General features: G+C 41.7%; 1 protein-coding gene across 1 annotated transcript; it reads right to left on the reverse strand.

The window, feature by feature from the left end:
• Positions 1-263: 263 nt before the first annotated feature.
• On the reverse strand, positions 264-37,394 carry LOC126138746 (mite allergen Eur m 3-like). Its single transcript, XM_049915223.1, has 4 exons — positions 37,359-37,394; positions 30,228-30,344; positions 13,214-13,369; positions 264-410 (listed from the first exon to the last, which is right to left on the reverse strand). Exons 1-4 carry the CDS (start codon positions 37,392-37,394, stop codon positions 264-266), a joined length of 456 nt encoding a protein of 151 aa, XP_049771180.1.
• Between the last annotated feature and the right edge of the window lie 13,431 nt (positions 37,395-50,825).

Genomic DNA, 50,825 nt, shown 5'->3' on the forward strand with positions numbered 1-50,825 from the left:
ACAATTGCATGTTTTCACTTTGCTGTGTAAAGTGAGCACTGAATGACAGATATTACAATGTAAGGATGTTTTTTAAGAACGTAGGTGAGCATGACCTAAGTACAAGTGTGCTACTAAATTAAAATGCTGATGGAATTTTATTGTCACCTGTTACCAGACATTGATACTGATAACACATTGTAATAACACAACACTGAACTTCAATTTTATCAATATTTAAAAACTGTAGCAAATACAGGTATAACGGTGCTAGGATACAGCTATCAATCACTGGTCCTTTCAGTGATCCAATCTACGTGGCTGGAGACACGTGTGCAGATTGTGGGGTAGGGAGGCACTGCACATTCGTGGCCCCACGACACCAGTCCCACAATCTTCCCCTCGTAGAGTAGTGGGCCCCCTGAGTCACCCTACAAAGATCATTGAATAAAGTTTGTTGTTGTATCCAAAGAAAATCATCTTTTAAATAGCTGTATTCTGGCCATTCTTGAAATAACACACCTTTTCTTTGTAGTAACCTTAAAAATATTTGTTAGCAGGTCAATTGTAATTCATATATTTATTTATAAAATGTTAGTAGTTTAATTAATATATTGATTACAATCGACATTCTAAATAAAGTCATTTATGAAAACACTATATAATTGCATAATTGTAAGAAATTAATATCAGTACTTTGAATAACAGACCAAATCTAACAATTCTTTAATGTAATTTGATATTACTTCTGCAAAAATTCAGTTTTTCAATAAAATTTGAAATATTTTCTGTGACTGAATTTATTCTATTTCATATGCCTTGGTGTTTTCATCTGCCACATTTGAAAGTTAAGCTGAAACTCTTTCAAACAATTAGCCTATTAATTACTATCAGTAAGAGCCACTCAGATGCATTGCTACAATGAGTGGAAGTGTATTATGAGCGAAAATGAAATTATGGGTAATGAGTATTCATACACTGTGATATTTCTTCCAGTCTTTTACATATTCACTCTTATAACTTATGCAATTTAAGATAGTTTTCTGTCCTGGGAAACAGAGATAGACTAAAGGTATCAATTGAGACATGGAGTTTAAATATTCAGTTTCTTTCTACAAGTGATTAATTACAAGATTTCTGGATAAGATTGCAACCTGACATGGACTTTAATGGAAATATACGTTCTAGTGTGTAATGTCCCCACATGAACCATGGACCTTGCTGTTGGTGGGGAGCGATACAGATAGCCGTACCATAGGGGCAACCACAATGGAGGGGTCTCTATTGGGAGGCCAGACAAACATGTGGTTCCTGAAGAGGGACAGCAGCCTTGCGAGGGGCAACAGTCTGGATGATTGACTGATGTGGCCATGTAACATCAACTAAAACGACATACCTGTGCTGGTACTGCGAATGGCTGAAAGCAAGAGGAAACTACAACCGTAGTTCTCGGGAGGGCATGCAGTTTTACTGTATGTTTGAATGATGATAACATCCTCTTGGGTAAAATATTCTGGAGGTAAAATAGTCCCCCATTCAGATCTCTGGGCGGGGACTGCTCAGGAGAACGTCGTTATCGGGAGAAATAAAACTGGCGTTCTATGGATCGGAGAGATCCCTTAATTGGGTAGGTAAGTTAGAAAATTTAAAACGGGAAATGGATAGCTTACAGTTATATATAATGGGAATTAGTTAAGTACGGTGGCAGGAAGAACAAGACTTCTGGTTAGGTGAATACAGGGTTATAAATATAAAATCAAAATACAAAATCAAATACAAAATCAAAAATGCATAATGGGTAGCTAGTTTCAACGTCTCTGGAATGAAAACTTATATCTAGATGATCTTGTAAAGGATGAAGTTTTAATTAAATTCTTAATTAAAGTGACGTTCCACCACTATTTTGAGAAATGTTGCCGACGCTCGATTGCAAAGAAGTCATTAATGAAGAGTGTCGAATGCAGGAAGGAAATCAAAATATCTGACGCAACCAAAATCAGGCTCACTGTAGCGACCAATCTACAGTAATAATAATCACACAACATATAATCAGCAGCTTAACTGGAATGGATGGGAAGACAAAAACTGTCGACTTTTTGAGGGTCATTTTCTGTCAGCACATTCACTATTAAAGCAATTGAAAAAAGATGCAGTTGGGATATGGTCAGAAGAACAATAAAACGATTTAGATCTCGTCCAGTCAAAATTATGCCAAGCTAATTGTTGCACCATCCAAGTTAACCAAAGCAACAGATAGCAGTGACTGTGTACCAGATCTATGAAGTAAATGGCTAAACAGAATATCGCACAATTGCATTTGCAAGTTGCTCTGTAAATCTCTGGAAAAAGTAGTATATAGTTATTGAGCATGAAGCTTTATTAATTGATTGGGGATATCAGATATTAAATCTTCTGAAGTCAAAGATCAAATGTAATCATTACTGTGTTTACTTTTTGAGAATTAAAAGGATTGTACATCAGAATTGTGTTGAAATGGGGTAAATCAATTCTGCCTAGTTTCATGGATTACAACATGAAGAGAATATTAAATATGCCAATTTATTTGACACTTTCATTTCTCCCATTACATCTTGTTTCTAGTGGATCGCGATATTTATCTTTGCTATACTCTACGGGCATCTGCTATAAGCAGTTTCGATTAAGCAATATAACCGCTGCAGCAGCTTTCTCGTATACATAATGTACAGATTTTGAGTCTTTGGAAGTCAGATTTGCTTCCAACTAATAGGACTCGTTCGTGGACTGTGGACCATGCTTGAAAGAGAATTTGCCATTTTCTGGCCTGTTCTGTTGGATGTTAATGCTGATATTGGTCAATTCTGATGGTGAGAGGAAGATTGCCTCATTTGATGAGATCCATGCTGTTGTGAAGATTCTACAATGAATAAGGAATTCGCTCAGACTATTTCAGTTTATTTATTTACGAAGCCCACGCATACTACAGTAGTACAAGTTGATATGGCAACTAGCTCTGCAGATGCAGAAATTGATGAAATGTATGATGAGATAAAAGAAATTATTCAGGTAGAGAAGGGAGAGGAAATTTAAAAGTCATGGGTGACTGGCATTCGAGAGTAGGAAAAGGGAGAGAAGGAATCATATTAGGTGAATATGGATTGGCGCTAAGCCGCCTTGTAGAATTTTGCGCAGAGCATAACTTAATCATAGCTAACACTTGGTTCAAGAATCATGAAAGAAGGTTGTATACATGGAAGAACCCTGGAGATACTAAAAGGTATCAGATAGATTATATAATGCTAAGACAGAGATTTAAGAACCAGGTTTTAAATTGTAAGACATTTCCAGGGGCAGATGTGGACTCTGACCACAATCTATTGGTTATGAACTGTAGATTAAAACTGAAGAAACTGCAAAAAGGTGGGAATTTAAGGAGATGGGACCTATATAAACTGAAAGAACCAGAGATTGTATAGAGTTTCAGGGAGAGCATTAGGGAACAATTGACAGGAATGGGGGTAAGAAATACAGTAGAAGAAGAATGGGTAGCTTTGAGGGATGAAATAGTGAAGGCAGCAGAGGATCAAATAGGTAAACAGACGAGGGCTAGTAGAAATCCTTGGGTAACAGAAGAAATATTGAATTTCACTGATAAAAGGAGAAAATACAAAAATGCAGTGGATGAAGCAGGCAAAAAAGAATACAAACGTCTCAAAAATGAGATCGACAGGAAGTGCAAAATGGCTAAGCAGCGATGGCTAGAGGACAAATGCAAAGATGTAGAGGCTTATCTCACTAGGGGTAAATTGATACTGCTTACAGGAAAATTAAAGAGACCTTTGGAGAAAGGAGAACCACTTGCTTGAATATCAAGAGCTTTGATGGAAACCCAGTTCTAAGCAAAGAAGGGAAAGCAGAAGGGTGGAAGGAGTATATAGAGAGTCTATACAAGAGCGATGTGCTTGAGGACAATATTATGGAAATGGAAGAGAATGCAGATGAAGATGAAATAGGAGATATGATACTACATGAAGAGTTTGAGAGAGCACTGAAAGACCTGAGTCGAAACAAGGCCCCCGGAGTGGACAACATTCCATTAGAACTACTGATAACCTTGGGAGAGCCAGCCCTGACAAAACTCTACCATCTGGTGAGCAAGATGTATGAAACAGGCGAAATACCCTCAGACTTCAAGAAGAATATAATAATTCCAATCCCAAAGAAAGCAGGTGTTGACAGATGTGAAAATTACCGAACTATCAGTTTAATAAGCCACGGCTGCAAAATAATAACGCGAATTATTTACAGACGAATGGAAAAACTGGTAGAAGCAGACCTCGGTTAAGATCAGTTTGGATTCTGTAGAAATGTTGGAACATGTGAGGCAATACTGACCCTACGACTTATGTTAGAAGAAAGATTAAGGAAAGGCAAACCTACGTTTCTAGCATATGTAGACTTAGAGAAATCTTTTGACAATGTTGATTGGAATACTCTCTTTCAAATTATGAAGGTGGCAGAGGTAAAATACAGGGAGCGAAAGGCTATTTACAATTTGTACAGAAACCAGATGGCAGTTATAAAAGTCGAGGGGTATGAAAGGGAAGCAGTGGTTGGGAAGGGAGTGAGACAGGGTTGTAGCCTCTCCACGATGTTATTCAGTCTGTATATTGAGCAAGCAATAAAGGAAACAAAAGAAAACTTCGGAGAAGGTATTAAAATCCATGGAGAAGAAACAACCATAATGAGACAGTGAGAGTGGCGGTGTTATGATGGCATTACTTAATTGCGATTTCTCCGCGAGCCGACAGGATGCGGGGTACTTACCTACATTAAAATGGATCCTCGCAGGTTGCTCATATTTAGTTAAATGGAAGCTTGTAATAGCACCGAAAATATTTTTCTCTCTTTGTCGTGATTTAAGGTTGTTCAGCTCTCATGAAGTATAAAATACAGAGGGGTCCAGAAAAAGTAGACAGCGTTCAACAGTCAATATTAATGGAACAAAACGACATAACATTACAATTCTTGGACAGGAAGAGGGGGGGAGGGTTATGGAGGGTGGGCGGTGAAGGGAAGGTTATTTTATGGGTTCGAAGTGACCCTCATTAGCAGCCAAAGAACGTCGATGGCGTTGAACTGTTGACTGGGCTATGGCTGTCAGTGTTGCTGGTGTAAAAGCCGCACAGGACACCTCGATGGTTTGTCATTGTTCGATCAGTACAGCTGTCTTCCTTTTTCAAGGTTCTTCCTAGGTAGAAGTCTGGAGGTGTAAGGTCTGGAGACTGGGGTGGGCACTCAACAGTTCCTCTTCTACGTGTCCATCGTGTAGGTAGATTTTCATCCAAGTAAGCTCTGAAATGTCTGTGGTAGTGAGTTGGAGCACCATCTTGTTGTAGGAAAAATCTTTCATTTCGAAACACCTCTCAGGTGGCAGGTAAAATTGATGTTTGCAGCATGTGAACATACACCTCACCAGTTACAGTACCTTCAAACAAGAATGAGCCAGTCAAACCGCGTGATGACATACCACACCACACATTAACGCACGGTAGGTTAACTTATTTGTCCACGTGAACAGGAGGATTTTCAGGAGCCCAGTACCCGTAGTTGTGGCGGTTTAGAGTACCGTTCAGTTTGAATTGGGCCTCGTCAGGCCATATAATCATACCTGCATACCTTTCATCGTCGAGAATCATGCCTTCAAACCACTCGCACTACTCCATCCATCGATCTGGGTCGTCTTCGTTCGGTGTCTGGCGATCTTGGAATGTTCACTTTCCACTTTGCATCCTTCGGAATTCATCATACGCTTGGTCAGTTTACCCCTGCTTCACAAAAGAGCAGCGCTGGAAGCTGGACTCGTTGATATTTTTGGTCCTCCAGACCTTTCCTAATGTACTTCCTGAACAGTAACCTCGGCTTGAAATTTATCCTGAACACGATGAAGTGTTGCGTCTGAGTTCCATACACATTACGCCACTACCATTGTACCGCCATCACGTTTTCGTACATTCCAGTACCACTTCAGTAGGGCCTTGCGTTGCTTAAACGACAATGTCGCTTCATTCATTGCTGCACCGTCACCTGCTGGAAAACCTGAGCCAAGATCTGTTGAGAAAATGGACTACGCTACTGCGCCAAAATTGCAACAATACGTTCCAAAAGTATTAGCTATCAAATGGTATCTACATTTTTTGGACCCATCTGTAGATATTTGCTTGTTGGCGAATCGTGAGATGCAAACATGATATACTGTTTGTTTGTCGTAAATCAGAACCTTGTACTAGTAGGTATGTGTGCTGTGACAATACAAAGATAATGTGTTTCTTTCTGCTTTGTTTCGAAATACCTTTTCATTCTTCGTTATTGAATGCTTGAATCGTGACACGTTGCGTGGCAGACATATGAGTTTGGTTCACGACTAATAAAAATTCTGATGTACAGGCAATAAATGTTGAGTTACCACTAAGAGAGATTACTAATAAGTAGTTCTTCTTGCATACTATTAGGTTCCAGGTGATGATAACGGTAGGGCGACGAGTGCCTCACAATGCTTCCATAATGTAATTTACCTGTCTGTACAACTATCAGAATTCAGTTATCCGCGTAGTCTACCTGCATGTATAATCTGAGTATCTTACAACGGTTTACAGTGACTCCTGGAAAGTCAGCAGATAAATGTGGTGAAACAGACTATCAATCTCTAGAACTATTCACACACTTTGTGTACTTTCGCAGCAAGTAGATTATACTGCATATATCGAGATGAGGATAGAAATGGAATGGATATTACAGTGGATACAAATAAAGTGGCACATTTTACATCACCAAAACTTTGAAGATCCCAAAATCTCACGGTCTCCAGAACCTGATGCTAAAACAATTTAAGTGCATTGAAGGCACTGGCCAGCGCCAGTTCCTTCACGAATATGACCGGCGGTTCAGAAAAATTACCGAAGTTACCGGCAAAGTACGTTAACGTATTGTCAAAACCGTCATCAGGAATTTATGAGCCGTTTAAGATGCCATGAAAGTTGCCTTGTGTTATAAAATATATCATTTTGATCAACTAGGCTATACTGCAGTATTTGTTAATCAGCTCTCGTATTTTTCTTTTTCGTCTAAACCTGTTAACTGAATATCATGTTTCTTACCCCTATTCAAAAACATCCGATCACGAAATCGAACTGGTAATACTGAAATTAATATAGTCTATCTCCTTTTTATTCAGTATAGTTTTAAAACGACAATAGATCTAGACGTTGGTTATACTTGAAATGTTCGTTTTTCCTATTTCCTCGTAATAGACTCACAACAATAGTGTTGACTTCAACGCCAAGGAAATCCTCCTGAGACATTATTAGGCGATGTATCTGTTTAACCAAAGTAGCGCAGAAATCAACAGTACAACCTGTACTCAGAGGCAGATGTTACTTCATATCACTATTTCTCCTTCCATTTCCCGTTCCAAGTGAAGGAAAAATGACCGTGTGTCTCCTCATGTGCCCTTCTGCGATTTGTTTTCGTGGTCTTTATTCGAAGTATACGATAGATGAAAGAGAATAATTAATAGTACGCAGTATTTGTTCCTTAAACGTGCTGAACATCGTTCGCTAAAAGAAAGTCATCTGTTTTCCAAAGATGATAATGCAACACTCGTACTAACTTTATTGGCTCGCTATAAAAGTAGTAGCATGCTTCTCAGCTCCCAAATGGCTCTGAGCACTATGGGACTTAACATCTATGGTCATCAGTCCCCTAGAACTTAGAACTACTTAAACCTAACTAACCTAAGGACAGCACACAACACCCAGTCATCACGAGGCAGAGAAAATCCCCGACCCCGCCGGGGTCAGCTCCCTTCATTTCCTCCCTTCACACGACCTGGTGAAGGTTTCAAATACTCTAGCAGTAGTGAAGAACAAGTTTTTGAGATTCTAGCACGGAGTGCCTACCGTACCATTGTTCCAGAAGTCTGCCAGTAAAGTCTAAGTAAGATTTAACATCCCAACATAATGGAATTTATTTATAGATTGTTGAGGGAGACTCCAAACCAGCCACAAATACTTCTTAAAAAAAGCTTAATTATATTGCCATGACTGGTTCCGGGTCATTACGACGATCTTCACATAGCTAGAGTTGTTTTAGTACGGTGTCTGAATCGTCACCATCATATCACATGCTCCTGTTCTTCGTAAGCATGTTTGTGTAGTTAACGCCATTGTATATGCTGTGTGGATGTCTTACACAATAAATAAAATAGTAATGTGCTTACAATTGAAAGCACATAAATTAATTTATATATACTTACATTGTTCTAATGAACGATGTTTTTTTTCCTATATTATACTTACGTATTTTTTTAGCAGAAGCATGAAATGTGCAAATGAGTACAACATGCACACACTACACAACCGACTACAGCACAGAAACATTTCAACAGTTGTTGTGTACATAGTTGCGCGTAGTCAGCGCGTACACAACTTTCCCTCTAGAGCGCGCCCCGCTAAGCACAACAGCGCAAAGCGCAGCGCTCGTCGTTCTCCGCTCTACGAGATGGCGCTGCCATATAGACGGACCAAATTCTGCTTCCGCCGATCAGCGTATTAATATGTGACGCAGCCAATGAGATTGCTGCTAACGTAGAACCTTTTGTCCTCGCGGATCACACTCGCGCAGTGATACATGAACGCACGAGGTATTATAACGAGTGTATAGACCTCCGATTAGTTAGTCTGCATTAGTCTGTACCAGTCTGCATTAGTCAGTAGTCAAGTTTCAGTCTGCGCCTAATAAGATTACCATATTCCTGTACATAGCAATGAAGATAAATGAATAGACACTTTGTCAAGTATCAGAGATATGTGAGGATAAGATTAACGCACCAAGACCAAAGGAACTTCAGATTGTCAATTGTAAATAGAATCCAGAACCAAATTAAGTTTTTTTATGCTTGTTATTATTTTAACAAATGTGTGTGAAAATTAATCAAGTTCTGTTTAAAGTTGGTCACCGTCAATCTGCTACTCTAAGCGTGCAAGTGACTTTTCTATCGTCTGACCTAACGGCAGAAGATAAACACGCCACGATAACACCACGAGACATTGCTGACACTCGCCTACATCGCTAGAGCGACAAGTCAAATAATCTGCTGGTGTGTGTACCGAAGGTCTTACACTTCGCACACCACAACAATATTCTTCATTACAGCTGCAGCTTGAGACATTTGCTTTACATGTGGTATTAGTGTTTACAAGCAAAACTTATCCTACAAATAAACATATCACAGATCTCATAATGAGCAATGATCTCAATCATCTATCACTAAGAATAGAATATCCGTGAGAGATTCCACAAATTAATGCAGGAAGTATACTTTATGCACACAAACAACACAACTAATTATATAAGGACTACAAAACCAGTTTTGTTATAGCATGTATGTGAGCATATAATTTCAGTAATTGCTTGAATGCAATTGTTGTTGTTGTGGTCTCCAGTCCTGAGACTGGTTTGATGCAGCTCTCCCATTACCTACTGCAGCCTACATCCTTCTGAATCTGCTTAGTGTATTCATCTCTTGGTCTCCCTCTACGATTTTACCCTCCACGCTGCCCTCCAATACTAAATTGGTGATCCCTTGATTCCTCAGAACATGTCCTACCAACCGATCCCTTCTTCTGGTCAAGTTGTGTCACAAACTTCTCTTCTCCCCAATCCTATTCAATACTTCCTCATTAGTTATGTGATCTACCCGTTAATCTTCAGCATTCTTCTGTAGCACCACATTTCGAAAGCTTCTATTCTCTTCTTGTCTACACTATTTATTGTCCACGTTTCACTTCCATACATGGCTACACTCCATACAAATACTTTCAGAAACGACTTCCTGACACTTAAATCTATACCCGATGTTAAAAATGTCTCTTCTTCAGAAACAATTTCCTTGCCCTTGCCAGTCTACATTTTATATCCTCTCTACTTCGACCATCATCAGTTATTTTGCTCCCCAAATAGCAAACCTCATTTACTACTTTAAGACCCTCATTTCCTAATCTAATTCCTTCAGCATCAGCCGACTTAATTCGACTACATTCCATTATCCTCGTTTTACTTCTGTTGGTGTTCATCTTATATCCTCCTTTCAAGAGACAGTCCATTCCGTTCAGTAGCTCTTCCACGTCCTTTGCTGCCTCTGACAGAATTACAATGTCATCGGCGAACCTCAAAGTTTTTATTTATTTTTCTTTTGTTTCCTTTACTGCTTGCTCAATATACAGATTGAATAACATCGGGGAGAGGCTACAACCCTGTCTCACTCCCTTCCCAACCACTGCTTCCCTTTCATGTCCCTCGACTCTTATAACTACCATCTGGTTTCTGTACAAATCGTAAATAGCCTTTCGCTCCCTGTATTTTACCCCTGCCACCTTCAGAATTTGAAAGAGAGTATTCCAGTCAACATTGCCAAAAGTTGTCTCTAAGTCTACAAATGCTAGTAACGTCGGTTTGCCTTTCCTTAATCTATTTTATAAGATACGTCGTAGGGTCAGTATTGCCTCAGGTGTTCCAACACTTCTACGAAATCCAAACTGATCTTCCCCGAGGTCGGCTTCTACCAGTTTTTCCATTCGTCTGTAAAGAATTCGCGTTATTATTTTGCAGCCGTGGCTTATTAGACTGATAGTTCGGTAATTTTCACATCTGTCAACACCTGCTTTCTTTGGGTTTGGAGTTATTATATTTTTCTTGAAGTCTGAGGGTATTTCGCCTGTTTCACACATCTTGCTCACCAGATGGTAGAGTTTTGTCACGACTGGCTCTCCCAAGGTTATAAGTTGTTCTAATGGAATGTTGTCTACTCCCGTGGACTTGTTTCGACTTAGGTCTTTCAGTGCTCTGTCAAACTCTTCACACAGTATCATACCTCCTATTTCATCTTCATCTACATTCTCTTCCATTTCTTTGATATTGTCCTCAAGAACATCGACCTTGTATAGACCCTCTATATACTCCTTCCACCTTTCTGCTTCCCCTACTTTGCATAGAACTGGGTTTCCATCTGAGCTCTTGATATTCATGCAAGTGGTTCTCTTTTCTCCAAAGGTCTCTTTAATTGTCCTGGAGGCAGTATCTATCTTACCCCTAGTGATATGCGCCTCTACATCCTTACATTTGTCCTCTAGCCATCCCTGCTTAGCCATTTTGCACTTCCTGTCGATTTCATTTTTGAGATGATTGTATTCCTTTCTGCTTGCTTCATTCACTGCATTTTTATATTTTCTCCTTTTATCAGTGAAATTCAATATTTCTTCTGTTGCCCAAGGGTTTCTACTAGCCCTCATCTTTTTACCTGCTTGATCCTATGCTACCTTCGTATTTCATCTCTCAAAGCTACCCATTCTTCTTCTACCGTATTTCTTTCTCCCATTCTTGTCAATCGTTCCCTAATGCTCTCCCTGAAGCTCTCTACAACCCCTGGTTCTTTCAGTTTATCCAGGTCCCATCTCCTCAAATTCCCATCTTTTTGCAGTTTCTTCAGTTTTAATCTACAGTTCATAACCAATAGATTGTGGTCAGAGTCCACATAGGCCCCTGGAAATGCCTTCAATTTAAAACCTGGTTCCTGAATCTCTGTCTTACCATTATATAATCTATCTGAGACCTCCCAGTATCTTCAGGCTTCTTCCATGTATACAACCTTCTTTTATGATTCTTGAACCAAGTGTTAGCTATGATTAAGTTATCCTCTGTGCAAAATTCTACTAGGCGGTTTCCTCTTTCACTCCTTAATCCCATTCCATATTCACCTACTACATTTCCTTCTCTTCCTTATCCTACTCTCGAGTTCCAATCACCCATGGCAATTAAATTTTCGTCTCTCTTCACTATCTGAATAATTTATTTTATCTCATCATACATTTCATCAATCTCTTCGTCATCTGCTGAGCTAGCTGGCATATAAACTTGTACTACTGTGGTAGGCGTGAGCTTTGTATATATCTAGGCCACAATAATGCGTTCACTATGCTGTTTGTAGTAGCTTTCCCGCATTCCTATTTTCCCATTCAGTATTAAACCTACTTCTGCATTACCGCTATTTGATTTTGTGTTTATAACCCTGCAGTCACCTGACCAGAAGTCCTGTTCCTCCTGCCACCGAACTTCACTAACTGCCACTATTCTAACTTTAACCTACCCTTTCCCCTTTTTAAATTTTCTAACCTACCTGCCCGATTAAGGATCTGACATTCCACGCTCCGATCCGTAGAACGTCAGCTTTCTTTCTCCTGATAACAACGTGCAGTATACCGCCTCAATGGGGCAATATATCTGATCATTTACATTTTTTTGTATTTCATTTATTTTTCAGTCACTGTTGCACATTTTTGTTCTCTTTCTCTCCTTATTTTTCAACATAGTTGGGTCAGCAACACATGATGTCCGTATCGGAATTACACATCAGAATATTTGACCGTGAGAATAATAAAGATATGATTAAGATCAGGCTGACATCATATACAAGTAATTTCCGGTACAAATTTATCTAAGTTTTAACACAGTACATAACAGAAAGTTTAAAAAATCGAAATATATTTCATTAAGATATTGAGAGTCTCTGAGTAGCGTGTTGATTTGGTTTACATCTGTATACACTTTCTTCTGTGGCAGCTATTGAGTTTTTTAGCAGTGCTAATACTACAGAGTTCAAAGTAAGGAGATACTTGCTTGAAGTTCAACTGTTTGGTGATCTGTGTTATGTTTAACTTGTGTGATTAGCTGAAGGAAAATCTGCAGGAACTATTTGTTAGCTAGGTCAGTTGTTGATTGAGAATATGTTGAGGTGAAGCGTAGGTGCGACTGCGTATTTCCAGTTCTTTCTTTACAAGAAAGTGGACAGTCTTAAAGAAACGACAATAAACTATTTGAGGATTTGTGGCTGGTCTACCTCGACAGTTTTTAAATGAATAACATGTTGGAGGTCAACAAGAACCAGTATGACTAAAAGAACACCAATATGTGTTTGTATTAGTTCTACAGCATGGAAAGTGCTCCAAAGCGAAAAACGTGCTCTTTTAACAATGGTGACTTATTTGCTGGGTGAACTTATTTAAACGCTGTGACTAAAATTAACGGCATTCTCAGCCAGAAGTCAATAGTTACTGACAAAACGGCACATTGGCCGATGAGCAGTCTCACTAGAGCTCGTCACCCAAGCTGGCTTTTCGCCACGAACTCGCTCTGTACTTACGTGGCACGAGCCGTAGTTTAGGTCCTCGAAACGAGCAGCGCAGATCTGTGTAGGGTAGACAGGGTAGCCACGCTCATTCCACACTGCCTCGCATTCCTCTTCGTTTATTACTTGTATGTCCACTTTGCGCAGGCCATCTAGACTCGGCCCCTGGTACTGTGAAAGTCAATAGTCTTTTCTTATACTAATCATCTTGGGGTTGAAGCTCTTTTCTTCCGTGTTTGCTTTAACAATATATATGTTTTTGGATAGGGTCCGCCTTTAGCAAAACACGTTTTTTGTTTTTTAACCCAAACATGTTTCACTGCAGTTGCAGCATCTTCAGTGGGCTTTTATTTTCCATCTGTTAAAGATAAAGAGTGTTCTTTGCTATTTGTATACCTGTAGCTATTAGTTTTTAAATAGTGATTACAGATATTTTGAAAAACACATAAATTACGAATTCATACCTTTTTACCACATGGTGTGGTTTTTCTGATGTGTTGTCTTTCTACAGTGACCGTTTTTTGCACAGTTTATCATCTGCAACCACTTATACCTTAAAGTACACAAATTGTTTAAGCCAAAATTACGATTTGAAAACTTGTTATTTCTATGTCTGAAATTATTTGATTCTATGTGTGCGTCTATTAACATAATGTTTCACATACATTTTCCTTTTAATCATCTTCATCACTTAAAAGGAAAATGTAAGTGAAACATTATGTAAATAGACACACACATAGAATCAAATAATTTCAGACATAGAAATAACAAGTTTTCAAATCGTAATTTTGGCTTAAACAATATGTCTACTTTAAGGTATAAGTGGTTGCAGATGACAAACTGCGCAAAAAAAAAAAAAAAACGGTCACTGTAGAAACACAGCACAGCAAAAAAACCACACCATGTGGTAAAAATGTATGAATTCGTAATTTGTGTGTTTTTTCAAATATCTGTAATCACGATTTAAAAACTAATAGCTACAAGTATACAAATAGCAAAGAACACTCTTTATCTTTAACAGATGGAAAATAAAAGCCCACTGAAGACGCTGCAACTGCAGTGAAACATGTTTGGGTTAAAAAACAAAAAATGTGTTTTGCTAAAGGCGGACCCTATCCAAAAACATACATATTTTTTATACTATTGCTATGGCAATACGTTCTACTTTTCAAAACATAGGAAATAAAGCAAGGAAATGTACACATTAGCCAAAAAATAAGTAAATAAAGAAAGATTAAAAACGTTGCACCACAAAGGAATTATTCGAATGGGACGGAAATCTATAGATGTGATGTACATGTACATACAAACAAATGATTATAATTTTTAAAAGATGAACGGTTTTTTCAAGGGGTTAGAGCTTCTCAAACGGAGCAAGTCAATAAAGCGTTGGTCCACCTACCGCCCTTATGCGAGCAGTTATTCGGCTTGACATTGATTGACAGTGTTCTTGGATGTCCCCCTAAGGGATGTCGTGTCAAATTTTGTCCAATTAACGCGTTAGATTGTCAGTGTCCAAAATCTGGAGCTAGTTGGAGGGCCCTGCCCGTTATGCTATAAAAAGTTCTCGATTGGGGAGAGATCTGGCTACCCTGCTGGTAGGATTTGGCAAGAACCAAGACAAGCAGTAGAAACTCTCGCAGTGTGCGATCGGGCATTATCTTGATGAAATGTAAGCCGGGGATAACTTGCCATGAAGGGCAACAAAACAGGGCGAAGAATATCGTCGACATACCGCTATGATGTAAGGGTACCGCGAATGACAACAAAAGTGTCCTGCTATGAAAAGAAATGGCGCACTAGACCATTACTCCTGGTTGTCGGCCCATATGGCTGGCGACAGTCAGGTTGGTATTCCATCGCAGACACATCTTCGACCTGGAATCTCATTGACTGGAGTAGAATTGTCTTCAGTGATGCGTTTCATTTCGATCTGAGTCTCGATGACCAGTGAAGGCGTGTCTGGAGACATGGTAACTGCTTGTGGGAGGTGGACCAGCGCGCTATTGACTTGATATATTTTGAAGCCCTTCATCTTAAAAACATCATCCATTTTTTTCTGAAATAATAATCGTTTGTTTGTGTGTACAAGTACATCACATCTATCGATTTCCGCCCTATTCGGATAAACCTTCGTCTTGCGTCGTTTTTTATGTCTTACGGTGTATGATGTGAATCACCTGTGGTGAGACATCTATTAGAAGGACTCTGAATTTTAACACAATACAAAAATAATGGAGCATATATTTAACTATAGTTTAACTTAAAATAGTTACCATCTGATATTTAAAGTCTAAAGTTGCAACGTTGTATCGACAAGTATTGTCTGAAGACATATACCACAGCTCTCCACTCTCCATAGCGATAGTAAACCGCGTTGAGGTTACTATCACCAAAGAAATCATGTAAAAAATCTGAAATCGACGTATGGAATACTTGTGCACAGCGTCTCTAAGCATGCCAAATACCTGATCCTAATTTTAATTAGGATCTTTCTGAAACAGGAGGAAATTCTCCCATCTGGAAATGATTTCAAACATATCACGTCAAATCTATTGAACCCACTGAAGTAGTGTTTATTTTCGTTGAGTACCAAAATACCTATTGGTTGTGGTGGTCCAGATCCCAACCGTGGAGGTTACAGTTTCAGCCCCAGATAGGGGTGGGGATTTTTCTTCGTTCCAGTTCCTCCAGGACAGCCCTATGTCCACCTGATATCAAGTGAGGTACGTGGATGTTTGCCATGAGTTAAAGGCTTGTCACCATCCCCTCCCCCCCCCCCCCCCCTCACCCTCCTAATGTCCAGCGAAGAAAGGCTGTTTCTATCTACAGCAATGGCAATAGCCCAGTCACGAACTCGTGCCTCTGACTTTATGTCTTACCAAAATACTTTGCTCGACGACACGTATTTCCGAAATTTCCTGTCGCCTACTGTTAACTATTTACAGGTATATATTTCATAGAATGGATGGTTGTTTTCAGTTTTGTCAGTCTTGAACTCTTCCACATACGAAGTTTAAAATCAATTTATCCTATAAAAATGAAATATAAATTACGATTTCATGCGTAGTATAAATCTCTATGACGACTGTAAGGAAGTCAAAAGTCTATTTTTAAATTTAATTAGTACCGGGGTTATGTTTTTTCTTGAAAGATGTGAATTTTCTCATGAGGAAAGTTGCACATTGAGAGTTGGGAGGCACAACGCTTTGCGCAACCGAAGTGGCAACCATAGACTTAATAAAAATAACTAGACCGCTCACTGGTGCTGATGTAGTTTTCCCTTATTGAAGCCGCCATATGTAGGGTTGGGTTCAAATGGCTCTGAGCACTATGGGACTTAACTGCTACGGTCATCAGTCCCCTAGAACTTAGAACTACTTAAACCTAACTAACATAAGGACAGCACACAACACCCAGCCATCACGAGGCAGAGAAAATCCCTGACCCCGCCGGGAATCGAACCCGGGAACCCGGGCGTGGGAAGCGAGAACGCTACCGAACGACCACGAGATGCGGGCTCCATATGTAGGGCAACGCTGTCTTCTCGCTTAGTAAATGAAGCCAATTATATGATAAAACGTTGTATACACACTGAGTTAACGGATGCAAATAACGTTCATAAGGAGTCGGTGTCCCTGCTGTCAGAAAAAAGTGTGAAAATGAAGTGGCTAGTTCAAGTTGTTTATTCAAGCCCAAGGTAGTTAAACGAAAAATGCAATAGAATTGTGGAAAGTAAGGTATATAAAATTATAGCATACAAAAGTGAATTAAAGACTGCAAAATAATCGCAGAAAGGTGCAGATTATGTGCCAGGGGATATTAAACAAGCACCAAAGTGAATGATAAACAAATCTCATTATCTGCTACTTCATAAGCTTCATGCAACTTACTTGAATCTAAAACTTGACGCAGTTTCGCTCATACTGTAAGAAACGAACCCTACATTCTTGAGTATACGTTTATAACATCCTTTCTTTTGATGGATACCAAATACAGAAAACTAGAAAACTACTGTCACTCAAGATGGACTTGATTTTTCCTTCTTTTGTCTCTCATATCCTTAAAAGATAGGCCAGTATTCATATTTGTCCCTGCAAATGACGGTCTTCATTTCGTCAATAGAGTCGTCACAGCTCCGCTACGGCGTGGTATGGGTTTGGTGGCATCACTATGGGAACCAACGATGGCACCAGAGCTCTCACTGGTGCAATGTTAGCGGCAGCAGTTCTTCCCGCTCGCCGCCAAACACAAACTAATTTGAGTAGGACTATAAAGCAACTGATAACAAGGGAACTGTAGTAGTAGTGGTAAGTTCACCAGTAATTTGAAATACTTAACCTACACTCTGATGGAATCGTTTCTAGCTTAATTCTGGCCAACCGGTTTTACATTACAGAATGAATTTTCGCTCTGCAGGGGAGTGTACGCTGATATGAGTCTTACTGGCGGATTAAAACTGATTTACGTTCACTCCGCTGCAGAGGCAAAGTTTCATTCTGGAAACGTCTCCCAGATTGTGGCTAAACCATGTCTCCTCAATATCCTTTATTCCAGGAGTGCTAGTCTTGCAAGTTTCGCAGAAGAACTGTGAAGTTTGAAACATAGGAGACGAGATTCTGGTTGAAGCAAAGCTGTGGAGATGCGTCGTGAGTCGTGATTGGGTAGCACAGTTGGTTGAGCACTTGACCGCGAAAGGCAAACGTCGCGAGTTCGAGTCTCGGTGCGGCATACAGTTTTAATCCGCCAGTAACTTTCGGTTTTACAGTGTGTAGGTTTTCTAATCTTCCACAAGCTCCTCTTAGGAGATTTCAAGTAATTTCTTCTTCATTCTTCATGATGTGTACCAAAAATTCTCTCCACAACCCAATCTTAATGGTGTTCTCAGTAACAATCGTAGGCCATTGGAATATTCGTTGCTGCGTATATTTTCACTACCTTCTTCCTGCGACACACGTGTGAAAACAGAGAGCCAGCATGTGTTCTAGGCCATCAGAGTGATGGTGCAAGAAGCTTGACTAACGCTGATGTAACCATGCAATGGAAAAGCCAGGTGTACCTATCGTTATTGTAGAATCAACAATAGTATTTGCTCCTGATGAGTTCAATTTCCTGCAGTGTGCGATTACTTACCCACGATTTTAGTTCGATATCAGTTGCTTCCGAGCTGGCACCAGCTCTATTTTTCACGGCAAATAAGTTTCCAATGTTGAAGTTCTCAAATGAGTTGTGGTGTCTACCGCTTGTGGTTACGAGTACTTAAGAACGTCAAATCCTTATTGGAGATAGATGCCTTGACAGCAACATCTGAACAGCTACCGCTTGTCTCTTTCTGTGACACTGCTTCCCAATCATTGGGCCATCATGATCTGGCCATTATGAGAATCGTTTAAATCTACAGCCTTTCCAGGTTTCTGAACATGGAATCGATAAAATCATTTTTCTACAGTATCCCAAACATAGTTAACATACTTAGTACACACATGACGTCCATGTAACATAGACGTATTTGCATGATATATATATACATATACATATATATATATATATATATATATATATATATATTTATTTATAGTGAAGCCTTTTTTTTCTTTTTTTTTATGTCATCAGTCTTCTGACTGGTTTGGTACGGCCCGCCACGAATTCCTCTCCTGTGGTAATCTCTTCATCTCAGAGTAGCACTTGCAACCTACGTCTTCAGTTATTTGCTGAATGTATTCCAATCTCTGTCTTCCTCTACAGTTTTTGCTTTCTACAGCTCCGTCTACTACCATGGAACTCATTCCCTCATGTTTAACAGATGTCGTATCATCATGTTCCTTCTCCTTATCAGTGTTTTCCACATGTTCTTTTCCTCTCCGATTCTGTACAGAACCTCCTCATTCTTTGCCTAATCAGTCCACCTAATTTTCAACATTCGTCTGTAGCACCACATCTCAAATGCTTGGCTTGTCTTCTGTTCCGGTTTTCCCACAGTCTGTATTCCAGACGTACATTCTCAGAAATTTCTTCCTCAAATTAAGGCCGATATTTGATGTTAGTCTTTTCCAGGAATGACCTTTTTGCCAGTGCTAGTCTACTTTTGACGACCTTCTTGCTCCGTCTCTCATTGGTTATTTTACTGCCTAGGTAGAAGAATTCTTTAACTTCCTCTACTTCGTGGCCATCGATCCTGATATTCAGTTTCTCTCTGTTCTCATTTCTACTACTTCTCACTACTTTCTTCTTTCTTCAATTTACTCTCAGTCCATACTTTGTACTCACTAAACTGTTCATTCCATTCAGCAGATCATGTAATTCTTCTTCACTTTCATTCAGGAAAGCAATGTCATCAGCGAATCGTATCATTGATATCGTTTCACCTTGAAGTTTAATTCCACTCCTGAACCTTTCTTTTATTTCTATCATTGCTTCCTCGATGTACAGATTGAACAGTAGGGGCGAAAGACTAGATTCTTGTCTTACACCCTTTTCAATACGAGCACTTCGTCCTTGGTCGTCCACTCTTATTCCCCGTCTCTCTCTATAGATTACCCCTATTTTTCTCAGAATTTGGATTATCTTGCACCATTTTGCATTGTCGAACGCTTTTTCCAGGTCGACTAATCCTATTAACGTGTCTTGATTTACCTTTAGCCTTGCTTCCATTATGAACCGCAATGCTAGAATTGCCTCTCCCGTGCTTTTACCTTTCCTAAAGCCAAACTGATCGTCATCTAGCGCATCCTCAATTTTCTCTTCCGTTCTTCTATATGTTATTCTTGTCAGCAACTTGGATGCATGAGCTGTTAAGCTGATTGTGCGATAATTCTCGCAGTTGTCAGATCTTGCTGTCTTCGTAATTGTGTGGATGATGTTTTTCCGAAAGTCAGATGGGATGTCACCAGACTCATACATTCTACACACCAACGTGAATAGCCGTTTTGTTGCCACTTCCCCCAACAATTTCAGAAATTCTGATGGAATGTTATCTATCCCTTCTGCCTTATTTGATCTTAAGTCCTCAAAAGCTCTTTTAAATCCCGATTCTAATACTGGATCCCCTATCTCTTCTAAATCAACTCCTGTTTCTTCTTCTATCACATCAGTCAAATCTTCCCCCTCATAGATGCTTGCAGTGTATTCTTTCCACGTATCCGCTCTCTCGTCTGCATTTAACAGTGGAATTCCCGTTGCACTCTTAATGTTATCAACCTTGCTTTTAATGTCACTGAAGGTTGTTTTGACTTTGCTGTATGCTAAATCAAATTTTCATGCAGGCATTCCGTCTTAGCTTCCCTGCACTTCCTATTTATTTCGTTCCTCAGCAACTTGTATTTTTGTATTCCCGAGTCTCCCGGAACATTTTTGTATTTCCTCCTTTCATCGATCAATTGAAGTATTTCTTCTGTTACCCATGGTTTCTTTGCAGTTACCTTCTTTGTACCCATGTTTTCCTTCCCAACTTCTATTAGTGTCCTTTTTAGAAATGTTCATTCCTCTTCAACTGTACTGCATTCTGAGCTATTCTATTCCTTATTGCTGTATCTATAGCGTTAGAGAATACAAGCGTATCTCGTCATTCCTTAATACTTACGTATCCCACTTCTTTGCGTATTGGTTCTTCCTGACTTCTGTCTTAAACTTCAGCCTACTCTTCATCTACTATGTTGTGATCTGAGGCTGTATCTGTTCCTGGGTACACCTTATAATCCAGTATCTGATTTCGGAATCTCTGTCTGACCAAGATGTAATCTAACTGAGTTGGGTTGTTTTGGGGAAGGAGACCAGACAGCGAGGTAATCGGTCTCATCGGATTAGGGAAGGATGGGGAAGGAAGTCGGCCGTGCCCTTTGAAAGGAACCATCCCGGCATTTGCCTGGAGCGATTAAGGGAAATCACGGAAAACCTAAATCAGGATGACCGGACGCGGGATTGAACCATCGTCCTCCCGAATGCGAGTCCAGTGCCTAATCTAACTGAAATCTTCCCTTATCACCCGGCCATTTCCAAGTATACCTCCTCCTCTTGTGATTCCTAAACAGAGTATTCGCTATTACTAGCTGAAGTTTATTACAGAACTCAATCTTTCTCCTCTCTCATTCCTTGTCCCAAGCCCAAATTCTCCTGTAACCTTTTCTTCTACTCCTTCTCCTACGACAGCATCCCAGTCTCCCATGACTGTTGGATTTTCATCTCCCTTTACATACTGATATAGACTCAGATCACAACACAGTAGTGATGAAGAGTAGGCTGAAGTTTAAGACATTGGTCAGGAAGAACCAGTTTCTGTATCCTCGTACACTTCATCTTCAGCTTGCGACGTCGACATGTATACCTGAACTATCGCTGTCGGTGTTGGTTTGCTGTCGATTTGATAAGATTAACCCTATCACTGAACTGTTCACAGTAACACACTCTCTGCCCTACGTTCCTATTCATAACGAACCCTACTCCCGTTTTACCATTTTCTGCGGCTGTTGATATTACCCTATATTCATTGACCAGAAATCCTTGTCCTCTTTCCACTTCGCTTCACTGACCCCTACTATATCTAGATTGAGCCTTTGCATTTCCCTTTTCAGATTTTCTAGTTTCCCTACCAGGTTCGAGCTTCTGACATTCCACGGCCCGACTCGTAAAATGTTATTATTTCGTTGATTATTCAATCTCTTTCTCATGTTAACCTCCTCCTTGGCAGTCCCCTCCCAGAGATCCGAATGCGGGACTATTCTCTTTTGCTAAAGGAGAGATCATCATGACACTTCTTCAATTACAGGTCTCATGTCCTGTGGATACACGTTACGTGTCTTTAATGCAGTGGTTTCAATTGCCTTCTGCGTCCTCATGCCGCTGGTCTCTGTTGATTCTTCTGCCTTCAGGGGCAGTTTCCCCACCCCTAGGACGAGAGAGTGCCCTGAACCTGTGTCCGCCCCTCCGCCCTCTTTGACAACGCTGTTGGCAGCATGAGGGTGACTTCTTATGCCGGAAGTCTTCGTCTGCCAATCCTATTGAAGCCTTATGGCAGATTAAAACTGTGTCTTAGAGTGTGAACGTTGTTTGAAATAGCGGGACAGCTCGCCAAACAAGCATGCAGCGAGATAAATGAGCATCATATAGGTATAATAACATCTAGAATGACGTCTGAAACATAGTTTTCTAATAAAAATATCAAATGGCTATGTAAGATCAAAAAACAGCAATAGTAAAAGAAATAAGTGTTTTCCTACGTCAATAATAAGGTAAAAAGAAAACAGCATCAAAAATCTGAACGTAAAACGCTAACTAATGCGATATAATATAGCGGTTTCGAGTCTGAAGTTGACAAAAAAAAAAAAACAAAAAAAGTTTCGTTGTTTGCAGGTGACAAGCTGTGAAATGCATGATAGATACAAAACTACCAACATATATAACTGATAGTGTCGTGTAGTTGTTTGAGCAACTGTATAACTATCTTATTTTCCAGATGAGCGTCATAGGCCTGGTTTTCAGCGTAGCATAAGCGTACAACAATTATTGTGTTAACTCTTGATATGTGCCTTTAGCTGTGTGTGAAGAATCGCAAAAATCGACGGCTAGTTATTTGTCCTTTATGTAAATAACTTTAAGCCGAAATTCGTATAATCTCTACTAGCTAAAATGTAATATTTCTCAGAAAGAAAAAAAATAAACGAAAGCCTCTAAAGAAACCACAGAAAGTGCTGAAACGTGTGTGGGAAAGGAAAAAAAAACCTGATCAATCGGCGCCTTGCAAAGGGCGGAATTTTTCTCCAATTTAACAAACTCAAGTGTACAGTGGTTCTTGTTGTTCAGAATATAACATGGAAACATTCTAAAACGAAAGCATATCTGTTTTTTAACACAAACTTATGTTTTTTTAAATGGGCCTCCTATATTTTTTCTTCAGAAATCCATAGCATGACAAAGCACATAGCCGTGCGGTTCTAGGCGCTACAGTCTGGAACCGAGCGACCGCTACGGTCGCAGGTTCGAATCCTGCTTCGGGCATGGATGTGTGTGATGTCCTTAGGTTAGTTAGGTTTAATTAGTTCTAAGTTCTAGGCGACTGATGACCTCAGAAGTTAAGTCGCATAGTGCTCAGAGCCATTTGAACCATTTGAACAAAGCACATACACAATGGCGTTGATTGCATCGCAATATTCCCATTACATACCGAGATATTAAGACGCGAAGTTGACGCTTGAAACACCCGACATGTGCTGCTAGCGCACGTCCTGAGGCTCAGGCGTGAACCCCATGCTGCCCGTAATCGCGATGTGATTGACATGCGTAATCACACTTCCATACTTATCAAGAGGTCCGAAACGAATAATACGGTCTGCTGCCATCCTGCATTAACGTCGTACATTCCAGCAGGTATTTATCCCATAGGCTAGGGGTGATGCGGTTCTGTAACGTATCTGTGTACCGCAACGTTAGTCACAAAGTTAACTTCGCTTATCGTTAATCCGTTACTAAAAAGGTAATGCCGTTCAACGTTAAAACTTTACTTTACTGTAGATCTAGCGCAAGTGACAGTTAATCATTCACTCGTAATAGTAAAATTCATGTTGATGGTATTAGTGAAACGAGCAAGTGGACTAAAAGTTTTACCGTTGTTTAGGTAAAAATGTTTTGATTTGGGAAGTTCAGGTAGGACATAGGAGATGAATGTAAACATGTTTAACCAATTAGTTTTATTATCACATAATTATCAATGTTAAGTTTATCTAATGCGTTAAATGACAAATTGTTGCAAACAAATGTTTCTTAACATCACTGGGTAAAATGGCCCTTTGTAGAAACTTCCACTGTGATACCAGCACTACATACTAAACATAGCGTTCACATCCCATGCCCAAAGTGATGCCCATTGGCTTGCATACATAGGGTCACTCTGCGAATGAAGGATTCCCTACTTCGTGCTACTGTTTCCTCTTTGATGGCTGTACAAGCATCAATAATGCGTTGCTTCATGTCCTCTAGTGTTGTTGGTTCATGTTGGTAAACAGCATCCTTCACTGCTCCCCAAAGAAAATAATCCAGCGGCGTAAGGTCCGGAGATCGGGCAGGCCCCCTAACTCGGCACCTCGTCCAATCCACCTACCAGGGAACTTACGGTTCAGAAGTCGTCGTGCTCGTAAGGCGGTATGTGCAAGGCATCTGTCATGCTGATACCACATGACCATTCTCCGGTTCAGAGGTACGGTGTCCAAGAGAACAGGAAGATTGTGTCGTATAAATCTGGAGTATTGTCTGCCATTTTGGATGCCATTTATAAAGAAAGGTCCGATAATGGTATCTCCAATAATCCCACACCAAACATTAACTTTCCACGGACGTTGATGCTCTACCTGACGGAGCCATTTTGGATTGTCTGCAGACCGTATTATCGTTTCGGACCTCTTGATAAGTATGGAGGTGTGATTACAGATGTCAATCACATCGCGATTACGGGCAGCATGGGGTTCACGCCTGAGGCTCAGGACGTGCGCTAGCAGCGCATGTCGGGTTTTCAAGCGTCAATTTCGCGTCTCAATATCTCGGGATGTAATGGGAATATTGCGATGCAATCAACGCCATTGTGTATGTGCTTTGTCATGCTATGGATTGCTGAAGAAAAAATATAGGAGGTCCATTTAAAAAAAACGTAAGTTTGTGTTAAAAAACACATGTGCTTTCGTTTTAGAATGTTTCCAAACATGTACATTCATGGGCCCCAACCCTACATTGATACCGGTAAAGTCGTTTTCCAGTAGCTGTTATTGTTCCAGAGATATTTTGGGTTGACAAGATAGCTGGGACATCCTGTATATATATATATATATATATATATATATATATATATATATATATATATATATATATATATATATATAGGGTGATTATAATGAAAGCTAAACTGTAGAAGTTACATAACTGGTCAGAATGAAGCAAACTGCAACGAAATATTATCGAAGAGGGGGGAAAACGTATGGCAGAAGAAAAATAAATAGTTACAAAATGTAGCAATAGATAGCCCTGTAAGCATCATAGTTTAATAGTGCTCGCCCGCAAATGACAAATAAATCATACAACAATGCCTCAGGTGTACGTTTGACATTAAACAAAGTGTACTACTCAGTGTGCATGGGTGTACAGGTGTGATCCACCACGGCAAGGTCGTATCACATCGGATGAGAAAAGTCAGTTTTTAATTGCCCTGAGACCAAAAACCGCATAAAAAGCATCACTCACATCTGTTTTTAATTGTCCTGAGGCCAAAATCCCCATAAAAAGGATGAATCAAAATCAAATCGGATTATTAATTTCCGTGTGGCTGGCGCAAAACATATTCAATATACTGTCCACCGTTTTCTGCAACAAGTTGAAATCGAGAAACAGCATGTTACACAACTGATCGAAATGTTTCCGGGTCACGTCCAGAATGTGTTGCGCACTGCTCTCCTTCAATGAAGCATGGTTTGCAATCGGAACACTGAACACATCTTTCAGATAGCCCTAGAGCCAGAAGTCACACGGATTAAGATAAGGTGATCGGAACGGCCAGGCTGTAGGGAAATGGCGGCTTATAATTCTAGCAATTCCGAAATGGCGCTTAAGCAGCAGCTTAACTGGATTTGCAATGTGCGGAGGTGCGCCATCTTGCATAAAAATGATCCCATCCACACATCCACGCTGTTGGAGAGCTGGAATGACGTGGTTGCGCAAAAGACACTCACAGCGCTTACCAGTGACGGTACAAGTAACAGGACCAGAAGCACCTGTGTCTTCGAAAAAATGATGCCGTAAACCCGCAACACACGTTGACCTTTTCAGGATGACGGTGCTGGTTAATTTCCGTGTGGATTTTCCGTTGCCCATATTCGACAATTCTGTGTATTGACATATCCTGTCAGATGGAAGTGGGCTTCGTCTGTCCACAAAATCTTCCACGACCAATCATTGTCCACTTCAATGGGAGCAAGAAATTCTAAAGCAAAAGTCTCTCTTGCTGGCAGGTCAACGGAGAGCAACTCGGGCACATGGGTAATTTTGAATGGATTGCACAGAAGAATGTTTCGTAGGTTTTTACGCATCTTGCTCACGGGTATATCCAATGTTCTGGCAATTCTCCGTGCACTACACTTTTGCACATCAACACTCGTCTCCTCCTGCACTGCTGTGGCCACTGCTTCCACTGACGTGGAAACAATTAGCTTCCTCCCTCTACCAGGTTGCACACCAAAAGAACCCGTCTTTTCGAATTCTCGGAATCATTTTCTCCAGACCCACGGCAGTCATCGGACCAACGGCTTTTTTCAAACCCTTCAGTATCCGTAACTTCTGCTGAGCGACGTGTGCACAGTCATTATTCTTGTAATACAGCTTTACGAGCAGAACGCGATCCCGCATTGAGGCAGTCATGGCGAACGTCGCAGACGCGATAGGAGGAAAAGCCGTGTACCCGGCATGTTTATACCAAATTCAATGGGTCGTGCGCATGACAGGTGTTTTCATTTACGTATTCTGACACATACGGCGTCATCTGTTGATCACTTTTCCACACTGTTATTTTTCTTCTGCCATACGTTTTTTCCCCCTTCTCCGATAATAATCCGTTGCAATTTGACGTCATTTTGACCAATGGTGTTATTTCTACAGCGTTTTGAAAGTTTAATTACAATCACCCTGTCCCATTTATCTTGACCACCCTAAATAACTGTTTGCCCAGATGCAAATTACAAAATGTTTCAAGCAAATGTTCTTTAGCTGTCAGGGGGGCATCAATCAGCATGATTGCCTTCGCCGTAGCTTTGTTTTTTTTTTTTACAAAGAACAGCGGTATGACTTTTTTAAATGGCACCCAGTATTTTTTATTCGGTAATTCATTTCCTCTTCTTAAGATCTATTAAAAAATGTATCATAGTGTACCATTCACTGAAACACAATGTTATTAACTACATAACACATAACTGATTTTGACGCTCCCAGCGCTTAGTGCAGGTACTCGGGGTAATGGAACACATCCACGTGCTGATGTTGACAGAGGACAAATGTAAACATAAGTACAATACAGCACACCCGTCATTCCGTCAAGCATCAAAAATGTTCAAATGTGTGTGAAATCTTACGGGTCTTAACTGCTAACGTCATCAGTCCCTAATCTTACACACTACTTAACCTAAATTATCCTAAGGACAAATACACACACCCATGCCTGAGGGAGGACTCGAACCTCAGCCGGGATCAGCCGCACAGTCCATGACTGCAGCGCCTTAGACCGCTCGACTAATCCCGCGCGGCCGTCAACCATTGTCAGTTGAGTCTTTTGAGTAGAACGTACACCAACGAAGAGAAGGTAGAAATGCTGCTCTTCTATGGGGAATGTAAGTTAGCAGAACAGTAACTGCAATACTGTTTTCTTATGTACGGATACATTTAGTACAGTAGTTTAGTCCTTTTAAATACTGTTCTGTAGAATAGTCATACAGTAAAGGCTGTCCTTCCTACAAACTGCATCGACCTAACGTTTCTTTTGTTGGCAGCGGAACTGTACAGAGAGCGATATTCTGACAAGAACCCGCCTTCCCGACAGATATTTTCTCGTCTTGTTGCGACGCTTCAGGAAACGAGAAGTCTCAATTCACGACAACGCAATCGTCGTAGCACTCGCACAGACGAAGCTGCCGAAGTTACTGTTCTCGCTTCCGTTGCTATGAATCCACATGTGTGCACACGACATCTTGAACACGAGATTGGCATTCCTAAAACCAGTGTACATCGTATTCTTACACGTCACCAGTTCCCGCCTTACCAGGAACACCTACATCAAGAATTGCATGGGTATGATTTCCAGAATCTTGTAAAGTTCTGTCAGTGCGCACAGCAGCAAATCCTCACCAACCGGAACTTCTCCATTGCTCTATTTACCGATGAATGTTCCTTCTCAAACAAAGGGCAGATAAATACAAGGAATATGCATTATTGGGCCAGCGACAACCCACGGTGGCTTAGACAGGTGGAACATCAGCGTCAGTGGAGAGTTAACGTCTGGTGTGGGATGCCCGGTACTACAATTATTGGCCCTTATTCCATCAACGGTAGTCTAAACGGCACAGCGTTTGCCAACTTCCTCACACGAATTCTTCCTCCTCTTCTGGATGAAATGCCCCTAAGAACCAGAATGTTTATATGGAATCAACACGATGGATGCCCCGTACATAATGCCTAGCGTGCACGTCGTGTTCTGAACCAAAGGTATCCTGGCAGATGGATTGGTCGAGGAGGAACAGTTACTTGGCCTGTTAGGTCTTCTGATTTAAATCCTCTGGGCTTTTTTATTTGGGGATGCATTAAAGACGGTGTCTATCGCAATATTACAACAACTTCAGAGGAAATGCAGGAACGTATCGTACTTGCTTGTAATTCTCTCCAGCAAGCAACACTGGAAGCAGTAAATAATTCTTTCATTCAACGAGTGCACCAATGTATCGGTGTCCAGAATCACTACTTTGAGCACCTTTGAGTGTTCTACTCCTGGGCAATGGTACAGGAGAGTCAAAGTCAATTTTGTATTATGGTATTACTTGGTTTCCATTTGTTTTCTGACAACTCCAGCAATTGGACGAGTTTGTGATCACGGGCTCAAATTCAATGTTGTGTTACGCCATTAATAACGTTGTGTTTCTGTGAATGGTACACTGTGATACATTTTTTAATAGCTCTTTAGGAGAGGAAATGAATTACAGAATAAAAAATACAGGGTGCTATTTAAAAAAGTCATATCACTGTTCATATTTTTGTGAAAAACAAAGCTACAACGAAGGCAATCATGCTGATTGATGTCCCCCTGACGGCTAAAGAACATTTGCTTGAAACAATTTGTAATTTGCATCTGGACATACAGTTATCTAGGGTGGTCAAGATAAATGGGACACCCGGTATATATGTATGTATATACCGTACTGTATCGTGAATAGCAGATAGTACTTTATATTAGTGACCTTCCGTCCGATTCGATTTTCTTGCTCAGTGAGGTACAGAAACAACTGTCTACATTCCTTCATATGCGCTTTGATCTCTTTTATCCTTATTCTCATGATCCCTATGCGAGATATACGATCGTGGCAGCATGTTCGTACGGTCTTCATAGAATACTGGTTGTTTAAATGTACTTAACTGATTTGTGAGAACTACGTAGTTTTTCATCCAAAAGATTCCCATTTAAATTCCCGAGCATCTCAGTTACACATTCATGTCATCTCTACTGAGCTGTTACGATTCCAACAGAGCGTCTCCGAAGTCACTCGATGTCCAAGCAATGAAGCACTAGTCTCTAGATTGTGTCGCACTGGCATCTTTCACGATTTTTCCTTCATAGATGCACTGCTCTCCCCCAGAATCCTTTCAACATGTCTCCTAATAGCGTTTTCTGTTATTGGTTTCTCGTGATCCTCCCATTTTATATTGCTTGTCAGGATTGGCCATAAACGTTTAAATGATGTGACGAACTCCAGATATTTGTCACTGATCTTGTAATCGAACACCGTGTGGCTTCTTATGAGCATTACCTTTTATTTATCAGCTTTTAAAGAGAGCTATGATTCATTCGATCAAGTGGTCATTCTGTTCCCGTCTCTCTGCATTTTTCTAATATCGTCCAACGAGGGTTTACTGTAGACAACAGCACAGTGATTGAACCATCTGGTGTCACTGCTGACCCTGTCTAATTAGTCATTTCTGAATTTTTCGTTGAACTTTCAGCGTCCAGTATACTAAGCTGTGTTCTACTAGTCGAACATTTCTCGAACCAAAATCGTATCTACGGAGATCTCGCAGTGATCTTTTCTTGCTTGTTAGCCGGGAATGTGGTGCAATGTCAAACAACTTTCGTAAATCCAGGAAGGCAGCTTCTATCTGTTCACCTGAGTCTACTGTTTGCGGGAAGAATAAAACTGTGTAAACTGCAGATGGACACCCTCAAAGTGGGAATCTGAACATTGAAAGTATTGGCTTTTATGAGAAGTTGACTGCATAAATTAGAAGTTAGGCGGACAGTTCTTACCCAGAGGTCTCCCCAGCCGATGACGGTGACGTTGGCGCCATCTGGAACCTGCTCCCCCTGTTCTGGCAGCTGTATTGGCGCCACTCTGACGCCATCAATTGAAAAAGGTGGCGAAACCTGCAGCGGAATGAACAAAATTTGTTGTTAAAAAGATTTTTTTGTAAACAAGCATAGCCAATGGTATTTAGCTGAAATGAAGCAGACGATGCTGAGGGAATTGATTAGGAAACGAGATTCTAAAAGTCGTAGACGAATTTCGCTATGTGGGCAAAAAAGTAACTAATGATTTCTGAAGTGGAGACGATGTGAAATGCAAAGTGGCGATGGCAAGCAAAACGTTCCCGATGACGAGAAATTTCCTAACATTTAACATTAATTTATGAGTTAGTAAGACTTTTCTGAAAGTACTTGTCTGCAGTGTTGCCGTGTGGAAGTGAAACTTGCACGATAAACAGTATGTCTTGTAAAGTTATAAACGTAGATATTTTATTATGATCTTTTCTCTCTTTCATTCCCTGTTTGCTGTAATGGCTATGTCTATATGTGATTCGATAAATCTATGATGCCATCTGCTGGTCGTTCGCGTGACTAGTTGTAATATGTGGTTTATGTTCAATTTTTTGCAAATTATCAATATTGAGATTTAGTTTAATCTTTGCACATACGAAATCCCTTGTTATGGAAATATTATAACCACACAGGGCAGGCATTTACGTAGAAATTCTTCTTAACAGAAACTTATTTCTCGAGTGGTCAATAGGACAGTGTCGCAATTTTGCAGGAAGTGTTTATTGCGTCAAGGAAGCAGCGCGGCACTAATTTGGCTGGCGAGAAAGGTGCAGGTATATGCATATGGAGTGCTGAACATTTGGAAAGCGAGCAATGTTAAGAGGATACTGTTTGTGGAGAACAGGTCCGTACCATTACTCGACGAGATGCAGTGCGATTAACCAAGTGAAGGTTTGCTCATTGATGAAGCTGCAGACGCTGGCAACATCTTTCTACGAGTCTGCATCTACAGTAATACGCTGAAGAACTGCTACATATCAATAGGCCCCTTAGACATTTGTAAATTGACCAATCAGTAACTTCACAAAGTTACAATTGATAACACAGTGCTCTAATAGACTTTAACTGTGTTTCTGTTCGTGTGGAATATTATTTTCAGAATCGAAAACCTATTCCTCTGTCCTGAATTACGAGTATAGCCATGACTCATGAGCCATTGTTGTCTCTGCAGTTAAAAATCTGAAGAATTAATCATACGTTCCCTTAATTATTGACTTAAAATTGCAGACTGAACAATGTTGGACTGAACTTGGAAAATTGTATATGAAATTAATACAAAAATCAAAATAAGTTTTGCATCACTTCGGTTCCAAGAGTTCCGGAACCCGTACAGAAAATTGGAATAGAGATAAACATAAACGTCATTTCCACCCTTTTTATTACTTATGAAAACCACACATTGCATATTGTACCACCACACAACGAGACCTTCAGAGGTGGTGCTCCAGACTGCTGTAAACACCGGTACCTCTAATACCCAGTAGCACGTCCTCTTGTATTGATGCATGCCTGTATTCGTCGTGGCATACTATCAACAAGTTCATGAAGACAATGTTGGTCCAGATTGTCCCACTCCTCGACGGCGATTCGCTGTAGATCGCTCAGAGTGGTTGGTGGGTCACGTCGTCCATAAACGGATCTTTTCAATCCATTACAGGCTTGTTCGATAGGGTTTATGTCTGGAGAACATGCTGACCACTCTAGTCGTGCGATGTCGTTATCCTGAATAAATCCATTCACAAGATATGCACGACGGGGCCCAAATTGTCGTCCATGAAAACGAATGCCTCGCCAATATGCTGCCGATATCGTTGCTCTATTGGTTGGAGGATGGCAATCACGTATCGTACAGTCGTTACGGCGCCTTCCATGACCACCAGCGGTGTACGTCGTCCCCACATAATGCCATCCCAAAACAGCAGGGAACCTCCTCCTTGCGGCACTCGATGGACAGTGTATCTAAGGTGTTCAGCCTGACCGGGTTGCCTCCAAACAGGTCTCCGACGATTGTCTGGTACATTTTCAGTGGACCACAAGGAGCGACTTTGTCTTTCAAAATAGTCATGTATGCCTATTAACACATGAAGTAACGACATTTACTACACAAAATGAGCGCAAGGAGAGCAATGAGATAAGCGCTCAATGATTTCGAAAGTAAGACGTTGTCAACCGACCTGAGTAAAAACCCTAAGAGATTTTGGTCGTATGTTGAATCAATAAGTGGGTAAAAATCATCTATTCATTGTATCAGCGAGCACACCGGCACCGAAAATAACAGAGAGATGGCCGAAATACTGAATTCAGTCTTCCGAAGTTGTTTCACCGCGGAAGATCGTAACACTGTCCCTCCTTTCAATCGTCGTGCGAACGTCGAAATGGCAGATATTGAGATAACCGATCGCGAAATTGAAAAGCAGATGCAGTCGATTATTAGTGGAAAGGCTTCAGGACCAGATGAGATACCTATAAGTTTCTATAAAGAGTATGCGAAAGTACTTGCTCCCCTTCTTGCAGTAATTTATCGTAGATCGCTTGAGCAACTAAAGGTACCTAACGACTGGAAAAAAGCGCAGGTCATTCCCGTTCTTAAGAAAGGCCGTAAGACAGATCAACACAATTTTAGACCTACACTCCTGGAAATGGAAAAAAGAACACATTGACACCGGTGTGTCAGACCCACCATACTTGCTCCGGACACTGCGAGAGGCTGTACAAGCAATGATCACACGCACGGCACAGCGGACACACCAGGAACCGCGGTGTTGGCCGTCGAATGGCGCTAGCTGCGCAGCATTTGTGCACCGCCGCCGTCAGTGTCAGCCAGTTTGCCGTGGCATACGGAGCTCCATCGCAGTCTTTAACACTGGTAGCATGCCGCGACAGCGTGGACGTGAACCGTATGTGCAGTTGACGGACTTTGAGCGAGGGCGTATAGTGGGCATGCGGGAGGCCGGGTGGACGTACCGCCGAATTGCTCAACACGTGGGGCGTGAGGTCTCCACAGTACATCGATGTTGTCGCCAGTGGTCGGCGGAAGGTGCACGTGCCCGTCGACCTGGGACCGGACCGCAGCGACGCACGGATGCACGCCAAGACCGTAGGATCCTACGCAGTGCCGTAGGGGACCACCACACCGCCACTTCCCAGCAAATTAGGGACACTGTTGCTCCTGGGGTATCGGCGAGGACCATTCGCAACCGTCTCCATGAAGCTGGGCTACGGTCCCGCACACCGTTAGGCCGTCTTCCGCTCACGCCCCAACATCGTGCAGCCCGCCTCCAGTGGTGTCGCGACAGGCGTGAATGGAGGGACGAATGGAGATGTGTCGTCTTCAGCGATGAGAGTCGCTTCTGCCTTGGTGCCAATGATGGTCGTATGCGTGTTTGGTGCCGTGCAGGTGAGCGCCACAATCAGGACTGCATACGACCGAGGCACACAGGGCCAACACCCGGCATCATGGTGTGGGGAGCGATCTCCTACACTGGCCGTACACCACTGGTGATCGTCGAGGGGACACTGAATAGTGCACGGTACATCCAAACCGTCATCGAACCCATCGTTCTACCATTCCTAGACCGGCAAGGGAACTTGCTGTTCCAACAGGACAATGCACGTCCGCATGTATCCCGTGCCACCCAACGTGCTCTAGAAGGTGTAAGTCAACTACCCTGTCCAGCAAGATCTCCGGATCTGTCCCCCATTGAGCATGTTTGGGACTGGATGAAGCGTCATCTCACGCGGTCTGCACGTCCAGCACGAACGCTGGTCCAACTGAGGCGCCAGGTGGAAATGGCATGGCAAGCCGTTCCACAGGACTACATCCAGCATCTCTACGATCGTCTCCATGGGAAAATAGCAGCCTGCATTGCTGCGAAAGGTGGATATACACTGTACTAGTGTCGACATTGTGCATGCTCTGTTGCCTGTGTCTATGTGCCTGTGGTTCTGTCAGTGTGATCATGTGATGTATCTGACCCCAGGAATGTGTCAATAAAGTTTCCCCTTCCCGGGACAATGAATTCACGGTGTTCTTATTTCAATTTCCAGGAGTGTATATCGTTGACATCAACCAGTTTTAAAATTATAGAATATCTTTTATGCTCAAGAATTATGACGTTATGGGAAAATGAACAGCTCCTCTACAAAAATCAATCTGGATTCCGCAAACAGAGATCCTTCGAAACTCAGCTCGCTCTGTTCCTGCATGAGATCCAGAGCGCAGTGGACAACGGCGCTCAGGCTGATGCCGTGTTCCTTGATTTCAATAAGGCATTTGACACCGTGCCGCATTGCCGTTTAATGAAAAAAGTACGAGCTTATGGAGTACTGGACTAGACCTGCGATTGGATTCAACACTTTCTTTCAGACAGAACTCCCAAGTCACTCTTAACGGAACTAAATCGACAGTAGTAAAGGTAATATCTGGAGTACCACAGCGAAGTGTTATAGGACCGTTGCTGTTCACAATGTGTATAAATGATCTAGTAGAAAGCGTCGGATCTCTTTAAGGCTATTCGCAGATGATTCAGTTGTATATAGCAAAGTAGCAACGCCAGAAGATAGTACTAATTTGCAGAACAACCTGCAGAGAATTGATGAATGGTGCAGACTTTGGCAGTTGACCTTGAACGTAAATAAATGTAACATATTGCGCCTACACAGGAAAAGAAATCCACTACTGTACAGCTACACTATTGATGACAAACAGCTGAAGACGGCGTCTGCCGTAAAATATCTAGGCATAACTATCCAGAGCGACCGTAAGTGGAATGACCATATAAAACAGATAGTGGGAAAAGCAGACACAAGACTCAGATTCACCGGAAGAATCTTAAGGAAATGTAACTCATCCGCGAAAGAAGTGGCTTATAAGGCGCTTGTTCGCCCGATTCTTGAGTATTGTTCATCTATCTGGGATCCCTATCAGGTAGGACTGATAGAGGAGATAGAGAAGATCCAACGATTGGCGGCGCGTTTCGTCACGGTGTAGTGTAACGACGTAAGTTTGTATAAATGATTTTCTTTTGACATATGACCATGTGCAGACTTCGTCACCTACGTCAGTTACAACACACTTCAAAATTATTTAAATTCTTTTTAAATTGTCTCTGAATGGTTCTTGAACGAAACTGTATAACATCATCATTTGAGTCGTATGCGCAGAATTTCGTCACTCAGTCCAATTTGTTTGTGCAAACCTTTTCAATTTAGATGTCGTTTTGTTTCTTCTCAGAAATTATATTAATGCAAGTTATCTGATTCAACAAATATTAGAACCACATTGAATAAACTTTCCAGATTCAAACTCGCGATGAACGTTGTCAAAATTAATAATCAAATTATTCACATAATTCTTCATAAATAAATTCTCTGAACACGTATTTGAACTTTAACAGTATCCACTAGTTTATTATCTTCTTACATATAGACGTGGACCTGAGCCTTGACAAGATGGGACTGACCATTTACAACATGATTAAACTCTCTATGACTCCATTGTTGTAGAAACATTACAAATTCTTATTTTTCCAGTTTTTAGAAGCACGACGCAACAACTCGGTTTCAGGATCTTCTGTTGCTCTCTGGCTGTCGACCCGCGACGTATAGTGGCCAGCAATTTTCTCTCTGGCCCCGGCAGTGAAGATGCTGTCTCCGTTCGTTGCGCCGCCCTCTCCGTACATGAAACATAAAAAAAAAAAATACAAAACTTTAGATAATTCACAACAATTACAAAGATTACAAAAATACATAAACAAAACACTAAATTAAATTTATATCCACCTGCAAACTGGGCTGACACTGGTGGATGGGTGACGCTTCAATTTCGCGTCCCACTACAACGGGATCGTTTAGCTGGCGAGAGAGCGTTACGGAGACGCTAAACAAACTCCACTGGCAGACGTTGCAAGAGAGACGTTGTGCTGCATCACGGAGAGGTTTACTATTGAAATTTCGTGACAGCACTTTTCAGGAGGAATCGGACAACATATTTCTTCACCCCACATACACCTCACGTATTGACCACGAGGTGAAAATTCGAGAAATTAGAGCGAGTACAGAGGCTTACAGACAATCGTTTTTGCGGAGTATGATGTAGATGTAGATGTAGAAATATGTAAGTGTCGTTCTGTCACAGTGCAGGGAGTGGCTCGCCTTGAACATATTTTGTGAACAGTGTGAGAATGTCGAATTCTGAACTCCTGATCTTGATTTTTGGAAGTAAATTTGCAGTAAGAATAATGATATTGCTATCACTATCATTATTTTCGTGTGCTTTCAGCCCTGTTCCAGGCCGTCTCTTACATCTTCCAGATTTCTTCACTGTCCTTCTGTCGGTTGTCTCCAGTGGAGGGTCAGCAACTCCTTATTAGTTTCCATACTTCACTGTCTCATTTCATAGAGAATCTTCCAATCTGTACAGTTTGGATGTTGTCGAATATTTTAAGCTCTCTCGACATGAATCCATTGCAAAGTACAGGATGTATCAAAAAGATTCATCCGATTTGGCATGCCTATATTTCTGAAACTAATAAACATAAACAATGAATTTTGATTTTTGATGATCGCGAAACTGAAAAAGTTTTTTTCATACCTTTTCATAGGTGATAAGTACGCTCCTCTTGAAATGCACGGCATATGTCAATGCCATATCCAAATTGTTCCCACACTGCAGCGAGCACGACTGGATTTACAGCTTCCACAGCTACTGTTATGCCACGTCTCAGATGATTCACTGTTGATGGTAACCGAAACACATAAACAGAGTCCTTTATAAACCCCCGTAAGAAATAATCACATACAGTCAGGTTTTGTGATCTTGGAGGCCAGTAATATCAGGCTGAATCATTTGGTCCAATGCGACCGATCCGTTGTTCAGTAATTCTTTGATTTAAAAATTCCCACACTCCCAAGATGCCAGCGTAACGGGAACTATGTAAAACATGAGAATTTGCTCTTTCCACAGTACGTTGTTCACGTACATATCCCAAAGAATATAACAGTTATGACTTTTTTTTAAATGGGATGATTCTTTTTGATGCACCCGGTATTTGGGAAACTTACCCTGACTACGGCGATGTCGTTGAGCCAGCCAGGCATCACTAGGGTTGTAATCCGGATGAGGACTAAGGCCTGCCACCGTATGTCTAGTTCCCCCTTGTGTGAGCCTCTTGGTGCCAGCTACCACCTCGTACACGTGAGCACTGCAGCCAAAAGAAACAAAGAATGCGTCACATTTTTACAGAAGGGAAGAAGTTGTAACTTATTACCGCTAGAAAGAGGTATTTTCAGGTGGACAAGCTTAGATAGATATATCATTTGGTTATATAATGCACAGGATTTCGTTGAAGTATTCTATACAAACAGAAACTAAAACTAAAGATGTACTTAACTCGAATGCTCGTTTGTCAGATGATTCTGCATTTCTTGCAAAGAGACCCATTTATTTTGCGCTTTTGTAGTGCACATACGAAAAATATAAGTCACTAGGGGAAAATAGAAAAGTAAACTGATCCATAAGCACATAGCACCACAACGCTCTTGCCTTTGAGCTTCTATGTCGACTCTGCACATCTGCAACAGCTTCGTAAAGATCTTCAAAAATCAGGCCTTATATGTGTAACAAACCATTCTTTCGCATTTCCAGCTGGTTAAAATACCTCGAAGTTTCGCAGTGTCGTACTGATCACCTTTTGACGAAGTGTCTAGATATTGAGGATGTCGAATATTTATGCTAGTGCTGTGCCCCCTCCACCTCGATGTGGGCTGTTGGTTACTGTCCCACAGGCGGACAGGTGACGTTGCAGTGGTGGGGGTAACACTGTATCAAAGACTGCACTTGAATCTCTGGGCATTCCGGGTAGATCTGAGTGTCCTCTCATCTTACAGCCCGTAGTACAGGATTTGATGCAAAGTAAGTTGGAATCCTTCTTCCCTGTTCTCAAAATTCTCGTGAATCCTTCTTAATATTGCGCTGCAACTAATTTTCCTGGAACGCCACCAGGGCTGATGCAAGAGCCTCATGCAAGTGAGGCATACCCGGTCGGCAGGCGACACGTCAGGAGCGACCAGCTGATACACAAATAGTGTCACCACAGCGTCGAGCAGTTACCGGACAGCCCTGCCCAGCAAAGAGACCAATTGTAACAGCATCAATGCAGCAGAAGGGCAGAGCCGCTGTGATGTGGGTGACTGATTGTTTCACATTCAAACCATGGCTCTTTGTGGCTCTGTTGTGGCATACATGATGGCAATCGATGCCTTGGAGAAACAAGAATGCTCCAATCCCATATTAATACTATTTCTAGACAGAAATACGGAGGCTGATAACCACCAGCTACGAGGGAGGACCTGTGCCGGTTTACGAGTCTGTATGGACCATCTAGCACCCTGCTGCTAGTTAGGTCCTGTTATTATTCGTGCTGAGTCCAATACTGGTGACACAGTATCCTGCAACTGGTGGGCCACCTGCGGCCCTGCTTCAGTCGCTCCCAGCTTCCCACTCTCGATGAAACTTCCTGGCAGATTAAAACTGTGTGCCGGAGCGAGACTCGAACTCGGTACCTTTGCCTTTCGCGGGCAAGTGCTCTACCGACTGAGCTACCCAAGCACGACTCACGCCCCGTCCTCACAGCTTTACTTCTGCCAGTACCTCGACTCCTACCTTCCAAACTTAACAGAAGCTCTCCCACTCTCGATGTGTGCAGTTCGAGCTTGGGACCGTGCAGTCCTCAGCCGCCTCGCCTGTGAAGGCGGACTCCTTCCTATCTGCCTTTACTTGCCAGGGCAGGCACTGTTGCTGGGAACAGCCTCCTAGACGTTGGGTCCACTGTTTGATTCTGCGCACCTCTGCGTGCCCTGCTCCCAGTTGCGTGGCTTCCTCTGGGTTGTGCAGTCACCGTCATTCTTGCCGAGTTACCTCTGTGGTCACTTCACCGACCGAGCAACGTCATGTTCTGCCAGAGAAAACAAGCTGCACACTGATCGCAGCACTGAATCGCCAACGGTGTATGCTTTATGCTTGGCTTCACTGACGTAACGGTGAAAGCGATATCAAAGAATGTGGACTTTAGAACACCTGACACATTATAATGTAAAACTGTCACACACATACAATTACTAGTGTTACGTGTCATGGGACCGCATGTGATGACCTTTGGAGGCGGAACTGTGAATCGTTATTTTTGCATTTACTTTCTCATTTGCGTCTTAAAGGCATGTGCTAGTCTTGAGTTTAACTGCTTTTCGCTGAGTTTCCCAGATAAGATTGGCCTGTACAATGATGTTCTGCATTCTTACAAGACATTAATTTTGTACCATTTGTACCACGTTAAGAAAACGTGTTCAACTGCGTATATGTCATCCTACACAGAACACGGCAAAATGATGTCAATGGTCTAAGAAATAGGTGTGTCTCTCGTAACTGTACATCTACCTATATCTAATATTTTTTACCTTATGCCCTATTATTTGCACGTTTTGCTTTTAGCATTGTACTCTATATTGGCATAAAATAATGTGTCATCCTGTACAGTACACATAGTCTAAGACAGGGGTTCCCAACAAAATTTTCTCGAAGACCCCCTCATCGAGCATGATTGGTACCTTGTCATATCACAGTATCCAGTACCTAAAAAAGCCAAATTTAGAGTCTTTTTATACGTTTTATATTTTCGGTACTTAGAAAAAACATTGACATATTCATTATTGAAAAAATATTGTACGGCCAAAAGAAAAAAATCTGTTATCATACGAAATATATTTAATATATTTTTTACTCTAATAGCATCTTGCGGATCCCTCTGGCATAGCTCGCGGACCGTCACCTGTTGGGAACCACTGGTCTAAGATATAAGTGCATATCTGGTAATTTTATGCCAGCTTGCATCTATCTTTTTAAAATTTTTCAATTATTTACTTGATGTCTTACTATTTGCGTAGTCTTACTTTCAGCATTGTACTCGATAATGCCGTGAAAGCCGAAATCTAGATTGTAAACAGGAAATGCACAGAAATATACAGTGAATTGGCGGAGTACTCCTTTAAAAACTATTAATGTGTCGTGATTTAGCATTAAAGATCATTCTCATCAAGCTGAACTCAAAATCAGTGACTTGACAGAAACCAATCAGTTCTGTATCAAACGGATATGTATAACAGATTCTGTTGGGATTTATACTGGTATTGTCGGTTACACATAAGCAAACAGAACTGCGGTGATTTACTCTCTACGTTTCTACGTTGTTGCAAAATTGTAGCAAGGTACTCTATTGGCAGTAAAATCCTGGTTTCAAAACCTTAGAATTGTGTAGTAGAAGACTCTGCCGCCTAGGCAGCAAAATAACCCATGACGGACGGAACTGGGAGGACATAAAAAGGCAGAACAGCACTGGCAAAAAGGGCATTCCTTGCCAAGAGAAGTCTACTAGTATCAAACATAGACTTTAATTTGAGGAAGAATAATCTGAGAATGTATGTTTGGAACACAGCACTGTATGACAGTGAAACATAGACTGAGGGAAAACCGTTACGGAAGAGAATCGAAGCATTTGAGATGTGGTGCTAGGGAAGAAAGTTGAAAATTAGGTGGACTGGTAAGGTATGGAATGAGGACGTTCTTACGCAGAATCATCGAGGAAAGAAATATATGGAAAACACTTTCAAGAGAAAGGTACAAGATGGTAGGAGATTTATTAAGACATCAGAGAATAACTTCCATGGTACTAGAGGAAACTGTAGAGGATAAAAACTGTGAAGAAAGATAGAGATTGGAATGCATCCAGCAAATAACTAAGGGCGTAGGTTGGAAGTGCTATACTGAGATGAAGAGGTTTGCACAGGAGGGGAAATTGTGGAGGGGCCACATTGAACCAGTCAGAAGACATGTGACTCAAAAAAAAAAAAAAAAAAAAAAAAAAAGTGGAATACTACACCTGTTAGAAATTACAGTTATGTTGCAGTGTGTTGCAAGGAAACTACACAGCAATGGTAAACGTAACACTAAAAAAAAAAATTCAGCGTCAACCTCTTGCTTTAAGATTGAAGTCATTACTGCTTTTAAAAACAAAGGAATCAGTGGCATGGGGGCAACATTGACTGGAAATGTTCGCTACTAGGAGACCGTTTGCAGGTATTAACAGACTTCATGTTCCCAAAGATATCACTGGGCGACAGTTGTTCACGACTGGTATGAAGGACATTCAGAACAGTTCGAGCGAATGATTTGACCACCCACATTGCTCGACATGAATCTCATCGAACATTTACGGAACACAATCGAGAGGTCAGTTCATGCACAAAATCCTGCACAGGGAACACTTTTGCAATTATGGAGAGCTACAGGGGCAGCATGGCTCAATATTTCTGCAGGAAATTTCCAACGACATGTTGAGACTAAGTCGCGACGAGTTCCTGCATTATGCCGGGCAAAGGTGGTCCGACACTATGTTAGGAGGTATCCCATGACTTATGTCACCTCAGTGTATGTGCCCATAATAACTGCACATTTATTTTATCACAACACTTGTTGAAATAACAGTATTAGGAGGGCTGTTAACACCTAACTGTACCGAGTTTGAGATGACTTCCCTAACCTGATCAGTAGTAGAGCTCTTAGCTATAAATGTGTACTGTACATGTTGGAAGGATAATGAGTTTTAGTATACAGCACAGTTAACACAAAACTGCATGTATTACGCAGCTAAATCTTTCTATGTGAGCTCTGATTTCTCTTAAAGTATCACTGTATTGCGCTGCTACCTTGCAGTACTACACTACTGGCCATAAAAATTGCTACACCACGAAGATGACGTGCTACAGACGCGAAATTTAACCGACAGGAAGAAGATGCTGTGACATAAAAATGATCAGCTTTTCAGAGCATTCACACAAGGTTGGCGCCGGTGGCGACACTTACAACGTGCTGACATGAGGAAAGTTTCCAACCGATTTCTCATACACAAACAGCAGTTGACCGGCGTTGCCTGGTGAAACGTTGTTGTGATGCCTCATGTAAGGAGGAGAAATGCGTACCATCACGTTTACGACTTTGATAAAGGTCGGATTGTAGCCTATCACGATTGCGGTTTATCGTATCGCGACATTGCTGCTCGCGTTGGTCGAGATCCAATGACTGTTAGCAGAATATGGAATCGGTGGGTTCAGGAGGGTCATACGGAACGCCGTGCTGGATCCCAACGGCCTCGTATCACTAGCAGTCGAGATGACATGCATTTTATCCGCATGGCTGTAACGGATCGTGCAGCCACGTCTCGATCCCTGAGGCAACAGATGGGGACGTTTGCAAGACAACAACCATCTGCACGAACAGTTCGACGACGTTTGCAGCAGCATGGACTATCAGCTCGGAGACCATGGCTGCGGTTACCCTTGACGCTGCATTACAGACATGAGCGCCTGCGATGGTGTACTCAACGACGAACCTGAGTGTACGAATGGCAAAACGTGGCTCCGTCCTGCTGAAACCACATGTTTTCGACGTTAAAATTAAGCTCGTACAGTCTCGGTGTAAAGAATGTTTGAAGCATTTCAACATATCGAGCGGATGTTGCTGTCACTGCACTACCATCCTCACGTTCAAAAAAATAAGGGCCGATAACACCATGAACGATACAGCACACCATATTGTGACCTTGGCGCTATGTAGTGTTCGCTGGTGAAACTCACAAGGATTGTCCTGTGCCCAATAACGAAAATTCTGTTTGTTCACGAATCCGTTCAGGTAGAAATGGGCTTCGTCTGATATCCATAAGTTACCAAGGAAATTCGCGTCCTCGTTGATTTTAGCCAATATCTGGCTACTAAACTCCATACGTGACGCTGGGTCTCGTTCATGTAAGTGTTGCACAATCTGCAACTTATAGGGATGGAAGTCTAATTCTTTGTAAGTATTCTTTGTAAGCTTCGTCGCTTAATGCCTAGCGAAGATGCATGCTGTCGAACTGAGCGGCGAGGAGGTGAATGGCTCTGAGCACTATGGGACTTAACATCTATGGTCATCAGTCCCCTAGAACTTAGAACTACTTAAACCTAATTAACCTACGGACAGCACACAACACCTAGCCATCACGAGGCAGAGAAAATCCCTGACCCCGCCGGGAATCGAACCCGGGAACCCGGGCGTGGGAAGCGAGAACGCTACCGCACGACCACGAGATGCGGGCATGGAGCGGCGAGGACTTCTCTCGATTGCAGCTGCAATGTTGTCTGGGGTACGTAGCGTTGGAATGCCACCTGGAGGTTTCTTTTCCAAGGCAGATCCTATTTCTTCAAAATTACGCAGCCACGTTGTAATCGCATGCGCAGATGGGACACATCCATGACGCCCAACCTGGTAATGCTGTCGAAATGTTCTCTACGCGGCAGTCGCACTGTCACCATTTTTGTAAAACGCTCTCACAGCTACTGCACGTTCCGCACCAGTCCAATTCTCCATGATTACTAAATGGCAATGCGTTCACATCAATTGTGCAAAGTTCCGAACATCTGTCGGTGCTACAGTGCTGCCAACTGTAACGTTCAAAATTTCCCGTTCCCCTGCGCCACCCTGTATAAAAACCTGCGCACTAACAGTTAACATTTACCTACCGTATAGAGAAAATTTTTAGTCATTTGTCATCTGTCGTGTTTAGTTGCAAGTTATCGACATAAGTCAAGACAGGCAGTGGACCCAGAACTCGACTCTGTTCACACAGGAGAACAATCTTCTGCTCCTTATTTTCCAGATATTAAGTGAACCATTGTTGACCTTTTACGTAATCCCATACTGTTCCACACTTACTTGAAAGTATTGCATGAAGCACACAATCGAATGTCCCTGTTAAATCGAAGAAGATACCTACTGGCCTTTACCTATCGTCTGTCCCTGATAGCGCCTCACACACAAAAGAATGATCTACATTTCCTGTGGAAACTTGCGACATTACGAGGTGGCTAGTGTGTGTGTGTGTGTGTGTGTGTGTGTGTGTGTGTGTGTATGCTGAGTATTTCGTTGAGCATTTTGTGATCGGCAAGTTGTCGTGCTTTGGCAGGACCAGGTAAATTAGGTTCGATGCTGGGCGGAGCAGCAGTGCGAACGTGGCGATGATTAGCGCAGGCCAGGCGCTATGCGGAATACAAAGAAGAGAAAAGTGTTGGACGCATTTCTGATTCTTCAAAAACATTACGGGCCATGACTCTATCCTTACGATTGAGATCTCTTCAGAATATTCCATTTATACACTCCTGGAAATGGAAAAAAGAACACATTGACACCGGTGTGTCAGACCCACCATACTTGCTCCGGACACTGCGAGAGGGCTGTACAAGCAATGATCACACGCACGGCACAGCGGACACACCAGGAACCGCGGTGTTGCCCGTCGAATGGCGCTAGCTGCGCAGCATTTGTGCACCGCCGCCGTCAGTGTCAGCCAGTTTGCCGTGGCATACGGAGCTCCATCGCAGTCTTTAACACTGGTAGCATGCCGCGACAGCGTGGACGTGAACCGTATGTGCAGTTGACGGACTTTGAGCGAGGGCGTATAGTGGGCATGCGGGAGGCCGGGTGGACGTACCGCCGAATTGCTCAACACGTGGGGCGTGAGGTCTCCACAGTACATCGATGTTGTCGCCAGTGGTCGGCGGAAGGTGCACGTGCCCGTCGACCTGGGACTGGACCGCAGCGACGCACGGATGCACGCCAAGACCGTAGGATCCTACGCAGTGCCGTAGGGGACCGCACCGCCACTTCCCAGCAAATTAGGGACACTGTTGCTCCTGGGGTATCGGCGAGGACCATTCGCAACCGTCTCCATGAAGCTGGGCTACGGTCCCGTACACCGTTAGGCCGTCTTCCGCTCACGCCCCAACATCGTGCAGCCCGCCTCCAGTGGTGTCGCGACAGGCGTGAATGGAGGGACGAATGGAGACGTGTCGTCTTCAGCGATGAGAGTCGCTTCTGCCTTGGTGTCAATGATGGTCGTATGCGTGTTTGGCGCCGTGCAGGTGAGCGCCACAATCAGAACTGCATACGACCGAGGCACACAGGGCCAACACCCGGCATCATGGTGTGGGGAGCGATCTCCTACACTGGCCGTACACCACTGGTGATCGTCGAGGGGACACTGAATAGTGCACGGTACATCCAAACCGTCATCGAACCCATCGTTCTACCATTCCTAGACCGGCAAGGGAACTTGCTGTTCCAACAGGACAATGCACGTCCGCATGTATCCCGTGCCACCCAACGTGCTCTAGAAGGTGTAAGTCAACTACCCTGGCCAGCAAGATCTCCGGATCTGTCCCCCATTGAGCATGTTTGGGACTGGATGAAGCGTCGTCTCACGCGGTCTGCACGTCCAGCACGAACGCTGGTCCAACTGAGGCGCCAGGTGGAAATGGCATGGCAAGCCGTTCCACAGGACTACATCCAGCATCTCTACGATCGTCTCCATGGGAGAATAGCAGCCTGCATTGCTGCGAAAGGTGGATATACACTGTACTAGTGCCGACATTGTGCATGCTCTGTTGCCTGTGTCTATGTGCCTGTGGTTCTGCCAGTGTGATCATGTGATGTATCTGACCCCAGGAATGTGTCAATAAAGTTTCCCCTTCCTGGGACAATGAATTCACGGTGTTCTTATTTCAATTTCCAGGAGTGTAGAAAGGAATAGATTGGTTGGTTGATTTGGGAGAGGGGACCGAACAGCGAGTTATCGATCCCATCGGGTTAGGGTAGGAAGTCGGCCGTGCACTTTCAAAGGAACTATCCCGATGATTGCCTGAAGCGATTTAGGGAAATCGCGGGAAACCTAAATCAGGATGGCCGGACGCGGTTTTGAAGCGTCTTTCTCCCGAATGCGAGTCCAGTGTGATAACCACTGCGCTACCACGCTCGGTGAGGAATAGATTAAAGAAAGAATAAATTCAGATGGCTTTCTATGATACAGAAAACTCAACTGACTGGACTCATCAGTGTAAATGCAGTCATACAGAGATGAACACAGGAATGTCCACTTGAAGGAACACACACATCATTTTTTTCCTGTGTGTATAAATTGCGTATTGACAGAGATGGAAAAATACAGGATGTTGAGGTATGTCAACCAGACTTCTTGGCTTCGCATGGCATCACCAACAAACGTCTTATTACTCTTAAAAAGGTGTTGGCTACTACAGGGAAAACACATGAAGAGACCAGAGTAAAACATAACACAAGAGCAAACAAATTGAAAGGAAAAACCATATCTAAAGTGCATCAACATATACACTCACTGAGACGTCGCAAATCACATTATAGGATTCATGGTAGCAAATGGTTATGTTTAGCACATGAAGTTCATATTCGAAAGCTACACCTATTAAATTTAGAGGAAAATTCTTCAGGCCCTATGTCATTCGAAGAATATCGACAGATTTTTGTAATTAACAGATGTTTGTACTTAATGTGATAGACAATCAAACGATTAAAAAACGATTAAAATATTTGAATATCGAATGAAACTCTAACATTCTGCGTGGTGTCTGTTGTTCTATGTCGTGTCTCCCTACCACTTTCGCGCAACGACGCTCTGAGCGTGTATTAGGGAATTGACTAGTTTGAACCTGGGACCTGTTGCTGGTAAGGAGACGCCACACATGACATGTAGAGTTCAGAAGAGTTCAGTGAGACTAGCGATGATATAACCAAATATTTAATGATTTCAGCGTCAGCTCCACTGCACTCCCTATAACAGAATCTTAATACTAACTAAATTTAGTGGAAGGAGTTCAAGGATTTCCTATTTTTAGTTAGCTGGTAAAATAACGTCGAAAAAGCAGTTAAGTTTACCATTGGAAATTTTATTCTACTCAAAAAACATTGTTTATAAATTGCACTATTGATAAAAGGAAATGTTTCAATACAGGATGATAAAAACCAACTGCGTTCAACAAAAATGTGAACGAATATTCCTTGAATGGGTTTCCAAGTTCTACAATGGATCGAAGGATGACCTTTTCCATATCACATCTATAATCTAGGTTTAAATTAAGTTTCATAAAAGAGAAAACTATCAAAATGGTCTACAGTGACCCTCAATTATCTTTAATTACTTATCTAACTTGTCGTAAATTACAGTGGCTGATATGGCTTCTCAATAACTATATAACAGAAAAATCATCGCTTTTCAGATTTTTACTTCAAGTGGCAAATGTGAACACCATGAGCTTTAATTGACGATCAACACTAGTATTACGCAAAAACGGGATGTAACAAATGAGACTTCTGCAGTTCTGAGTGAAGCTTTATGCGCTGTTATGCGGCATCGCGTGTGTTCATTACCTTGTCAGTGTTCGTCAGGGGGCGGCGGACACCACAGCTCCGCTCACCTCGCCGTCTCAGAAGCAATTCCCTCCTAACTTCTCCTTACTACAATTTACTGAAGTTGGTTTAAAAAAAAAACTATCTGGCTGTGTTTTCATCTGACCCATCAGGGTCTCAATGTTAACCTTAAGCTCAGCCTACAAAAATTCTGTCCATCCAATGAGAAACGTTATACTTTTCGTGGTGGGCAATGTTTTTAAAGTTTGCAACGTAACAGAGACGCGAAAAAGTCTCACGCTAAAACTTGCAGCTGGTGTGGCCCTTTTAGTGTTATTGTAAGATCTATACTGTTCTTCTGGAGGGCTCTATCTTTTAACATGGGCTGGGGGGTAGTCCTGGCGGTTACTTTTCGTGGTGGGGCAATGTTTTTAACGTTTTCAACGTAACAGAGACGCGAAAAAGTCCCAAGCTAAAACTTGCGGCTGGTGTGGCCCTTTTTGTGTTATCGTAAGATCTATACTGTTCTTCTGGAGGGCTCTAGCTTTTAACATGGGCGGGGGGTGGTCCTAGCGCTTACTTTTCGTGGTGGGGCAATGTTTTTTTTAGGTTTGCAACGTAACAGAGACGCCAAAAAGTCTCACGCTAAAACTTGCAGCTGGTGTGGCCCTTTTAGTGGTATCGTAAGATCTATACTATTCTTCTGGAGGGCTCTAGCTTTTAACATAGGCTGGGGGGTGGTCCTGGTGGTTAGCTGACGACATGGGTGTCCGTCCCTTATCGTAGGGCATTCTAGCTTAACACGGTTCTGCTCTCAGCTTCTGTTCTCGTTTCTCCCCTCGGAACTGTGTCTGTCTCACGGTGGGAGGGTATGACATGCATTTAGGCATTCTTGTATTAGTCTGTGGTATTCCATTTGCTCACTCGTTACTCGTATTACTTTGGTTAATTTAATGTCACGATTTATTCGGAGCTATGTGACATACTACTGGATTTGCTTATCATGTCATGGTTTTCATGGAAGGTGTTGGATTTGCCTGAAACCCAACATATCACCACCCTTCGAACTTAATTTTTGCACTGAATTTAAGCAAAGATTGAAACTTTGTCTAAGTCAGTCAAAAATTATTCCTTTATCTAAATTTTGTTGCCTACCGTTCAGCCACGTTATTTTGGTTCTATGCTAGTTTGTATTACTAATTTATATTTTCATATTCTTCCACATTATTCTCAAAAATATGTTTGTATTGACAAGAGAAGAGTACTTTTATTCTATTATGATTATTATTTTTTAATTATTTTCTTTCTTTATTTAAGTGTGCAGTTTGTTTTTTAAGAAGTTTGTTATCGAAAGTGAGGAGTCTTTCACGTCGATTCTCTTAGAAATTTTTTTTTTTTATAAAATTAAGTAAAATCTATTCCTAACACATTTTCTAAATATCATGTACAATTAAAATGTTTTTGTTTCTAGACACTCATTTCAACATTGTTACACTAACAAATAAGAATTATTTCCAAGAATTGCTTTGACAAAGAAATATACATACACAAGTATTGAGATATTATCCTAACAAATGGTACAAATGTTAAAAAAGGGAAAACATCCAACAAGATAATTTTTTATTCTTTGTTTTTATAAGGAGAAAATAAGTAAAATATAGTTATTCCTTTATTTTTATGAGGAGAAAATAAGTGGCATATAGTTTTAGTTTTTATTATGCCTTACTTTTGTTCTTTATATATTGTCCATTTTAGAACTAATGACTTATTTTTATCGATAGTCTATTTTTTATTTAATTCCATAGTCAATGACTGTTATTTTGTAGTTTTTTAGCTGTCTGGTGTGCTTAACTTATCCAGTTTTTCACACGTTTCTTTTGCAAAATTCCTACATCATATAATTTGATTTCACACTTTCACACAATCCTATGAATGTTTAAGCATGAGGTTGGCGAATGTTTTTGCACGAAGGTGGTGGACTTGAGCAAGATGGATGTGGGCAAGGATTTGATGTACAGCTTCGTTCGTTGTTCCTTGTTGGCTTTGCAAGTGTGTGTTGCTGTGCTTTGTATGCGTGAAAGTCATCGTTATGTGTCGCTGAAAGTGGTCGTTTTTCGTTGTAATACTTCGCAGACGGCTAGTTTACAATAGGATAGGGATTTGGGAAGGTATGTCATCTATTCTTCACCCATCTTCTTTCTTGGTCTCAATCTTGCGAATCTTCAACTTCTGTTCTTCCTGCTTTTCTCTGCTTCTTACTTGATTCTTGGTTCTTCTCTGGGCAGGATATGGAAATATTTATTGATAACTAGTCGCTTTGAAGTTCTCCTCTTAGTAACAGTTTGATAAATTGTTTGGGCATGTCATTTTTACTTTGTGGAAGTTTTCTTCAGTTTCGTGCATCAGCGTGCTGTTTAATAGCAGTAGTGTGACTTTTACACATATTTTTTGCCAGTGGTGGCTTGCCCAATTTGTCTTCTCGTCGGGCCATTTTTTGCTTGCTCCATTGAGTCGGGGCGTCCCAAGACCCTCTTGGCTATCCGTGTTCTATCACAGCAGGGTTCCACTTAGCGGGCAGATTTACTGCCCACTTCCGATTCAAGGGCCCTCTGTTGGTCTCGCTGTCCTTTCCCTTCTCTCGACGCTTCTGCCTTGTAGGAATCGTGTCTTGCTAATTACGTCCTTTTCTGTCTTGATACTTCTCGCGTTGCAACTTGTGGGTCGTTGTATCTGGTCTTTGCTGGAGTTTTTACAATGGTTCTTACAAAAGTTTTACTTATAATCATCTAACATATATCGAGTACCTCCACTGTTTTACACCTTCTTAAAAAGCTTTACAAATTTCGGCGCCCTTTCCATGTTACAATTCTAAGATATTTTGAGTCTTAACTTCTACAAGAATCCTCAAATTCGTTTTTTATTTTTTGTGTAGTGTCGTGGTGTATAGCATTTTAGTATTCATGCTGTTAGACTATCTATGCTTTATCCCTTCACCTTAATCTATGGTACTATTGGTGTTATTTCTGTTTTTGTTTTTATTGAAACTACTTTCTTTTTCCCACCTTCCTCTCTCTTCATTCTTCTTTCTCCTGACGATCTTATCTGCAACATAATCTTGAAATATTGTGCAGATTATTTACCAGTAATAAAATTAATCTTCAAACTTGGTTCAAATGGCTCTGAGCACTATGGGACTCAACTGCTGAGGTCATTAGTCCCCTAGAACTTAG

Source organism: Schistocerca cancellata, chromosome 1, assembly GCF_023864275.1.
Source record: "Schistocerca cancellata isolate TAMUIC-IGC-003103 chromosome 1, iqSchCanc2.1, whole genome shotgun sequence".
Taxonomy (NCBI): domain Eukaryota; kingdom Metazoa; phylum Arthropoda; class Insecta; order Orthoptera; family Acrididae; genus Schistocerca; species Schistocerca cancellata.

Excerpts from the sequence above, each read along its gene's own strand:
- LOC126138746 (XM_049915223.1), bottom strand. The coding sequence starts at position 37,394 with ATGCCTGGCTGGCTCAACGACATCGCCGTAGTCAGG. Across the intron at positions 13,370-30,227 it reads TCGGCTGGGGAGACCTCTGG|TACCAGGGGCCGAGTCTAGA; the intron begins GTAAGAACTGTC and ends TGACTTTCACAG. Across the intron at positions 411-13,213 it reads TAAACTACGGCTCGTGCCAC|GGTGACTCAGGGGGCCCACT; the intron begins GTAAGTACAGAG and ends TGATCTTTGTAG.